The sequence below is a fragment of the Diabrotica virgifera genome, chromosome 5, assembly GCF_917563875.1.
Source record: "Diabrotica virgifera virgifera chromosome 5, PGI_DIABVI_V3a".
Taxonomy (NCBI): Eukaryota; Metazoa; Arthropoda; class Insecta; order Coleoptera; family Chrysomelidae; genus Diabrotica; species Diabrotica virgifera.
The window spans coordinates 237,081,787-237,153,875 of NC_065447.1; the positions used below are offsets into that span (position 1 = coordinate 237,081,787).

General features: G+C 33.1%; 4 protein-coding genes across 4 annotated transcripts in view; 2 read left to right on the forward strand and 2 right to left on the reverse strand.

Moving 5' to 3' along the window:
* Positions 1-24,368: 24,368 nt before the first annotated feature.
* Positions 24,369-36,515, forward strand: LOC114332365 (uncharacterized). Its single transcript, XM_028282150.1, has 2 exons — positions 24,369-24,493; positions 36,232-36,515. Exons 1-2 carry the CDS (start codon positions 24,479-24,481, stop codon positions 36,451-36,453), a joined length of 237 nt encoding a protein of 78 aa, XP_028137951.1. The 5' UTR covers positions 24,369-24,478; the 3' UTR covers positions 36,454-36,515.
* LOC126884740 (uncharacterized) lies at positions 33,043-35,790 on the forward strand. Its single transcript, XM_050650913.1, has 2 exons — positions 33,043-33,229; positions 33,817-35,790. The coding sequence occupies exon 2, from the start codon at positions 34,305-34,307 to the stop codon at positions 35,589-35,591; it is 1,287 nt and encodes a 428-aa protein (XP_050506870.1). The 5' UTR covers positions 33,043-33,229; positions 33,817-34,304; the 3' UTR covers positions 35,592-35,790.
* A 9,506-nt stretch (positions 36,516-46,021) lies between the features above and the next one.
* Positions 46,022-50,006, reverse strand: LOC114332366 (uncharacterized). The gene is made up of 2 exons (XM_028282152.2): positions 49,890-50,006; positions 46,022-46,321 (listed from the first exon to the last, which is right to left on the reverse strand). The coding sequence occupies exons 1-2, from the start codon at positions 49,899-49,901 to the stop codon at positions 46,091-46,093; spliced, it is 243 nt and encodes an 80-aa protein (XP_028137953.1). The 5' UTR covers positions 49,902-50,006; the 3' UTR covers positions 46,022-46,090.
* A 15,161-nt stretch (positions 50,007-65,167) lies between these two features.
* The window catches only part of LOC114332367 (uncharacterized), a 9,476-nt gene continuing 2,554 nt past the window's right edge, over positions 65,168-72,089 (reverse strand). Inside the window, exon 2 of the mRNA XM_028282153.1 lies at positions 65,168-65,590. Coding sequence (XP_028137954.1) covers positions 65,252-65,590 — 339 coding nt within the window. The 3' untranslated portion in view covers positions 65,168-65,251. The remainder of the gene's footprint in view (positions 65,591-72,089) is intronic.

Below are 72,089 nucleotides of genomic sequence, written 5' to 3' on the forward strand. Positions count from 1 at the left end.
TAGACACGTGTTTGAATATTACGTCGTATAAACGTCTTTTGTAGGTGATTTTAAATACGTAAGATTAATGATGTTAAAATTCGTTTAAAAATACGTTTTCATTTCAGGCAGCCCAAGTCTGACGTCACAAAAATGAGAGGAGCTTTTCGGGTTAATGCTTATCAGTGGCGGCTCGTGATTTTTACAATAGGGGAGGCTATACCTAACTGTAAAATATCTAGACAAATTTGCACTAGCAAAAAAATGCGCCAAAAAATGTAATTTAAGGCCCTATTTTTGACCATTTTTTATTTACATTTCATAATATCATCATAATTCATAATTTCATGATATCATATCATTTTAAAAATAGTTAGTCCAATTGTAAAAGTTTAATACCAAATTTTGTGTCGTTTATTTGTTAACAATTCCATCTCTGTAAATAGATACCTATGCATATCAAAATAAATACAGATCTAAAGTTTTGCAGTCCATACAGGATGAAGCTTCACATTTTTTAAGATACTCAACTGAATTTTTTTAATTCTAAATGCGTAAATGCGGCCTACTGCGAATTCAAAAACACGATAAATTACCGATATTTTGCTTTGAGTTACAGATGTCGGAAAAAGTTATTTGAACAAGTTGTTCCAAATATTATTCTAACCCCACATACCAAATTTCATAACAAAATTCGCACTTCTAGATTTTTCATTATTTTTAGTCAGGACCCTAAAATTCGTTGTCCCGAGACGCACGCAACCACGCAACGGAGCCGAGAAGCTACTTTGCCTCCCTTGGTATATCTCCGGGCAACGTGTGATGGCACCGTAGATGCCACTGTTAGGAGACCGGGTCTCCTTAAATGCGCTGCGCGGTGCATCAGCTACGGAGGCTGCTCCACTTCTCGGCTCCGTTCATGCATCTCGGGATAACCCAGGGTCCTGCCTACAATAATAATAAAACTGAGACGCGACCATGCGTTCTAATGCTAATGCTCCGTGCATATGGATATTTAGTGATAATATGGAATTTACACGTTGTATAATAGTGAGAGTGCTTGTTGTTTTCGCGATTCATGATAAACAAAACAGTGTAGCGTGTGTAAACAATTTATGGGAAGGCTAAGCCTCCCTTGCCTCCTCTGACGAGCCGCCACTGATGCTTATAATGTTCAGGGTTACCAGGTATACTGATTTTTCAGCAGACCTACTGATTTTAACTCCAATTACTGACATATTGAAATCTATCAACATATAGGTAAATTTCTATGGAACGGGCTTTAAAAATACGAGATTATTTGGCCGCCTCCGTATTATAAAAATGGTCGTAAATACCAGGTCATAATTATGACCTGGTATTATTGGATTATTTAAATAAGGAAATCTTCATATAATTGGCTTTGAGAATTTTGAAACTGGCCGTTAGTACAGGTGGCCGATTTTGACAGGTGACCAACACAGGTTTTACTGTATTTACATGGCCTAAATTAGAATGTACTTATTTCTACTGATTTTTGAAAGCAAATCTACTGAAAAAGTAATAGCTGACCTGGCAACCCTGAAATGTTTTATATTGACGTTTATAAGCTTAAATTGTCATAAGAAATTTTTCATTTAATGTTTACGTGCTTTGTGTGGTAAAAAAAGACTTTTCATTTAGATATTTAGTTGAAGAAACGTGTTAATTGAGAGATTTTTATTCGTTTTTCTCAAGTGAGTAGTGAGTTAGTTTAATGCAATCATATGCAATAGTTCTTCTTGAAAACGGTTTGAGGTTATGTGTTTTGTTTTGGTGAATATTTTCTGTTAATGAACTAATAATTATGTGTTATCGACTTTAATTAAATTAATTTGTTAATAAATTATTTATTAGTTTATATGTTGTTTCAGTTTTGACACAGTAAGTCATAGCCTATAAGCTAAATTTAAAACAGTTAAATGAAAAATTGCAATACCAACAATACCATACGAATAATTATTATTGTGTATTATTAAAACCATAAAATGAAAAATAATCTAAAAAAAACGACATAGAAACTACGTTTTCTATATGACCTATTTAAAACGTGATAAAAATGACGTCAGTTATGATGGGACATATTCACGTGACTTTCGACGTCGAAAAAACGTCACAAACTGACGTGGTTTGGTGATAATTATGACGTCTTTTCAACGTTTTGTAAACGTTATATGGTTGCCTGGGTTGCAGCAGGGTAAAAAACGTGCAAAGATACAAGTGTATAAAACAATCATACGACCCGTTGTGATGTATGGAAGCGAGGCGTGGACGATAAAAAAGACAAACGAAGAGTTTGGGAAAGAAAAATCCTAAGGAAGATCTTTGGGCCTGTGTTAGATGAAGCATAGGACAATATAGGATAGGAACTAACAAAAAGCTCGAAGAACTTTACCCAGACCCCCAAATCATAGGAGAAATAAAGCCCAGAAGACTTCAATGGGCAGCACACCTCAGAAGACATTCTGACCAAAGATCAGTAAGGCTGGTGTGGGAGGAAGTTCCAACTGGAAGAAGATCACGCGGACGCCCTCGACTCCGGTGGCGAGATAATATAGCAGGAGACCTGAAAGCCATGGGCGTGGAGAATTGGATAGCGGATAGAGGTTGCTCAAGACAGAGTTGAGTGGAGGCATGTTGTCGAGTCGGCTAAAACCCACGAGGGGTTGTAACGCCAGGGAGTAAGTAAAGTAAGTAAGGTAAAATCATACTGATTCAAATCTATATGGATACGTGAAAACCATAATCAAAGACCACAAAAAATAAATGTATGGTCGGGTATAATGCGTACCTACTCAGAATTGGCCCGTTTTTTAGGGAAGGAAATTTAACAAGCGATAATTCTGAAATGCTACTTAGAAATGAAATTGTATCTGCCCTGAAAAACAAGTTTTGAGCCAATTTTAATGAGGTATGATTTTAGCAAGACGGATCTTCAACTTATTTTGGTGTAAATATTCGGCGTTATTTAGATAAGACATTACTCAAAAGATGACCCGTGTTGAGCTGCCCCCCCCCCACTTGCAAAAATTAAAAAACAAATAGCCCTGATTTATGAGCTATTTATGAGCTCTCATATTCCGCAAACTAAAAATTTTGAGCTCGTTCCACTGAGCAGGAATTTAATACCCTAGTGGGGGGGGGGCTGAGTCAGCCCCCCCACTACTTAAAAATAGGAATATTGAATCGGTTTTTGCGGCAGAATTACGAGCTATTTATGAGCTCTTGAAATTATATAGTTTCGATTTTTGAGCTCATCCCCTTCACCCCCAAACAACCCTTTAATTGATTTAACTTAAGAGAAAGATGCTGAGAAAACTTAAAATATATCGTATTGCGGATATAATTCCTATAGCTTATATACTCTAAGAATAAACTATTAAATCAAGGGCATTTCGATTATTGAGCTGCAACCCCTTCGCAAGAAAACCACCCTATCTTCCCAGCTTAAGAGAAAGTTGTACTTAAAATGCGTTAAACTAATTGTTTGGCGACTACATATCATTTAATAATTTATAAGCTTCCAAATTACGCGCATTTAGATCAGTAAATTGCAATTTATTTTGTATAGTGCAGTCACTAAAGGTAAAAATTAACGATTACCTTCAATTTCGGTGAACCTTCATCGATTTTCACGAAAATTGGTCAGTGGTTAGAGGATACGTCAAGAAACAAAGGTGACATGGTACCACCTTGCGCCTTTATCCTGAGGGTGGATACCGCCCCTTCTCGGGGGTGAAAATTATTTTATAAAAAATAACTGCACAAATCAATAAAAGAACAAATTAAAAGCAAAATTTATTATATAAAGTTAATAAAATAAGTCAATACTTTTTAAGTTATTAAAAATCAAAGATTTTAATTATTTGTGAAAAAAATGCATGTTTTGAAGAGGTTTTTTGTAAATCACTGAAAAACTGTAAGTTTTTACAAAAAAGTTAATAGTAGTTTAATTCGTATAGCTTATATTCTAAGAATAAACTCTAAAATCACGCGCCTTTCGATTATTGAACTACAACCCCTTCGCAAGAAAACCATCCCATATTCCCGGCTTAAGAGAGGGTTGTACTTAAAATAATTTAAATTAATTATTTGTCGACTATATATTGTTTAATAATTTATAAGCTCCCAAAATATACGCATCTCAATTATTGAATTGCCATTTTCTTTCTATAGTGCAGTCACTGAAGGTAAAAATCAACTATGACCTTCTATTTCGGTAAATCTCCATTCATTTTCACGAAAATTGGTGAGCGGATGTTGATACTATCAACTTTTTCTGGATCTTATTTTTGATGGGTATTTCTAAGTACTTTGACAAGTATTTAGTACCTAAGTGTTATAAAATGCATCTTTTCCCCGTTATTTAAGCTTGAACCCTTAGATTTGAACAGTCGCGGAAAAAAATATACATTTAATTACCAATAACTTACTTTAAATTAACATTAAAGGTTTTTCAAGTAAGCAATTTATTATATTTTTTATTAGCTTCAATTTTAGTGATGAAAACTTTTTTGTAAAAACTTAAAGTTTTTGAGTCATTTATGAAAAATCGCTCTAAAGCATGCATTTTCTTTCCAAAAATTAAAATATTTGATCTTTAATAACTCAAAAAGTATTGATTTATTTTAATCACATTATATAACAAATTTTGCTTACAATTTGTCCCTCTCTCGATTTGTGGGGTTATTTTTAATAAAGTAATTTTCACTCCCGAGAAGGGGTGACATATACCCCAGGCTAAAACCCCAAGTTGTTATTGTCAATTCGTGAAAATAAATGGAGATTTACCGAAATCGAAGGTAATAGTTGATTTTTACCTTCAGTGACTGCACTATAGAAAGAAAATGGCAATTCAATAATTGAGATGCGTATATTTTGCAAGCTAATAAATTATTAAACGATATGTAGTCGCCAAATAATCAATTTAAATTATTTTAAGAACAACTCTCTCTTAAGCCGGGAAAATGGGGTCGTTTTCTTGCGAAGGGGTTGTAGCTATATAATCGAAAGGTGCGTGATTTAAGAGTTTATTCTTAGAATATAAGCTATACGAATTAAACTACTATTAACTTTTTTGTAAAAACTTACAGTTTTTCAGTGATTTACAAAAAACCTCTTCAAAACATGCATTTTTTTCACAAATAATTAAAATCTTTGATCTTTAATAACTTAAAAAGTATTGACTTATTTTATTAACTTTATATAATAAATTTTGCTTTTAATTTGTTCTTTTATTGATTTGTGCATTTATTTTTTATAAAATAATTTTCACCCCCGAGAAGGGGCGGTATCCACCCTCAGGGTAAAGGCGCAAGGTGGTACCATGTCACCTTTGTTTCTTGACGTATCCTCTAACCACTGACCAATTTTCGTGAAAATCGATGAAGGTTCACCGAACTTGAAGGTAATCGTTGATTTTTACCTTCAATGACTGCACTATACAAAATAAATTGCAATTTACTGATCTAAATGCCCGTAATTTGGAAGCTTATAAATTATTAAATGATATGTAGTCGCCAAATAATTAGTTTAACGCATTTTAAGTACAACTTTCTCTTAAGCCGGGAAGATAGGATGGTTTTCTTGCGAAGGGGTTGTAGCTCAATAATCGAAATGCCCTTGATTTAATAGTTTATTCTTAGAGTATATAAGCTATAGGAATTATATCCGCAATACGATATATTTTAAGTTTTCTCAGCATCTTTCTCTTAAGTTAAATCAATTAAAGGGTTGTTTGGGGGTGAAGGGGATGAGCTCAAAAATCGAAGCTATATAATTTCAAGAGCTCATAAATAGCTCGTAATTCTGCCGCAAAAACCGATTCAATATTCCTATTTTTAAGTAGTGGGGGGGGGGCTGACTCAGCCCCCCCCACTAGGGTATTAAATTCCTGCTCAGTGGAACGAGCTCAAAATTTTTAGTTTGCGGAATATGAGAGCTCATAAATCAGGGCTATTGGTTTTTTAATTTTTGCAAGTGGGGGGGGCCAGCTCAACACGGGTCAAAAGATGAATAATTGGTGAATTAGGTAGTATTGAATGACCTCCTCGTTCACCCGATTCAGGGCCTTTTTTACCACTAGGCCCGTGAGGCACCTGCCTCAAGCCCGCATTTTAATGGGGCCCGGAAAGATCACCAAAAAAATGTTTATTGAAATAACAAAATGAATTTTCAAAATTCTTTCATTTTACGAACAGGGAACATGAAAACAATAAGAGATATATTCATAAACCATTTTTATAATTTTTTTAAAAGGACATGAAAATTTTACAATAAATAGTTTTTTACCTATTTGTGATTGTGATATTTTAATTGCACAACTATCTATACTTACAAAAAATGCTTATAATTTTGTAAACGATTTTTTTAACATATTGTTCACAGATAATAGTAAAACAGTGGACTTAAAAACTAGGTATTGCCGAATATGAGAACGATATCGATGTTGATGATTTAGTGGAAGAAGTGGCACATTTTAAAGAACTTTACAACACATCTAATATCTTACAAAATCCACAAAGTGTGATGACTTTTTTTATTGAAAATAACATCATATTGACGTTGACATTATTTTCTGTAGAGACAGTATTTGTTTTATTATAATTATATTTAATTACCTAATATAATTAATTTTAGTTGTAGGTTATTTCTGTATAGGTAACTATATTTTAGTTTTTGGTAATTAAATTTTTTTATTGTTATCTATTATAATCAGTGGCGTAGCTAGGGTGGGGCGGGGGGGGGGGGCGGTCCGCCCCGGGTGTCATCCCTTTAGGGGTGACACCCGAGAGACCCGATCACAAAAGAATAAATCGTTAATTTGTGACTTTACTCACGTATCAATCTAAAGTTCGATATTATTTTGTGAACACACGAAACCACAGTATAAATAGGGACACTAGAACTTCTCTTCGAAAAATTGGAAGTAAAATCGTAAAAAGAAGTAAAGAAGTAAGAAGTAAAAAAGGCGCGCATGGCGACCGCGCAAGGTTCCCAGTCGCTAGAGTACCACTCTCGCATTGCTGGTCGCGTAGAAACGTACAGGTTAACTGCCGGTAGTACTTCTTGAGATCAAAGTGCCTGCATAGAAGAAATTTTACTGTTTAGTATTTTATCTGTTTTCATTAGCTGCTAGGAAGTGATTATTAAACACAGCAAAACATCTGTTAAGCGACTTTCCATAACGCGTTGAAGTTCTCAGTCACTGCGCACTATGCTGGCTGCGGTTAAAGTATTGGCAGAACATTTTTATAGTGTTGTTGCTTCAATTTACAAATTCTCTCATCAACAAGAAAATTTATACATCAGAGGTGATGCACATAACCTGATGCCCGCTTTGTATAATTAAAGGCATTGATCAATCAGCGACCAAAATAGGGGCACTTCGTCTTTATATTGAAGAAAAACGTAATCATATTAAAGTAATACATAGATTTTGCCACGACAAAATATGAGGACGACATTTCCACATAAAAACTAATTCGACATAGAAAACGAATGGATGATGAGTCAGCTACCTATATTTACACTTCGAGCCGAACTTCAAAAAGATAATATTATGTTGGAATGTTTTGACATTCAATGTTGAACTCGAAACCGGATCAGTCCATTCATATGACTTCATTGTTCGAGGCTGTGCAGACACACACTTTGCTTTTCCACGAACAGTGAACAGTTGAAATTAGTTGTTTCAACATTTTGTGACTGTTACCATGAAGAGGTATCAGAAGAAGACCTCCCGCTAGAAATACCAAGGCTCAGAAGACTTTTACAAGCGGCCAATATTACAGCATATAAATGGTTAGCTGTAGACTTTTTAAAATTCATTGTGGAATGGGATTTTATGGAATCTCTCCCAAACTTAATGGTCGCCTTAAAATTGTTTATGACCATTTTTGTATTGGTTGCTTCATGTGAGAGAAGTTTTGGGAAGCTAAAATCAATCAAGAATTACTTGCGAGAAACAATAACGTCAACAAGGCTAAATAACCTCGATTTATTAACTATCGAACGGAGCGGTCAATGTTAGGAATAACTCTGCGAGACAAAATCAAAAACGAAGAAATCAGGAGAAGAACAAAGGTGACTGACGTCATCGAAAGGATAGCCAGGTTGAAGTGGAGATGGGCAGGACACATAGCCAGAACGACAGATGAGCGATGGATGAAGAGGTTACTGGAATGGAGGCCAAGAGAAGACAAGAGAAGCGTCGGTCGACCGCCTACAAGATGGACTAACGACTTAAGAAAGCTAAAAAAACTGGATCAGAGCGGCGCAGGATAGCTGGGGTTGGAAACGAGGGGAGGAGGCCTATGTTTAGCAGTGGACTTTTGAGGCTGGATGATGATGATTAACTATCGAACATGAAGCAACACAAAACATAAATATAGAAAATGTGATTTCAGAGATTGTTGCTAGTAAAGCTAAAAAAATATTTTAATTCATTCACAGAGTGTAAACCAAAAAAGTAAATAAACTAATATATAGAACTGCCAAGAACTAGATAGTGGTAGCTCAAGATAGGGAGACATGGAGAAATTTAAAAGAGGCCTATGTTCGGCAGTGGACGATAGCGGTTAGACGATGATGATGATGATGATGATATACTATTTACTGAAGTTTCGTTGACTACAATTCTTAATTTTTTCATTATTCAAAACATACGGTTATCGGATTTTCGTTGACAACAATCTTTATTTTTAGGATTTGGGGTGACACCATCGATTACCGCCCCGGGTGTCACCCACGCTAGCTACGCCACTGATTATAATGTACCAATAATGCACTATAAACCTATTCAATTTTTACTCATGTTTAAAAATTTATATTTAAGACTGTAGGCGCAAATATTTTACGGCTATTCCTACTTTTTCTGTATTTACACGGCAAATTACGTGTAGTAAAATTCTCACTGGTATGGATAGGTAAACATTACTTGACAATATCATCATTAACTTTAGAGATGGCTTTTTCAGCATTCAGATGAACATCTTTAACAATAAAATACTTGGATCACAGAATATATCCTGGTGTATTCTCTGCTTGGATCTGGATCTTCCATAAATAATAAACAATAAATAACTTTTTATTAGGTTCACGTCTTAAATTAATAATTATTTATCAAATATACTATCAATATTATTTAATTAACCACTCAAAATATTCCCGGCACCATGGCAAATATTTAAAATTGGCAGTGTCTTGTCATCATATTCTATTCGACTCAGTGCGTTGTATGACAAAGATGGCGACTGTTCGATTTGGAAAATATCAACACGGACATGGTGTCCATTTTTTCGAATTCTGAAAAAATTAATAAATATTTTAAAAAAATTTAAACGCAGAATGAAAGACTAAATTATTATCAAAGGCGGAAAGTCCCTTAGAATAAATAAAAAGTTTCTTTTGAATGAGATATTTGAAATTAAAAATCACACTACATTTTCTTTTAGATTTTCACCCCTGAAACTTATCAAAATAAACATTATAGAAGATTTTAGGGACTTTCGGCTCTCGGTAAGAACGTAATCTTTAATTCTGCGTTTAAATTTTTCAAAAATACTTATTAGTTTTCTCAGGATTCGAAAAAAATGTATCCCATTTAAATAGCATTGGAGATGAAAACCTTGTACCGACCCCCTTAAATAGCGTTTATTTATTGTTAATAAAAAATTTAATTTCTGGTGCAACTATATTTGTATTAAAATAATTAATAAATTTAAAAAAATATTATTGTTATTAAATTATATTTAGGGGCCCGAAATTTGTGTAGTGCCTCGGGCCTGATTTGAAGTAAAATAGGCTCTGACCCGATTCGAATCCTAAAGATTATTATATAATATCTAAATAGATAGAATAATCTAATAAAATATCACATAACATTTCAAAACATGTTTCGCCGTTAATACGTTATTAATTATTGTTCTTACCTTAGAAAAAACTTCAGTGCAGCTTCTTTCTGTAGTTTACAAATATAGTGTCTTTCATCTCTATCAATTTCCAAACCCTGTGACGTAACATATGTCGTAATTAAGTAGTGCAAACTTTCGTGTATGGATTTAAAAACAATGGGTTTTATTAATTTGGCAACACTTAGTTTTTTTGTTAAACATAATCCCGAATAAATGGCGTCGTGTATGCTGTTAGTATTAGTTATGTACGGAGTGAAAATTCCTATTTCATAAAATGTGTCAAACTGAAAAACAAAAATAAAAGTTAGTATTATATACAAATTGGAAATAAATTAACTAGGGAAATTCCTATTATTAGTAAAGACCTAAAGGAGGCTGCTGCATAGCACCGACACCCTTTAAAATATATCTAAATGAGGCGCCCTCAATGTGGAGAAGAAAGTGCTGCTATTGGGCACCAAAATCGAAGAGGATAGATTGTACACTATACACTTCGCTGACGACCAAGACATTCTAAATGAAGACGACAGGGATATAGACTACATGCTTAGAAAACTGGAAGAGGATTACCTACACAAAGTGTGGTCTCACAATTAATATACAAAAAACCGAGTAGGTACTTAGTTGTAGGAGAAAAATCATAAAGCCTGCACATTGAAATGGGAACTATAAAACCAACTGAAACCTTCAAATACTTAAGAGTCCAAATAACACCAAAAGCAGGGAGTAACGAAAAAATACATTCCCGTTTTGGCCAAGTAAGATCTGCCACCAAACAGCTACATGGACTATTGTGGAATAATAAATAACAAAAAAAAAATAACAGAAGAATTTATAAAACAATAATAGAAAGTATTAATTTTCAAAAACAGATCAAAGAAACAAATAAAAAATTAAGGCCATAGAAATGAACTATTGGAGATCATGTTACCGGCTTACTAGACTTGATAGGGTGAGAAAAGAAGATATTAGAAGAGAAATGGAAATTGATCTAGATATAATAGACAATATCGAAGCCAAAATACTTAACTGGTATGGTCACCTTCAAAGAATGCTTAAAAATAGGTGGCCAAAAAGTAGTAAACAAATCAAAGATAAACGAGGAAATATAATTATTAAAGCAGAACATAAAATAATACAAAAATAATAAGAAGACTTCAAAAAATGGCAAAGCCGCTCGAAGTGATAACTTACCGATATATTTGATGAAGGCTGACGCAAAAGAATCAGTATAAATTTTACAAAAACTCTATAACAATATATGAGCCGACAAGGAGCTACCAAAAGAACCAAAAAAGGGAGATCTAAGTATGTACATAGTTGCTAGAATTGACGAGTAATAACACTGCTGAGGGCCACATCCAAAATAATGTCCAAGATAATATTGAACAGACTAAAACCAGTGCTAGACAAGAAACTAAGAAGGAACCAAAGCTGGCTTTCGTGTTATTCGCTTCACCATCACATTTGTACTCTAAAGTATCTTGGAACAAGCCAGCCAATGGCAAAAGTCTAACGTCTCTACTATAAACAGAGAACAAATGTGGAAGATTATGAAAATATATGGACTACCGATGAAATACATACATCAACCTCATCAGATTATTCTACAAGGGAAGCAGAGCCAGACAAGGACCTGTGGGAGAAATGGAAGAAGATATAGCTATACAAAGCGTATATTAACAAGGCTGTCTACTGTCCCTGACACTATTCCTAATCATAATTATAAATATACACATATTAATAGATGTATTATAAGAGTAGATGTATTATTGTATGGCGCAGAGACAGAAAGAAATAACTACCAAAAAATTACAAACCTTTATAAATAAATCGTTGAAAAAAATCCCAAAAATATGCTGGCCTGTTAAAATGGAGAACCATGGAGAAGAACCATACAAGAGAAAATAACAGGACACTAAAAGAAGGAAATGAAGAGAGAGAGAGAGAGAGAGAGAGAGAGAGAGAGAGAGAGAGAGAGAGAGAGAGAGAGAGAGAGACAGACAGACAGACAGACAGACGAACAATTGGACGGGACTCTGCAGAAAGCAACCAAACCACAAATATGTATTTTTCCTTTTTCCTATTAACAGTCTCATAGGTTGTAAAATACCCCGTAGATACTTGTGCAGAAAAGAATCAAGCCACATACGATATATTATATCGTCCTTTATGAGCGAAAGAACCAACCAACATTATCGTTGCAGCATGACCGCGTTCTGCAGAAAAGATCCATGTGGGTTGTTTCCTTTATGCAAATTCACTTAGGTTATTTTGCAGAAGGGAACCAAGCTACAAAAGTGGATTTTTTTAAGACAACTGTTTTTTTCTTGAATTCACGGGACTCCCAGAACAAATTATTAAATCCCAGTAATTGTATATTAACAATATTTTAGATTACACTCCTGATTATGTAACTCAATAATGGAAAATAAATGTTTGTTAACTTTGAATTCACTTAAGTTGTTTTGCAGAAGGGAACCAAGCCAAAAAAGTGATTTTTTTTAAAACAACTGTTTTCTTGAATTCGCAGGACTTCCAGATTTTGAAATCGAACAAATTATTAAATCTCACTAATTTCATATTAACATTTTTTTATATTATACGCCTGATTATGTACCTCAATAATGGAAAATAAATGTTTGTTAACTTTGAATTTACTTAAGAGGATCGGTACGTATTTTCGGCTGCAATGCTATTCAAATGGGGATTCATTTTTTTCGAATCCTGAGAAAACCAGTAAGTATTTTTGAAAAATTTAAACGCAGAATGAAAGATCACGTTATTAGCGAGGGCCGAAAGTCCCTGAGAACTTCTATAATGTTTATTTTAATAAGTTACAGGGGTGAAAAACTAAGAGAAAATTTAGTGTGATTTTTAATTTCAAATATATCATTCAAAATAAACTTTTTATTTATTCTAAGGGACGTTCGGCCCTCGGTAATAATTTAGTCTTTCATTCTGCGTTTAAATTTTTCAAAAATATTTATTGGTTTTTTCAGGATTCGAAAAAAATAAACACAATGCCGTGGTAATATTTTCCAAATCTATCTTTGTCTTACAACGCACTCATATCAGCCGAATATAATATTGTCAGCACATATTGTCAGTCAGACACTGACAATCAATGACAATTTTAAATATTTGACATTGCATCGGGAATATGTTGAGTTATTGATTAAATATTATTGAAATATAGTGTATTTGATAAATACTGGATTTAAGACGTGAACTTAATAAAAAGTTATTTATTGTGTATTATTTGTGGAAGATCCAAGCAGAGAATACATCAGGATAATATATTCTGTGATCCAAGTATTTTGTTGTTAAAGATGTTCAAAATTGTAAGCGTTCCATAACAATATATTATTAAAAAATCACTTTAACACTTTTCTTCTTTTCTCGATTGAGTATTAGTCTTTGTTGTACAAATAAATTATTACAATCACTGAATACATAGTTAGTGAAAAAATTATCACATTTATTAACTGAATTAATAATTTGCAATTAAAAAATAACAGTTATCCAAGAACATTCAAAACCCATCTCTTTAAATTAATGATGACATTTTCAAGTAGAATGACATTCTAGTAATGTTTACATATCCATACCAGTGTGAATTTTACTACACGTAATTTGCCGTGTAAAGACAGAGAAAGTAGGGGATACACGTAAAATATTTGCGAATTATGTACCCATAGCCTTAAGGCTATGAGTACATAATTCGCAAATATTTTACGGCTATCCCTACTTTTTTTTGTCTTTACACGGAAAATTACGTGTAGTAAAATTCTCACTGGTATGGAAACTGCAGATGTAAACATTAGGTTGACAGTGACATTGTCATTAGAAAGGTAGAGATGGTTATTTCGGTTTCGTTCAGTTTTTGAATGTTCTTGGATAACCTTTACTTGTATAAATGATGGGATTATTTTTTCACTAATTATGTATTCAGTGGTTACCATTATTTATATACTATACAAATAGTCGAAAAAGAAAAAAGTTGTAAAGTTATTTTAATAATGTCCTGTTATCATGGAAAGCTTAGATAAGGTTTGAACATGTGAAGAAGTGCGTTGTATAAATGTAGTATTACTCAATTAATTTATAAAGACTTTATTTATTTCTTTATTTGCTCAAATTAAAATATGGGACGTAGTTACAAGAAATGTGTTACTGAAAAGCGAAGAAATAGACGGTTAGCTCAATTGAAGTAAGTATTTTTTTACATAAATCAAATTAATCACTTTTGTATTTTTCAAATTAATTTTAAATTTATAGTGAAAATATGATCTATAAAATATATCGGTAAACCAATAATTTTCGCATTAAATTTTATTCTCGTTTAAAAGAGTAATATATGTTGGATTGCTGGAAGTTTTTGCCGATTGTAGATATGTTTGTGGTCATATCAAATGATCACATCAAATGATTTATTACTATGATCACTACAAAGCGTAGCGCCAGCCGTGTCTGCATTTCACCAATCATGATGGAATTAGTTTTCCATGTGCTTGTGATTTGTGAATTCACATTTTTACCAAATGATTAGTATTGTACATGAGTAAAAATGAGTGACTCAGATCCGAAGCGACAAAAGAGTTACGCGAGGATAAAAATGAACAATTGTTATTTGTTAATTTTCTTCACAATTATTAAATTTTATTTGATAAAAGAAAAAACCCCAAAAATTAAGAATCTTCTTCTTAGTTTGTAAATTTTTCTATGGCACACATTCATAAATGCTGCCATATTGTAACAAAAAAATACCTACGCCGAAGACGTCCACCCACCAACTTCACTTAAACTGAAGCAAAATACTACTAAACAAGCACATACTTCAAAAGCGTAGTACATTCTTTTATGTAGGCTTTTAAATAGTAGCAAATACTACGGAGAAAAGCAAATGCTTTTTAAGTGTAGTGAAATCTTCAAAAATGTAGTACGTACTTGAAGCATTAGCATTTACTACATTTTATGCCACCATGGGCACTTTACTTTATAGCTAAACGCGTACCTATTTACGGTTATCGGAAAAAACTCTTATAAAATAATACTTTTATTTGAACTTTAATGACTTGAAATACTTGGATTTTCCATAAATAATATATAAACAATAAATAACTTTTTATTAATTGTACGCCTTAAATCAATATACAAAAATGAAGACAAAACTCTTGCTGCAAACTATCGACCTATATCTCTTATTCCGCATATTTCTAAAATATTTGAATTATTATTGAAAAATAGGCTTACAGCATATATCAAAAAATATAATTTAATTTCCCCTCATCAATTTGGTTTTAAGCAAAATACTTCCACTCAAGATGCCATTTTGAATTTAACATCTAAAGCATATGAAGCACTTAACAAAAATAAAGTTTGCTTATGCGTATTTCTTGATTTGGCCAAAGCTTTTGACACTGTTAGTCACAATAACCTCTTACAAATCTTAGAGAAAATTGGTATAAGAGACAACTGTTTACAATTATTTAGAAGTTACCTCTCTGAGAGACAACATGTAGTAAGGGTCTCCGAAGTAATAAGCGGACAAAGAAGTATAACATATGGAGTGCCACAGGGAACAGTATTAGGTCCTGTCCTGTTTAATCTATATATAAATGGATTATTTTCATTACAGAGTACAGGGCACATAATTGGGTTTGCTGATGATACAGCTATTATTTATGATGCTGAGAATTGGTATGAATTAAAAACAAAAGCAGAATGTGATCTACAACTAATAAAATAATGGTTTGACTACAAAATACTAACAATCAATTTTAAGAAAACTGTTTATCTACCAATATTTAACTCTAACTTGACCACTGATCTTTACAAACCCCTTCAAATATCACATAATAAACAAAAATTTTATATTAAACCCGTAACAAATGTTAAATATCTAGGAGTTTTTATAGATACACATCTAAAATGGGACTTTCACATTAAATATATCATTAAAAAGCTACAGTTTACCATGTATAAGTTTAAACATCTTAAAAAACACATACCTAATATATACCTTCGCACACTATATTACGGACTAGTAGAAAGTCATCTCCGTTATGGTATACTGGCTTGGGGAAGCGCCCTAAAAACACACATTCTCCCACTGGAAATCATACAAAGAAGATTTCTGAAAATTATTATGTCTAAACCATACACCTACTCTACAGATAGATTATATAAGGATAGTAATATATTTGACTTCAAACAGTTATACTTTCTTTGTGTGTCTTTAAAATATCACACCATGAAAACAGACAACAATTTACCATCACATGAGCATGATACAAGAGGCAAACACCTTTATATGATTCCGAAAATGACAAAGTCCTTCTGTCAAAGAAGTTTTCTATTTCTAGCCCCAAAAATATATAATCATATCCCCAATGATATCAAAAATACTAAGAATGTGCTTCTATTTAAAAAGAAATTAAAATCATTTCTGATGGAACAAACAAGAAATTTTTGTGACATCATTATAGTAGCTTAAATTTACATACATTAAAAAACAAAAAAAAAAAAATAAATGAAATTCTAGAGTCACTACCAATTTTTATACCTATATTTAAATTTTATATTGTTTTTAAACTGATTTATTTTGCTTATTATTTTTATCATATTTAATAAAACATGCGTATATACACCATTCTTCAAAAATATTACTAACTAATTGAGCCATACATAATTGTTTAAAAAAAATTAATTATTCGTGCTTTATTGTTAAACTAAGTATTTATTTTATTGTTTTCATTATATTATTTATTCTACGTATCATATTTACTAAAACATAACTGTGTATTTACAATTAAAAAAAACGTACCTATTTATTGTATTATATTATATTGTATTATGTTGCTATTCATGTTATTTATGTTATTTACGTTAATATGTTATTATTTATTATTTTATATCATATTTACCGAAACAGGTGTATCCACACCTCTCGGATACCTTCGGGTTAATTTATTCACTTTAGCTGTAAATATCTAAAAAGATTGTACCTATTATTGTTGAATAAATTATTATTATTATTATTATTACTATTTTTCAAATACACTATCAATACTATTTAATAAACAACTCTTTGATTGATTTTATTATCATCGTAAAAGCGTTAAAAAGCAGTAGCAGAATGAACTGCTATATCAAAATAGAGGGTCGGACACATCTCTACTTGTCACTGTCTTGAGTCTTGTCATAACATTATACTCGAATGAGTGCGTTATATGACAAAGATAGCGAATGTTCGATTTCCACGGACATGGTGTCCATTTTTTTCGAATCCTGAAAAAACTAATAAATATTTTTAAAAAATTTAAACACAACATGAAAGACTAAATTATTATCGAGGGCCGAAAGTCCCTTAGAATATATAAGAAGTTTCTTTCGAATGAGATATTTGAAATTAAAAATCACACTACATTTTCTCTTAGTTTTTCACCCCTATATAACTTATTAAAATAAACATTATAGAAGTTCTCAGGGACTTTCGGCCCTCGCTTATAACGTAATCTTTCATTCTGCATTTAAATTTTTCAAAAATACTTATTAGTTTTCTCAGGATTCGAAAAAAATGAATCCCCATTTGAATAGCATTGCAGCCGAAAATACGTACCGATCCTCTTAAGTTGTTTTGCAGAAGGGAACCAAGCCACAAAAGTGGATTTTTTTTTAAAACAACTGTTTTCTTGTATCAAGCAGTATAAGTTAAATCAAATCTAATGCATATATTGACGATTTTAATGTTAAACCATGATTATTTTTAATAGAGAATTTTAAATTTTATCGTAAAGTTTTTGGCTAATATCTCAGTTTTAACAAAGTGTGGTTTGGATCCTTTCTGCAGAATCCCGTCCAATTATAAAAAAGTACACGGATTACACAATTCAAGAATGAATCGTTTATATAAGTAGATATTACAAGAATATAACATGACAAGTTGAAAAGTAGTTATATTATGAAGAACCATACCTCAACAACTACAAAGAATGTTCCATTCTCTTTCCACAATTCACACGGTGACATAAAGTTAATGTTGCATCTTAATCTCAAATGGAGTATTTTAAAGCCGTTCGAGAGACAATTACTAGCGTAACATAGTTGTTCGTGGTTTCTGTAAATGCTACTAATAAATCCGAGATCCAAATAATTTATATCAACAAGAATATCTGGCTGAGATTCTGATTCCCCCATTACTTAAAACTTATGTATCTATATCAAACAAATAGCTAAAAATTTTATAGGTTAAAATATTATTTACTTTTAAAGGCACCTGAACGACAAATCATTAATGTGTATCAGTAATTAGAAACAAAAAGTTTCAAGTTTTTAGATAAATAGTACAGTTACTGAGTTTGGTATAGTCGGTTCGCTAAACTTAGACACAACTGGCTAGTGATTTTGAGAGTGGCGAAAAATGGGACAGACTTATGTCTAGCAGACAAAAGAGGTTTTTGCATGATGATGATGATGAACTTCTGCTTGAAATACATAGGTTTCCAAACCTAACCGGATTTCTATCCTTAGTCGTGTGCTATATATACCAACCTGTGTACCCTATTTCTAATTTTTTGTCCAGCTATACCTTTCGACCATTAGGTCTATAGGCTCAAGCAGAGCTTGACATGCTCGAGTAAGGTTAGTTACAATCGGATATCGCCGTTTGCAGAAATCCCCATTAGAGATTAGTAACTGGCCACCCATTCAGTTCTCGGCAAAAAAAATCACACCTTGACTTTTGTACTGATATATTTCCAGTTTTTGTGTGCCAGAAATTTGTATTTCACCCTATCTCATCTGCTACATACCTACCGCAGACTCATTTTGCGCCATTCACCCAGCGGTTTTGCGGCAAAAGTCTTCTGGAATGTGAGAGTAGGATATGTTGGTAGGGTCAGGGTCCTATTTTTATCAATTTCTCGATTTTATTTTTAAAACCTTTGACTGCTTCGATCTAAACAGTATACATTATTTGGAGTTTTATTACAGCATAAGTATAGGCAACCTTGCCTAGACCCTTTTTTCGTAGCAATGTTTTCTTTTGTCGTTAAAAAGCAGACATTTGGTTGCTATAATTCACACCTTTTTAAGCTTTATTGCAATCATGTAGAACTTGAGGTCTTAAAATATAATCCACTGGTTCTCCACTTTTTGTTGCAGCAATTACCTTAATTTTGTCTTTGTTTTTGGTGTCAATTCACCATCATCTTAATTGTCATTATCAGATGGTGGTATTCGTAAACCCTGGCCTGCCTTAAATTATTCATCACTTCAATCCTTCCTAAATCTTCCTCCACATCGTCCAGATATCCAAACTCTTATTCATCCTTCCTGTCATCTGCTCTAACAGCCAGGCAGCGCTAAGGGTTTTGGAAGCGCCCAGGATGAGCTCTAAGCTTGTTCTTGAGTACAAGAGAACACTGGATGATGTTGCTCTGACTAACAAGGTTGGTATGGGTACCAGGACACACAGGTGTGGAAGGCAACGAATGGGCTGACTCCAGGCTCCAGGACTCCTGGGCCAGTTGTGAAGGTTTAAGAGAGGTTAGGCTTCACATTTATATAGACAATTATTGAATAATTTCCCTTGACAGATCCTTTTTGTTGCTAGAGTAGCACAATAAAAAGTTTGGGCGATCTAGTAAACCTTTTACCAGAAGAGAGCTTGAATAAATATTATCACCATATGAAGTCATCTATACATCCATCATGGCATCTTATAAGCTAGGAATTAAATTTAACACAGTTTTCTGTAAATGGTTTTAGTCTTACATATTTTTTCTTTTTTAAAGTAAAGCATTAATTTATAGGTGCATCTGCTCACTATACAGAGTTTATACAGGGTGTCCCGAAAAGATTGGTCATAAATTATATCACACATTCTGGGGTCAAAAATAATTCGATTGAACCTAACTTACCTTAGTACAAATGTGTTAACCCTTTGAAGTTACAAAATGAAAATCGATTTTTTTCAATATATCGAAAACTATTAGAGATTTTTTATCGAAAATGGACATGTATCATTCTTATGGCAGGAACATCTTAAACCAAAATTATAGTGAAGTTAGTCCACCCCATAAAATTTTTTTATTAGTTTTGTTCCCTTAAACCCCCCAAACTATTGTGTACGTTCCACTTAATTCATTATTGTATGTAGTACCATTAGTTAAACACAACGTTTTTAAAACTTTTTTGCCTCTTAGAATTTTTTCGATAAGCCAGTTTTTATCAAAATGCGGCTTCTTTTTTAATATATTTACATAAACATTTTATGGGGTTTTGTTCCTTTAAACCCCTAAAATGTTTGTGTACGTTCCAATTAAACTATTATTGTGGTACCATTAGTTAAACACAGTGTTTTTAAAACTTTTTTCCTCTTAGTATTTTCTTGACAAGTCACCTTTTATCGAGATGTGGCTTCTTTTTCAAAATATACATAAAAATGTAAATTATAAATAAATTTTCAGATTATCAGGTCTCTATAATCGTACTTACAAATATGTGGTGGATTCGACAAATATTCAAAATGTGTCGATAAACACTATCTTATCGAAAAAGTACTACGGGACAAAAAAGTTTTAAAACATTGTGTTTAACTATTGGTGCCACAATAATAATTTAATTGGAACGTACACAAAAGTTGGGGGGGGGGGGGTTATTTTTGTGGGGTGCACAAATTTCACTTTAATTTTTTTTTAAGATGTTGCTGCCATTAGAATGCCACACGTTCATTTTCAATAAAAAAATCTCTAAGAGTTTTCGATATATGATAAAAAATCGATTTTCATTTTGCAACTTTAAAGGGCCATAACTTTTTTTGAGTGCACTATTGTATATGTAAATGACGTTCAATTAACCTATTTTTGACCCCAGAATCTGTGATATAATGTATGACCAATCTTTTCGGGACACCCTGTATAATTTAACGCTATTCTCAAACGACCAAGCTAAGTTATCATACTTTCAATTACTAGAATTATCAGTCATTATATTCAAGAATTTTATTTTTCTTTACTTTATTTGTTAAAAAAATATCTTTTTAATACGAAATCTTAAGGGAATCAGAAATTCGATCAAGAATCGAGCAATCAAATTAACGTATTTTTGAGTAACCAACGACTCAATCTTCAAATCCGATATCGGATAGTAAAATCTTATATCCACTCTATTCTTCTTGATGGTGCCGATGCTTGGACTGTTAATGTTGACTTATGACAAACAGGGACGCCGAGAGGGATGAGCGGGCCCCGGTAAGAAGTGAAGAGCGAAAAAATTGTTTAATTTTTATAGAAATAAAAGTATCAATAATAAATAATAAGAAATATTTCAAATATAACTTTTATTAAATTTTGAATATATTTTTATAATAGTGAAAATATGTACAATACCGGTACTTTTCGAGTTTTTTGATTGGCAAAGATGTCTATAATTTTCGAAAAATCACATGATTTTAGCAAATCATTCTCAATGCACAAATTTACTAGGGCAGTTAACCGATCCTGTTTCTTTGTAGATCTCATGGCATTTTTTATGCGAGAAAGAAAACTAAAGGATATTTTCCCTTTTGCGACTATCACCGGTAATGTGCAAAATATTCTTGACGCTATAACGACGTTGGGAAATAATGACTCCAATTTGGGATATTTAATTTTATTAAGTAAATCTATTGAAGAAAATTGAGATTCTCTTTGTACCTATACCGCTCTATCGTCTTCTTTATAAAACTCGCGCAATGTATCAATTTTTTTTCTTAATATTGGCGTTATCCTTATCTCAGAATGTTCATAATATGTTAAATAGCGAATGGATTTGAATTGCCGCATTAAATCTTCTGGTTAACTTGCTTATTATACAATCATCATCATCACTAGTGGCGTTACAGCTCTTTATGAGCCAAAGCCTTCTTCAGAACAATTCTCCATTCACCCCTGTCTCTGGCAACTCTTCTCCGTGCTCTAATTCCAATATATTTCAAATCATTTTCTAGGTTGTCTTGGTACCTAAGTCTCGGTCTTCTTCTTGCTCGTTGTCCGATCCGCCCTCTTCGGTCAAAAACTTTTCTGACTATGGCATTTTTCTCTCGTCTGATTACATGACCATCCATCTAAGGCGTGCTACCTTAATGAATTTTACAACGTCAGGTTCTCCAAAACTTCTACACAACTCACAGTTGTAACGCCTGCGCCACAAACCTTGTTCTTTTATGCCTACATATATATTCGTCTTAGTATTTTTCGCTTAAAACGTTTATACAATCAGTTATGCAATTATAACTACTGATATTATACAAAATTATCAGTCGCCTCAATACTAGGCATAAAAAAATAAGAAAGAAATGGGAAACTATTTTGCTCCACTTACGTATACCCACAACTTACGCAAAATATCCCACATATATTTGATTATCACGTTACTCGATTTTATTCCAGATCCCTAAGTCGCTTAAAATTAAACCATGGCAACTTTCCTGCACATTTAGCTAAAATTGGAATGCGTATCAACTCTCTCTGTTCATGTGATAACTACTCTACTGCAGATTTAAATCATGTAATCTTTAATAGTGAACTGTGAACTTAATAAATACCATACGAACGCACTAATTGCTACTTCAAGAGCAGAATGTAAGTTTACCGCTAAATATTTCACACCTACTAAGCTTCAACACCAAAACTATTAATGATAATGTCTTAAAAATTCTAAAATAAAAATTTAATATGACATCTTTAACTGGCAAATATCTGTGGCAAAAAGTTTATCTAATGCCATCCCCTCTTTGTGAACACACACACTCAATACTTGGCCCTATATTTCAAAATAGAGGTAAAGGTCATTAAATATAGCTGAGTATTAACTAAACGCATTATGCACATAAAGTGAGGATCAAAAAAACGGGAAAAATTACGTCTTTGTTCTGGTCGACGCCGCGGCGGGCCCCTTACATCCCCGGGCCTCGGTAAAATGTACCGACTTTACCCCCCTCTCGGCGGGCCTGATGACAAAGCTGGAAGCTTTTGAGATGTGGCCTTTTATAAGATATATTAAAAATACCATGGATCGATCATATTACGAACGAAATGGTGTTACGCAGGATGGGAAGAGACAGAGAACTTTTGACTACCATTAACTCTTAAACGCCCAAGGGTGGATAAAAAATGTCCACCTAATGCGTATTCCCTTATATCATATTTATTACGTGTTCCAAAATGTTTCAAAAATTATTTATTCTTTAAAAGACGACCCTTTATCGAATATTAATTTGGTTCTACCGATATTTTTAAAAATAAAAGTAATATCTTGAATTCAAAATATGGGTGGGCACAAAAAGTCCACCCTTGGGTATGGGTAAAGGTTTCTATATAATTTTTCGTTGGCAGAAACATAATGCACATAATTATTGACGTATAATTACATAATCGACATAACTATTGGCCACACTAATGAGGACGTAACGGAAGAATGTCGAAAAAATCGACAAATCTGAATTACTGACTTTTACGGGTATGTTAATTTTGATGTACATCGTGATTTTGTTGTAAGGTGTGTACATCGTTTATATTAATATTTTAGAAGATGCTGTGTTTACTATGCATAAGATTATTTCCATTTCTTCTGTTTAATTCATTTTCTAACATTTGTAACGACTCTCAATAAATATATTAAATATTTTCGAGGTGGACATTTTTTACCCACCCTTGGGCTTACATGGAACGTATAAAAGGTTGGGCGTTTAAGGGTTAAAAGCAGAAAGAGAGCATTTGGGGCACATAGAAACAATAAGTACGAGTTATTGCATCTGATAAGGGTAAGATCGAAAGAAAAAGAGGTCCTGGTAGAGAACAAAAATATCCTGGCTAAAAAACATTTGCGACTCGACCGGGTTAATCGCACAGACGCTTTTAAAAAATAGAAGATGAAAAAGACTATTTTAGAGACGAATTTGCAATAGCTATAGTCAACCTTCATTAGTGGCGTCGACACTAAAAGAAAAAGAAATGTTCATTAAGATCCCGATTACAATAACATACCCAGAAAATAATAGACGTAGGTACCTATGGTAATTCTGTTGATACCATATGAACTTAAAGAGTTGTAGATACTATCAAGTATAAAAAAACAATTTTTTTTTTCTCAAAAAGGAAAATGCTTTGGTAAAACTATGTCATTTGTAAGTTATAAACATTAAAAATTATATCTACTATATTTTATAGTTTTATGCTCAAAGTATTTTAAATTTAATATTTTAGTAAGATAGCGTTATTGAACCCTGTGCAATTGTTCGCATTAAGTATGTACATAAACACGTGTCTTAGCGTACTTAGATGCATATCAATTTTTAAATCGTTGTAATTTACCTTCACATTACTCGTTGTCTTTCGATTGAAGTATATTTGGACTACATTACAATGTTTCCAAACGGTTTGACACCAATTTGAAGACACCCCACTGCAGGTCTGAGTCTATGACCTTACTAATTTTTTATATAAATAAATTTAGACAATTTTATATGTTATCAGTCAAAGTTTAGTTGAAACTAATCCAGTAAATCAAATAGCTCAAACATGTTCGCCAAATTGGTATGTATTTAAAATATGCTCTAATTGATTTTGTTTCCATATTTATGGATGTATTCTATTCATTTTTTCTTCATTTTTTCTTTCCTCTTCTTCTTCTCCTTCCTCTTTATAAGCAACTCTGCTTGTCCATTGGCGGATGGATACCTCAACGGAAGGTTGTCACTTAACTTTTGCGTGGTAGTCCGATACTTTTTCTGCTGACTGGTGACTGCTCTTGCTATTTTAATCACCGGGGTTTCCCCCATTCTCGTTATGTGGTAATTAATTTACATTTACTTCTAATGTCTTCACTCTTTCGATCTCTCACCGTATTTCCTATAATTCTTCTCTCATCTCTGCCGTTTCTAGTAGTCATTGGGTTATGGCTGTGTCGGGTGTGTAATAAGAAGGTTCTAACTTAATTTTTATATAAGTTATGAACGTTTATAAAATCTCAAAATTTATGACTTATTTTGCAATTTTCTAAGCAACAAATAAGGATAGACATATTCAGCGAACGCCATATTGAAGTTTTTTCTATGATTTATGAGTTTCTTATTCTCAAAATTATTTAGAATGCTTCACTTTTTAGTACTAGATGAATCAATCGAAAATTTACCGTTTTTTAATCTTCATTTGTTTATAACTATGTATAGCATCAAAATCGGCTGCAGGAAACATATAGGTTATTATTATATGTAGATGTCCATACTACTAAAAAAATTTGGTTTCGACCTGAAGAGGGATGTGTCACGAGAAAAATCTTATTTCTCTGGACTATAGTACATATTTAAAAAGATTATATCTCTGTAGTTTTCAAGTTTTCTGGTTGTTTCTACCTCCTTTTTTGAGTAGAAGATTTATTAGTTCTCTTCTTTTCATTCTTCCTGTATTTTATTGTGTTTTCTAATTTTGTTAATTCATCTTCTTCTTCTTAAGGTGTCTATCCGTTCCGGATGTTGGCGATCAGCATGGCTATCCTAACTTTGCTTGCTGCTATTCTCAATAGTCCGGTTGTCGATGTATTAAACCACTTTCTCAGGTTTTGAAGCCAAGATATTCTTCTTCTCCCAGGTCCTCTCTTTCCAAATACCTTGCCTTGAAGAATGAGTTGCAACAAGCCATATCTCTGTTCATTCCTTATAACATGGCCAAGATATTATAGTTTGCGCTTTTTTATTGTGTTAATAATCTCGCATTCCTTTTCTATTCTACGTAGAACCTCAACATTAGTCACACGATCCACCCACGAAATTCTCAAAATGCGCCTGTAACACCACATCTCGAATGCCTCGAGTTTTCTCAAAGAAGCCTCGGAAAGTGTCTAGGCCTCTACTCCGTATAATAACGTAGAAAATACATAGCATCTGATGATAGAGATTTTGGTAGCAAGAGGTAAATTGTGGATTCTGAAAAGAGACTTCATCATTATGAACGCTGATCTCGCTTTTCCTATGCGTTGTTTTATTTCACTTGAGTGGTCCCACTGGCTGTTTATGTTGGTACCAAGGTATGTGTAGCTGTCGATCCTGTCAATTAGTTGTTGGTTAACCAAAAGCTGTGTATTTAATATTTCGCGCTTACTGACTACCATGTACTTTGTTTTTTTCGTATTGAGATCAAGTCCGTATTCTCTACTTATATCTGATATGCGCGACATTATTCTTTGCAAACCATCTAGACTGTCTGCAAAAACTATAGCGTCGTCGGCATATCTAACGTTGTTCAGACGCACTCCATTGACTAATACGCCTTCCTGTAGTTTTCCCAGCGCTTGCTCGAACATACATTCAGAGTATATATTAAACAGCACCGGGGACAGGATGCATCCTTGCCTCACTCCTCTATCTATGGAGACTGCCTCTGTCAATTGTCAATCTACTCCCGCTTCTTTCAAGATGTTTATGAGTTTATCATGTTTTACTCTATCAAACGCCTTTTTGTAGTCGATAAAACAAATATACACGTCACAGTCAATATCCCTGCATCTTTGCATAAGCACTTGGACAGCGAATAGAGCCTCTCGGGTGCCTAAGGCATCGCGGAATCCAAACTGCGTCCATGATATCTGTTCTTCGCATTTTTTATTTATTCTGCCGTGTATCACTTTCAGTGATACACGTTTAAACGTTTTGAGTAAGTGGCTCATTAGGATAATTGTTCTGTAGTCTTCACATGTTTTGGCATTTACTTTTTTGGGTAAAGTTACGAAGGTCGACTTTAACCAGATTTGGGGTATTTTTCCAGTTACGTATATTTTGTTGAATACAGTTGTTATCCATTTTATTCCTTGTTCATCCATAAGTTTTAGGAATTCTACATAAAACTGGTCAATCCCTACAGCTTTATCATCTTTAGTTGTTTTAATAGCTGACGTGACTTCTGTTTGGCATTCATTGTCTTCAATGGTATTCCGCCTTTCGTCTGCAAAAGTTACTTCCACATATTTCTTCCACGTGTCTAATTTTTCTTCCACACTTAAAAGTGGTTTGCCTTGGTTATCTGCCAAACACCCAACTCTTCTAGGTTTGTATAAGCCTGCAGCTTCTTTAACTTTTTTGTGCATATTGAATGAATCGTGTTTATGTTGCAATTGCTGGATTTCCGCACACTGTTCTACTTTGTATTTTGACAACGGCACCCGATTTGGGCGTCGAAACGTTAATAAAAATCATTTTTTAATAATATTGTGGCTTATTTCCCATTCTAAATAGTTAAAACTGTTCTCTTAGTCGTGTATCCTTAGCTATTCTAATTGCTTTTTTGATCTCTTTATATATTCTTTTGTATAATGATATGTCCTGATCTTTGCACTTTCGCCTCTCTTCCATCATATCTAAAATCTCGTTTGTCATCCACGATTTCTTCTTTATTTTTGGTGGTTTGAGGAATTTCTCACGTATGTCTTGTGAAACTGTATGCAACTTTTCTATCTCCTGGTCGATTACATCATGTTAATTCATGTTGTTAATTATTGTTTTGCCACTACTATCTACAATATTTCAGTGATTCATTGGATATTCCGTCTTTACCTGCAGCTTTTCTGTTCTTCAGCTTTTCGCATGTTTTTCGAACTTGCTTCTTTCTATTTGTGGTCGCTAATTTTTGGTGTTTTCGGTGCTAGCGTTATTTGTTCTTGCACTGGAATCATCTGCAATTTTCTTTTTTAGACAATCAATCCATATTTCATTTTCTACGTGTTTTGGTTCTATTTTTTCCTTTACCTCTGTTCTGTCATCTCTTATAAAGCGCCATATTTCCTTTTGCAGACCGTTAAGATCGTGTTCCATCTTATTTCTTTTTTTATTTTTTGTAGGTATAATTTCAAGTTTTTAAACAGCTTACAGCTTTTAAAAATATAAAAATATACATGGTGTTTCATGCTAGACTTGCATGAATCACACTATATATTTAATTAAAAAGCGTACATTTACATTTAAAAGTTGACAGATCTCAGCGTTTTTTATAATTTTTTAAAATATAATTTAAATAATTTTTTCTACAACCGTGTTAAAAATGCAATTTACAGCACTCCATACGAGCGTTAAAAATGCTACTTTAAGGCACAAGTGCTTTAAAATTTTTAAGGAACTGCAGTTCGTATTGACCGTATAGGTAATTTTCATGTAATGTCAAAAAAATATAAAAATAGAATGTCAGTCAAGTTCAAGTAAAAGATTTTGTAGTATTGTCCTGTAATTACGTTTGTAGAAAAAATATTGTATGATATGCGTGTTAAAAAGTACATTTTTAAGGCACTCATGTGAATTGCAGTACTCGCTATCGCTCATTCTGCAAACTTTCACATGCGTGCCTTAAACGTGTACTTTTAACACTTATATCATAATAGTTATTTATTAGGCCTTAAACGTGTACTTGTGAAAGTTTGCAGAATGAGCGATAGCGAGTTCTGCAATTCACATGAGTGCCTTAGATTTCGCTATCGCTCATTCTGCAAACTTTCACATGCGTGCCTTAAACGTGTACTTTTAACACTTATATCATAAATAACTATTATGATATTATGATATATTATAATAGTTATTTATGATATAAGTGTTAAAAGTACACTTTTAAGGCACGCATGTGAAAGTTTGCAAAATGAGCGATACCGAGTTCTGCAATTCACATGAGTGCCTTAAAAATGTAATTTTTGACACGCATATCATACAATATTTTTTCTACAAACGTAATTACAGTACAATATCTACAAAACCTTTTATTTGAACTTGACTGACATTCCATTTTTATATTTTTTTGACATTACGTCAAAATTGCCTATACGGTTAATACGAACTGCAGTGCCTTAAAATTTTTAAAGCACTAGTGCCTTAAAGTAGCATTTTTAACGCTCGTATGGAGTGCTAAAAATTGCATTTTTAACACGGTTGTAGAAAAATAACTATTATTTCATAAGTGGTTTCTGTTTCTACACTGTAGGTACATTATATTATTATGTATACAAGCATCTGTAAATTTTTTGTCTGTTGTCTTGAAACATAAATTCACTAATTGGAAAAATTATTTAAGGAACATTGCCCTTTTTCTCTGTTTTCGGAAATAACTCAGACTAGGTATCAGTTTCACAAAATTATATTTCCAAAAATAGAAGGCTCGTCTTTAACTTTGTAGTAAATACAATCAGGGTTAAAAAGAAGGTAATTTTCTATTTGCGGATATACCGAGGGAGACTAATGAGTACAAAAATAAAAAATAGATTTTGAAATGAAGCGGAATTTTTTTTTTAAAAGTAATTAGAGCGAAAAACCTTGAAAGACTAGACAGTTTATCAAAGATAAATAGAAAGTAAGCTCTACTGGTTATCGATACCTTTCTTAAGAATAAGTTATTAGTGAGAATATACAAACACATATAAATCTATAATTAACGTAATTGAGCATTGAATCTTTTTTTCAAAAATCGATAGAGAAGATTCGTGTCTTTTTCCTTAGGGTCCATGACTCTGATTCATATATGAGAACGATGACTATACCAGTGTTCTATACAAACTTATACGAGTTTTTTGGGATAGACATTAGTTAGCTGAGTACAGATCACACAAAAATACTACGTGGAGTTATACAGGGATGTATCCTATCGCCGTTAATATTTAATATATACTCAGAGTGAATTTTTAACGAGGCTCTATACGGAGTAGACGAAAGCATCCTTTAAAATGGAGAAAGAACAAATAATATTAGATATGCCGACGACACCAGGGTGATAGCAGAAAGTTTAGAGGGACTTCAGAGGCTAGTAGACAGAATCAACGAGCACAGTCAACAGTAAGTACGGACTAAACATTAAAACCCAGAAAAAAGAAACAAATGCTTATCAGCAAGGAGAATATAAACCGGGCTCTATATTAATGGAACGCAGATACAGCGCGTAAAACAGTATTTTTACCTGGGAACTATTATACTGCCGTGCTGGGCCCAAAAGCGGTAACTAACATTTGAAAAAATGGTGGAAAAATCGATTTCAAAATTGAATGCTACAATTTTGGCCCGTTACGGATTTATGGACTAGCTAATAGATTTAATGCATGGATATATGCCCCAGTTTATTAAGGGAACCATTAATTATATTTTAAAACAAAGTTTTATATAAAAAGAGGTAGATACCGCTAAAACGTTTTATCAAAACTTACTATAATACTAAGCCTATTAGCGGTATGTGGTTTACAGTTGTGATTGATATGAAATAAAAAGCTTTTCTGTGTATTAAAGTTTAATAAGTTGAAAGAATTAAAGTACTATTAAATGTTATTATTTTGTTGAGCCACGATATGACAACAACAAATTGACAATATTTAGTTGTCGTTATATTTGTTTTCTTTCAAGAGTCAATAAATATATATTGGTTCATTAATAAGAATGTTCCATTTGTGATTCAATATAGACAATTAAATAGACAAGCGAACAACATACCTTGTGTCTGGTACATACCGAAAAACCTATTTAGTATTACAATGGTATTACCTCATAATTAACATTTTTTATAAAATATTTTATAGTGCGTCTAATAATTTAGGCGAAACTGTACTTATACTAGGAAAAAACAGAATCCCTTCAGATTGTTACCTGCTGATGTTAAGCGTTTTAAAGAATTCTTGAACTGTGAATGTGATTGTAAACCATACTTTTCACTTTCTATTTTCAGGTATTATATTCTTAGCGACAAAGGTTCGCTATTTATTCACGACATGTTATTATAGAGCTTTAACATTTTTATGATAGCCGACACCTACCCTAATATTATTATGCATTGTTATATTATTGGGTATTTCACAATATCATATTGGGTATTAAAATACCATTACTTAATGTAATTAGGGCAAATTTTAACATTTTATTAGTTGTATTGTACAAACTAGTTATATGTTATGATTAAAATATGGTCACATTGTCTTTTACCTATTTATAATAGCATTGTATAACTAGACTACTATATATTGTCTAGTTAAACAATGATAATAGCTTGTATTTAAACAAAAAAAAATGCAATCAATGGGACTGCTAATCCCATGTACGACCAACAAAGGGTTAAATACAGAAAACTTTAAGTATGAAACAAACCTTGCGCCTGTACAGGCTGAACATAATTTTTTTTCACCTCTTAATTACTTTACAATAAATTGTCCTCTTTCTATAATATTGTCTTCAGTGGTTTCACCTCGTGTTTCACAACTCTTACTCGACTCTACTTGATTTTTTAAAAAAACAAAATATTTTAAGTAACTTTTCTAAAAATGCTTGTGGACAGCGTGTGGATAATATATATTATTAAGTTTTTAAAACCTAATTAAAAAAAAGAAATATTTTTAAATGTGAAAATCTCTTACTGCCTAATTCAAGATATAAATCATCCACTTGGAGCAGAGTCAACATAATTAGTTAATCCTTCAAACACTATAAACAAAAATGAAAATACATTTCAATAGATATAATAATCTCGAAAAGTTCTCATCATCCTCGCTAATTATTTCTTTTACTAACACAACTGTTTTAACTAACACAATAATTTAACCTTGTAAAGTTAGGCCGAATTTACTTCGTAATAATAAGGCAATTTGGCGGTATCTAAATGTAGGCGTAGCATTCTTTAAAGTAGATTAGCGGTAAGTGCAATATGCTAAGGTATATGGACGGCAACTGTAGCAGATACCATCAAAACGCCATAGTATTTAGCATTTACCGCCAAATGGCTTAGTATTTTAACTGAAAAGTGTAGATACCGCTAACAAAATTGCAATTTTATTTAAAATATAATGCTTTTACAACTCCAAAGACTTTATAAATATATACTAAATACCCTATTCTACCTAAAAATACAAAAATATCATTTTCGATAAAAAATCAGTTACCGCCTTTGGGCTTAGCACGGCAGTATAAATGAGCAGTGGAGCAATGTACAGGAAATAAAGTGCCGCATAGGAAGGCAAAAACAGTCTTTAACAAAAGAAGCGCCATCTTCAAAAGCCCCGACAGCCTATATACAAATATGAGACATTTGAGATTTTATGTTTTCTCTGAATTATTGTACGGACCGGAGGCATGAACGCTTACAAACACCACTATTAAAAAACTTGAAGCATTTGTGATGTGATCTTGTAAAAGAATGCTGAGAATATCATGGACAGCAAGGACCACGAACAAAAAAGTTCTAGGAAGAATGAAGAAGTTACCGGAGATTATATTTACCACCAAACGCATAAAATTGCAGTACCTGGGACACGTTATGAGAAATCAGCACCGTTACTCCCTGCTGCAGAACATATTGCAAGCTGAAGTCAAACGTAAGCGGGAGCTCGGTAGAAGGAGAATATCACGGTTGCGGAATTTCAGAACATGGTTTAAGAAAACCTCAACGGAACTGTTTTAAGCCACAATGAAGCAAGGTTATGATTGTCAATATGATTTCCAATATCCGAAACGGATAGGAACCAGAAAAAGAAGAAGGTGAGTACTTTGATAGACCATGATAACACCTACTTGCCATTATGATTCGCTTTTTATTTCCTCTGATGTGTTATGATTGGGGTTAACCGGTGTCTTTAGATGTACGAACTCTTTGACCGCTTCGAAGTTTTGCTCATTGATCATTAGATCTAAGTCAACATTTCCAGCTCTGGTGTTTGTGTTAGTCGTCATGAATTTGGTTTTATTTTGATTTATATGTAATCCCATTTGCTCTAACGCTGCTACTGGCTCAGTTAGGACTTACGCAGTTCTCTCCCTTGTTCTTGTGTTACTGTCCATGTTATCAGAACATGAACTGCGCTATTAAATATAGTTCCTCTGCTATCAATATATTCGTTTTGTATTTTTTCCTCAGTTGAGTTATTTCGAGTAGCAGAGCACTTGTAGGAATACCAGATAGTAGATAGCTTCAATTATCTCGGATCTAGTATTTCTAATGATAGCAACTACGTAGCAGAAGTTCGATAACACATTGGTATGGCAAAAAATGCGATGGGTCACCTACCAAAGTTTGGAAAGGCAGACCTATCTCTCAAAAATTAAAGTTGGGATATGGTATGGGTAAGGTGGGGTAATACCGGGCAGCGGGGTAATACCGGACTGCGTTGTTTGTGCACGTATCGGCATATTATTGAATTTCGCGCTCATCACAGGCTGACCGTTAGACATCTGAATCTCAGTTCTCAGTTTAGTCGCTGCCACGTGCTTGCAAAGAGAGTTATCACAAAAATTACAAAATTTAGTGTGTGATTATATGAATTAACTGATTTTAAAGGTGAGTATTGACCATTTCTTTTATAAGAAATTGATGAGATTACGTGCAAAGTCATAGCTTACGCAGTGTATTTTACGTATCTTTAAGTAGTTTTATTCATTACTTCCTCTAATAATTACTACCGAACATATGCATAAATATGTCGTTTAGGGGTAATGCCGGACACTGTATCCGGCATTACCCCAGCTCCGGTTTGAACTATTTATTGTATTGGGAGATAGGTACATGCAAATACCTGCTGTTGTTTTATTATGATGGAATATTGGAAAGTGGATATAAATATAGTTAATAGGTAATAATTCATAATTACCTACATTTATAATTATTTGTCAACATTTTTTATAAATTTTTGTAGTTTTTGTTTCCCATTACAATTAAAACAAAATCTAATATAGTTTATGACATGTATGTGACATTTACATATTAATTCTTTGTAGACCTGAAGAAGATCCCATTCGTGATCAAAACATTGGCAATAAAAATAACTCAACAAACATACCTACAGTATTTATATCCAGTTTCTGCGATTCCATCATAATATTTATTATTGGATACAAAACAGTAAACACTGTTATTTTAATTTACAGATGCCGCGGAATTATAAAAGAGTCACCGAAAAAGCTTCGTGGAGAGAGGAGGAGTTGCAAGGAGCACTCCGTGCTATACAGAATGGTATGTCGTTAAGAAAAGCTGCAATAAAATTTTCAATTCCAAAATCTACGTTACACGAACGACTTAAAAATGGCACTGCCCCTTCTGGACCTTCCTTGGGCCGAAAGCCAGTTTTTTCAGTTGAAGCCGAAAATGCACTTGCTGTTCAAATTAAGAAGCTGGCAAAAGTTTTTTATGGAATAACTCCCCAGGAAGTACGAAGATGTGCTTTTGGATTTGCACAATCAAACAACATCCGAGTCCCCTTTAATCAAGAAAGAAAAATGGCTGGTAAAGACTGGGAAAGGGGCTTCATATCTCGTCACAATATTACGTTAAGGAAACCAGAAGCAACCAGCATTAACAGAATTACAGCTTTTAGTCGCAATGAAGTTACCATTTTTTTAACAATTTATCCAGACTTATGGAAAAATATGCATTTTCACCCAATAAAATTTATAATTGCGATGAAACTGGGGTCACTACTGTACAACGCCCACCAAAAATATATGCAGAAAAAGGTCAGAAGCGTGTTGGATTTGTTACAAGCTGGGAAAGGGGGAAAACAACCACAGCGATGTGTGCCGTCAACGCTACAGGAACCTATATACCTCCCATGTTTATATTTGCACGCCAAAGAATGGCGTCCCATCTTCAACGAAACGGTCCCCCAGGTGCCCTTTACACATGCTCAAAAAATGGGTGGATTACAGAGGACATATTTCTTACTTGGTTACAACATTTTCAAGCATTTGTAAAAGCATCCAAAGAAGATCCAGTTCTTTTAATCATGGACAATCATAGCACTCACTGCACGTTACAAGCATATAATTTTTGTAGAGATAACGGTATTGCTGTTCTGACAATCCCTCCACATTCATCACATCGCCTTCAGCCACTCGATGTGAGCTTTTACTTTCCTCTAAAGACCGCATTCAACTCTGAATGTTCCAAATATTTGACCAGCCATCCAGGGGAGAAAATCACGCCTAGTGAGATTGCTGAATTATTTAATTTAGCATTTAGTAGAGTGGCAACCCCGGAAAAATCTATCAAGGGATTTAAAGAGACAGGTATTTTCCCCTACAACCCTGACGTATTCACAGATGAAGATTTTGCTCCTGCAGAAACCCTTCAATCCACTGTTTCTGATGCACTTCAAGAACCTACCCAAGCAGAAAAACTACTCAAAACAAATGAGACTACCCCTGAAAAAAATAGTAGTGTGAATGAGACAGAATTAAAAAATGTTTCCTTTGCCGAGATAATTCCTCTACCATCTTGTTCTCACGAAAATGTTGTAAAGAGACAAAATAAGGCAAACAAGCAACACTCTATTGTATTTACGTCAACACCGCTAAAAGAAGAGCTAGAAAAAAAAGAAGAGAAGAAAAATAAAAAGACAACAATCAAATCAGATAAGGCTAAAAGAAATGTATTTGTGACACAGGAGGGGTCTACATTAAGACAAAAATCAAAGCGAACAAAAATTGCCTTAAACTATAAAATATGTGAAGAAGGAGAAAGTGAGATAGAGGATGATGACGATGTTAGGGACAAGAACATTACCGAAGACATTTGCATTTTGTGTGGAGAATTTGGCAAGAACAGTGAACTTTGGCTAAGATGTGTGTATTGTGGTCATTGGGCACACAAGGCATGTTCTAACTCTCCAAAAGACAAAAAATTTATTTGCGACTTTTGTTTGTAAAAGGTGTCCGTCATTACCCCAACATAGAGGGTAATACCGGACAGTGACAACTTTTTTTATATGTATATTTTTAATTTTGTATTGTAATTTTAAAAGTTTTTTTAATCAAAATTTGTAGACTAACATGTGTTCTTCATTTTTGCTTAGGTTTAAAATTTTAATGTCGTCTAATAATAAAATAAATTCTAATTATCTTTAAGTGTACGCCATTACCCCACCTTACCCTATGCAATTAAAAATAATACACTTGTATTTTCAATGTTTCTATACCAGGATCCCCCAGGCAGAAACCTGGACCTTTCGCACACAAGAACACCAAAAATTTTTTGCATTTGAGATGTGGTGTTAGAGATGAATTCTGCACCTATATTGAACGGTTCATTGGACAAATCTTTCCATTTTTAACCAACTTGATATTAAAAATGGCTGCCCATAACATGTCTGATGAAAAGCGTAATAATACATAAAATACTACATTTTAAATAGTGATCCAAAACGCGATTCAAGTTTTAACATGGAAAAACTGTATACATTTATAATTGACAGATGGTAGTAGAGTGAATGACTTGAAATATACGCAAAATATTATAATTTTATATAATTAATAATCCATTTTGCTTTTTTTTTTATTTATTTTTAGACATTTTTCGCCATCTGTTTGGCCGTTGCTTTCGCTTCTCCAGTACCAGAACCGAAAGCAGATCCAAGTCTAGTAGCAGCTGCCTACACAGCTCCAGTCGTGGCTGCTCCATTTGCGGCCTACTCATATCCCGTTGCCTACAGCAGTTACGTCGCTCCATCTGTATATAGCGCTGGATACACTGCATATTCGCCCTATACTGCATCTTACGTAGTTGTGTAAAATGATATATGTATTGTGACTTCTGTATTTATTGTATAATATGATAACGAACAACAAAGCTACATTTTTGTTTTATTTTAACTTGATTAAACCTATTTTACAAGGATAATTAGGATAAAATGGAACTGGTCAGGACACATAGGAAGAATGGAAAACAACTGTTGGACGAAGCGAATTCTTGAATGGTGACCAAGGGCAAGTAGGGGAAGTAGAGGCAGACCTCAAACTAGATGGACTGATGACATCAAGCAAATGGTTGGTCACCTCGTATTGGCAGACCGCTGATTGAAAGTGCACGAGATAGCTAGACAGTAGGCATATCAAAAACTCAATCTTTAAATGAAAATTCCAAACACTCTATTTAAAAAAAAAACGACTAACAACCTTATATATTTTTAATATCCGTATATTTTTAAAAATCCCTAAAAGGGCTACATCACAGAACTAGTTTTCGATTGAATGACCAATCATCATCAGTGCTTACGTGATCTAACATGCAAACCTTCTTCTTCTTCTTTACGTGCCATCTCCGCGACGAAGGTTGGCAATCATCATTGCTATTCTCACTTTTGACACTACAGCCCGAAAAAGTTCAGTTGAGCTGCATCCAAACCATTCTCTGAGATTTCTCAGCCAGGACATTTTTCTCCTACCTATGCTGCGTCTTCCTTGAGTCTTTCTCTGCATAATTAATTTTAGGAGTTCATATCTGTCACCACGTGTTATATGACCCAAGTATTAAAGTTTTCTTATTTTTATGGAATCCAGTATCTCCCTGCTGTTCTGTATTCTCCTTAGTACTTCCTCATTGGTTATTCTGTCTGTCCAGGAGATTCTCAGCATTCTTCGATACATCCACATCTCAAATGCTTCCAATCTATTGAGGCATTGTTTACTGAGAGTCCATGTCTCCACACCATACAAAAGAACAGAAAATACATAACATTTTAGTACTCGCTTTCTAAGATTTAGGCTGAGGTCTCTACTACATAATATTTGTTTCATATTAGTGAATGCACTTCTAGCCTTTTCTATTCTAATTCGGATTTCTTTGGTATAATCGTTTGTTTCACTAATGTTTGTCCCTAAATAGTTATAATTCTGAACTCGTTCTATCGTCTTATTATTTACGTGTAGATTGATGTTTCTAATATTTTTCTTTGATATAACCATGAATTTCGTTTTCTTTATGTTTAGTGACAGACCAAATTCTTCACTCGTTGCAACAACCTTATCTAAAATTCTTTGTAGATCTGTAATAGTTTCTGCTATTAGTATTGTGTCATCGGCGTATCTAAATTCACATATGGGTACTAATGGGTAGGCCATTTATTTTTATGCTTGCTACTTCATTGTAACCACCAAAACTACATGTCACCACAACTACATGCTAACCACCAAAATACAATATTATAAAAATATATGGGTAAAAACCCTTTAAAAGTGATCCGTCATGGAAACATAGATGAAATATGTGAACTTAACATGGATGTTCAAAATATTCCATGTAATACGCTGTAGGTACATACAATCTGAGCTCTAAATCGACTTGTTCATATGTTGACTGTATGGTGGCAAGTGATTTTGACATGTTGACTCTATTTTTGTCCTATTACGTTTTAAACCTTTTGCTAAAGGCGGGTTGACACGATCCAAGTGTACTTGACCAAAGTCTACTTGGAAGCTGCGCGCGTAACACTTGGAAGCTACTTTGATCGTGTCACATGTTTGTCCAAGTACACTTGTATCGACAGGTTCTATCCGAGTTAACTAGGATGCTGGCCAGTGGCCAACTTTCTTGGTTCCAAGTAGTGTCAAAGTGTAAAATTAAAATGGCGTCTTTGTCCGGAAATCGAAACAAGATGTAGATACAAAAAGAAAATGGTCTGAAATGGAGAGCGTTAAATTCATTAGTGCATGCATTAGCTAAACGAAGCTGAGGAAGCATTATGGAATGTCCGGATAAAGGAATTTATAAATAAGGACGCCAAAAGTGCGACACTACAACAAATAAAAATGCACATGAATATTCCTGATCTCACTGAAATCGATGTATTAAAAAAAGTAATGTCATGCGAAGATGGTGAAGAGGGAATTGTGGGAAATACTGAATAAAAAAGGTGTAGAGGACAAAACATTAAATGTGATTAAGAGCTTATATAAGAACAACAAGAATAGTGTCATTTGGAGAAACAACATCTCGGATATATTTGTAACCAGTGAAGGACTGAAGCAAGGAGGAGGGCTGAGCCCACTATTATTCAATATATTTATGGACGAAATTATCAGAACCTGTTCAAAAAACGAGAAGAAATTAAAAGTAGGGTACAAAAATTTATAAATGGTGAGGATTTCGGGGGGAGCATTCACAGACGATGTGATGCTAGTTGCAGAAAGTGAACAAGACCTCCAAAGTAATATGGAAATCTGTAATGAAACACTAAAAAGATATGGGATGATTCCCATATGAAAATGAGCATTGAAATTGAGGGAAGAAATTTAGAACAAGTCGACATGTTTGAGTGTTTGGGCACTAAGATAGAGAATTCAGGAGATGAAGAAATGGAAATCAATTCAAGAATAGAAAAAGATATAAAAACGTACTATCTAATAAACAGGGGTTTAATCGGAAAAAGAGAAATTTTACGGAAAAACCAAGATGAATGTATACAGGACGATATTCAGACCAATCCTCACTTTCGGTTGCGAATCGTGGGCATTAACAAATAGACAGAAAAGTAAATTACAGGCCACCGAAATGAAATACTTGAGAAGAGTAAGAGGAGTCACGAGAAGAGACAAAATTAGAAATAATGTAATACGGGAAGAGCTAAACATCCAACCCTTGATCTCATTTATCGAACAGAAACAGCTAAGTTGGTGGGGACATCTGCAACGTATGGAAGACCAACGGCAGGTTAGAAGAGTATGGGAAGCCAAAACATGGAAGAAGGCAAAGAGAGGGAAGACCTAAAAAGACCTGCTACAAAACAGTTGGAGAACTGCTGGTAAGAAGAGGAACCACTTGAAATTAAGCAAGAAGAATGGCAAAACATAAAAAAAATGACGAAAATTTGTATACCCGTAATGGTATACTGACTGGTACACACCATTAGATGATATAAGTGGCTCCTGATTATATATAATGTCATGCGAACTACGTATAAACACCTTTCCAATGATTATTTGACATCCAAGTCCTTTAACCGTGGCAACCAACTTTAAAGAGCTTGTTTCCGCTGTTCCAGCTTGTGTTTCGCTTTAACTATTTCCTACTAACACTGTTAGGTACATCATCAGCATAAAGTAAGTATTAGGGAATGTTACCCTGTAGTTTCCTTTTAGGTATTTAATCCAAAACTAATGAGAATAAATAAGGAGATATGCACCGAAATTAGTGCATATTATTGGAAAAAATCGATTCTCATTTTGTAACTTAAAAGGGCTGTAACTTTTTTTATGTTCAAGGGTAAGTTAGGTTCAATCGAACTATTTTTGGCCCCAGAATCGGTGATTTAATTATGACTTACCTTTTTTGTTACCTTTTTTGTTACACCCTGTATAATGTTAATGTAATATTAATTCAGAATAAAATGAATTTCTTGTGAAAATTAGAAATTTTTATTTTTAAAACATAACAAGAAGACATCTAATATGCGATTATTAAATAATAATAATAATAAATAATTAATAACCGCAGGCAAGGTCTCGGCCACAGACCTTAAGCGACCTTGTTTAAATTTTTCTTCGCCTTGTTATAAGAAGTAGTAATACAGGTAGATAATTCGCACACGAACATAAAACTCATAATCATATCATTCTTCTTTGACGGACAGAAAAGAAGCAACGATTTTTTTGTACTTGCAATAAATTGATCTTCTTCTTCTTCTTCATGTGCCTTGTCCGTTGCGGACGTTGGCTATCTTCATAGCAATTTTAATTTTGTTTGTGGTGTTTCTGAATAACTCGATTGATGTTAGTCCAAACCATTGGCGTAAATTCTTAAGGGTGTCTTCTTCTTCCTGGTCCGCGTTTGCTCTCTGTTTTACCCTGTATTTTCAGTTGGAGTATATGATATTTATCATGTCGCATAATATGACCGAGGTATTCAAGTTTCCGTTTCTTGATTGTGTTTGCGTTGAATTAAATAAATTGATAACTTTAAATTTATTGTTTGATCTATTCTATTCCATTTTACATCATACTCATACTGGTTCGTTAGAAGTGGTCATACATGTCGCCGCTTCGCAAGAACGCACCTAGGCTTAAGTCAAAAAAGACGATTTTAGAGGAGAGGCATTTTAAAATTTTATAGATATAATTATGGGCATAATTCTGAATAAGTTGTTACTTTAAAGAAATTACATATACAATTTTGTTAGAAATATATCTAAATAGTCCAGAAAGCCACTGCGCATCCGCTAGGGAAAATATTCTAATTCGGATTTCTTGCACAATCTTACTTAACAAGGACTCCTTTTAACAAATTTGCATGTTGCCAGGACCAAAAGGTGGTCAAAATTTTTTTAAACGTTTTTTTTTTGGTTTTTCCTAAAATGATTTTTCTTTGCATGGAAAAAAGTTATTTTAGGTTTTTTGGATCATTCCAAACAGAAAAGGTCTTTAGTGACTTTTCTCTAAAATTGATAGTTTTTGACATATAAGCGAATAAAAATTGAAAAGTTGCGAAATCGGCCATTTTTAACCCTCAAAAACTATGTGAAAAACTGAAAATTTGAATGTTGCCAAGGTAGGTAGATATTCTTTAAACATCGATTGATGAAATCCCGTTTTTTTGCAGTACAATATTCAAAACTCCTTTGTTTTTTAATTGCTAATCAAGCGTGCGCGACACTATTTTCCACCGACAGTATGGTGCAAATGAAAGGAATAAATTCGTTATTTCGTAAACCGGCGACTTTAAGGAAAAATTCCGAAACAGGTCGATTTTTATTTTTAAGTTATGATATTGTGGCATATATGGTATACTAGTGACGTCATCTATCTGGACGTGATGGCGTAATGGATGATTTTTTTAAATGAGAATAGGGGTCGTGTGCTAGCTCATTTGAAAGGTTCTTCAATTCTCTATTCAGTAATATAAACATTTATATAATTATTGATACAGGGTATCCAAAAGATTTTTATTAAATTAGATTATTTGACAAAAAAAAAAGAAGTAGAAGGACACCATGTATAAATAATTATATAAATGTTTACATTACTGAATAGAGAATTGAAGAACCTTTTAAATGAGCTACCACACGACCCCTATTCTCATTTAAAAAAATCATCGATTACGTCATCACGCCCAGACGGATGACGTCACTAGTATACCATATAGGCCACAATATCGTAATTTAAAAATAAAAATCGACCTGTTTCGGGATTTTTCCTTAAAGTCGCCGGTTTACGAAATAACGAATTTATTCCTTTCATTTGCACCATACTGTCGGTGGAGAATAGTGTCGCGCACGCTTGATTAGCAATTAAAAATCAAAGGAGTTTTGAATATTGTATTGCAAAAAACTCTTCGGGATTTCATCAATAGATGATTATAGAATATCTACCTACCTTGGTAACATTCAAATTTTTAGTTTTTCACATAGTTTTTGAGGGTTAAAAATGGCCGATTTCGCAATTTTTCAATTTTTAATCGCTTATATGTCAAAAACTATCAATTTTGGAAAAAAGTCACTAAAGACCTTTTCTGTTTGGAATGATCCAAAAAACCTAAGAAAACTTTTTTCCATGCAAAAAAAAATAATTTTAGGAAAAAAAAAAACGTTTAAAAAATGTTTGACCACCTTTTGGTCCTGGCAACATTCAAATTTGTTGAAAGGAGTCCTTTTTGAGTAAGATTGTGCAAAAAATCCGAATTAGAATATTTTTCCTAGCGGATGCGCAGTGGCTTTCTGGACTAAAATAGAATCTGTGATAACTAGATAAATTTATAAAGTGTTAAAATGGTTAAATTTTATCATTTTGTTACTTATATTGGAGTTGAGTCTTTTTTCCTGAGAAACAATTACTTCAACTTTGTTAAAACGCTGACCTAACTCAGTGGCGGCTCGTGATTTTTATAATAGGGGAGGCTATACCTAACTGTAAAAGATCTAGACAAATTTGCACTAGCAAAAAAAAATCCGCCAAAAAAATCTAATTTAAGGCCTCATTTTTTTGACCATTTTTTATTTATATTTTATAATATCATCATAATTCACAATTTCATAATATCATATCATTTTAAAAATAGTTAGTCTAATTGTAAAAGTGTATTACCAAAGTTTGTGTCGTTTATTTGTTAACAATTCTATCTCTGTAAGTAGATATGCACATCAAAATAAATACAGATTTGAAGTTTTGCAGTCCGTTCAGGTTGAAGGTTCACATTTTTTAAGATACTCAACTGAATTTTTTTAATTCTAAAAGCGGCCTACTGCGAATCTAAAAACACGGTAAATTACCGATATTTTGCTTTGCATTACAGATATCGGAAAAAGTTATTTGAACAAGTTGTTCCACATATTCTAATCCCACATACCAAATTTCATCACAAAATTCGCACTTTTAATTTTTTCATTAGTTGTAGTGAGGATCCTAAAATCGCAGAGGAGGCTGCTGGCCGATTAGCCGCCCTTGCCCAATCTCCGGGCAGCGTGTGCGTTAAGCGATAATGCAGCTCTAAGGAGACCGGGTCTCCTTAAACTACCATGCTTAAACGCTACTGGGCTGCGCGGAGCATTAGCAAGTGAGACTTTCCGGCCAGCAGCCTCCTCTGCGATTTTAGGATCCTGACTACAAATAATGAAAAAACTAAAAGTGCGAATTTTGTGATGAAATTTGGTATGTGGGGTTAGAATATTATTTGGAATAACTTGTTCAAATAACTTTTTCCGATATCTCTAACGCCAAGCAAAATAGCAAAGTAAACAAAACAGTGTAGCACGTGTAAAAAAAATATGGGGAGGTTAAGCCTCCCTTGCCTCCTCTGACCAGCCGCCACTGACCTAACTGCAAAAAGGGTCCTTATTTTAGAGAAAATTTTCACAAAAACTAATCGTAAATATAAGAATAGTCGTCCTTGACGAGAAGTAAAGACAAATTGCTTCACATTCTGCGGCGTAACTAACTTGGGTCTGTGTTCATACGAAAATGTGAAGTATTTAACTACTTTCGCGCCAAACAAATATAGACACTTGGTGCCATCTCTTAGCGACTATTATTATTAACGTCATAAGTCTTTATTCACGCGATAGCGACACAGCATAGAAAACGCAACAGCAGTGACACACTAGTAGGCGGGAAAAGTTCGCGCACTATTACTGCGCAGATCGTCGGCCATTTTGTGCGTAGTACCAGACAATGTAGAAAATCGACAGTGTTGCTGATTTGTACATAATTATCAGATTTACTTAACTTTTATGACATTCATATTTTTTAACATAATTTTATACGTATGCCTGTGGGAATTATGTCAATAATTGGGACATTATGTCAACACAAAATATTGACGATGAATGGCGATTGTATTGTTAATCTTTTGCATAAATTCCAGAAATTATTCAAAAATAATCTCTTACGGGTAATAAAGTTGGTGACATCGGCAACACTGATGAACCAACACATCACATCACCACTGGATGTACTACGCGAAAAATGGCGACCCTGTACTTTTCAACTTCAAAGGCGGCATCAGGGAGTGTCCTTGCTGGTTTCGTTTATTATGCTGTGATAGCGATAGATACTTTTATTTTCAGTTAATTTTGTCAAATTTTGCCTTAAGCATTGTTCTTGCGAAGCGGCGATATATTTTGTTATATTTTTTTTTGTGTTAAATAAAGCATATATTTTGGGAAAAGTCAGCCTTATAGTTTTTCAAAGTTTCAAATTCTCTATTTATACTTCTGCGACTTTTTTTATCTACCACCAACTTAGCGCTGAATTATGGCTTAAAAAGAGACCAGTAGGTTCTTATGGATTGTAGATTAATAAGAAATGTGGTAATTTGCTTAGGCATATTGTCCATCACAATAACATGGGAACATTTGTTTGTAATTAATAAAAAAAAATGAAATATATAGGTAATAAATAAAGAACGTCTCACGATGTAAGGGCGCAGTATAGAGGAATAAACTAAACATTTTACTGACATGGTAAAACTGTGGTACAGGAACAAACTATTACTGTAAAACTACTTTTATCATCTGGCTTGTACATTTCTGGTTCTTCTTTGATATAATGTTGATTTTGGTTTATTTATTTTATAAATTGGAAAAGACTGTAAGACAGTGTAAGACTTGTACACACTTCCAAGTAGGTCAAAACGGCAAACAGGTGTATGTTCTCAAAAAACTTTTGATAGTGTGTAAAAAATGTTTTATTATCAGCTAAGTACTTTCAACACATAACGTGCCATCATCAGAGCTTCCTAAAAGGACATTTAAGATAAGATTTTTTTATATAAAAAATGAGTGAAAAACTTACGTCCTCTTATAAAACCTTCATAGAAGAGCAATTGCTAAACGACACAATAAAATACATGGATACTGGGCAAAAGCCACAGATATCGGGTATAACAACCGCCTAAAATGAATAAATCATATCTAAATTCTTTTATATATTAAAAATACAACATGGCTGAGTCAAACCATTTTGAGCCCACGTGAACAGCTGAGGAAGACTATCATTTATTAAAATGATAAAGAAGTTACTACAATCTTAAGTCTATAGAGGTCGCTTAAGATTGTGGTACCTTCTTTAACATTTTAATAAATGACCGTCTTCCTCAGCTGTTGACGTGGGCTCAAAATGGTTTGACTCAGCCATGTTGTCTTTTTAACATATAAAAGAATTTAGATGTGATTTATTCATTTTAAGGGGTTGTTATACCCGATATCTGTGGCTTTTGCCCAGTATCCATGTATTTTATTGTGTCGTTTAGCAATTGCTCTTCTATGAAGGTTTTATAAGAGGACGTAAGTTTTCACTCATTTTTTATATAAAAAAATCTTATCTTAAATGTCCTTTTAGGAAGCTCTGATGATGGCACGTTATGTGTTGAAAGTACTTAGCTGATAATAAAACATTTTTTACACACTATCAAAAGTTTTTTGAGAACATACAACTGTTTGCCGTTTTGACGTATTTATTTTATATATTCATTAAAACGGCGGTTCTCAATCATTTTGAGTCATGTACATACCACCATTATACAAATTATTATGGGAAAATCCAGGGCAAGAGAAGTGTAGGAAGGAGAGGAATCTCGTGGTTGCGTAACTTGAGGGAATGGTACGGATGCACATCAACCGAACTATTCAGAGCAGCAGCATCTAAGATTAGAATAGCCATGATGATTGCCAACCTCCGTCGCGGAGATGGCACGTAAAGAAAAATACATAGCACCAAAAATACATTTATTATTTTTGCTACCACCTAACTGAAATACCTATCTAATTAGGTGATCTAAAAAACTATAATAGTGGTGCTGATTTTGCGTTTTGTGTACCACCTCAAATAATGATAGGTACCACAGATTGAGAACCGCTGCATTAAAACACTCATGATTACAAAAAATATTTATTTTCAACACATAATAAAATTCAGGCGGTTTATAAAACTAGATAAAACTATTCTACACATAATAGGCTCCGTATGCGGGGTATCCGCTGTATCCTACTACTGCGGGGGCAGAGTATGCTGAGTATGCTACAGGGGCGGCGTAGGAGTAAGCGGAGTATGCTGGCACTGCTGAGTAAGCAACTGGAGAGACCAAATAGGGGTTTGGTTGTGCTTTAGGGGCAGGTCCTGGCTGGGGAGCAGCAGTAGCCAAGGCCAATACGGCGGCGAAGAAGAAAAGGGCGAACTGAAAGAAACACAGATTATATTTATGTTATTATTTTATATACCTACTTACGACAATAAAATATCTATAGGTCTACAGGGTGATTGATTAATAGGGTAAAGCTCAATAGCTCCGCTACAGTAATAGATAGCTATAAAAGTTAAAAACAAAAAGTTTAGCCACCTTTGAGCTTCACATTACAAAATTAGTTAGAATGTTACAGGGTGTTCGATAACACAGTGGCAGACCAAACTTATGTTTTTTTAAATGGAACACTCTATATTTTATTTTATTCGAAATCCTGTTAACTTCTCCATCACAAAAATATAAAGGTTTGTTATGTTATACAGGGTATTTACAAAGTTATAACCAATTTTATATGAAAATCGTAACAAGTTCAACTCCCTGTATAAATAAAAATAAGCAAAACAACAATGGTTTATTAATGCCATATTTTTTAACGTATTGTCAAAATTTTCAAGAATGGTCGATATTGCTAATTTTCTTTATATCAAATACAGGGTGAGTCAAAACGCAAGTACATTATTTTCTCAGTAATGTTAAATGGAACACTCTGTATTTTATATCACTATTGAAAAGTACCATTACCGTACTTTAATTTTTAGATAACATTCCCTATGTCTAAATTTATTAGTTTTCGAGATATTTTCATTTTTCAATGGACCAGTAGCGTGGCCACCCAAATCACCAGAATTTAATAAACTGGACTGAATTTTTTGGGGTTACGTTAATAATGAAGTTTATAAAATACCTCCAACAACAAGGGATGAGATGAAAAATAGAATACAAAGTGTATTTCGATGTGTTAATTTACAAATGCTCCGTAGAGTAAGTAGCTCATTCAATGATCGTTTTTAGGCGTACATAAATGTGTAGAATACCAGTGTGGCTTAAGAAAAGGGAGGACTAATATAGACGACACCTTTATAGACTAAGAGCCGCTATAGGTGAAATTTCTTAATCATTTTAGGCACGATGGGACCCTATAACTTAAATAGTAGAACCTAAAAGAAAAGGTTTGAACACTGTGCCGTCACTTTTCAGTGGCACATGCGTCGACAGTGGCGCATCAAACTTTACACTTATGGACGGGATAAATAAATTTAAAGGTACCCTCCCTTAATAACAGAATTCAATTTTTTTTATTTTTTAAGTTCTATGTGATTAACACATAAGATTCAGCGTAATTTTAACCCACCACCCCCTTCCCCCTGCCCCCATTATCAAAAACTTCATTTTTCGTTTTTATTTTTTTTTGCTGGGATGCAATCAATTTTAAGATTTCAAAAAATTCACACGCATAGTTGAGGCTTTTATAAAACATATCTGTTTTTTACAGATCCGTAGGTAGAGTGTACATAACCTCAAAAAATTTAAAAAATTTTTTTTTAGAAAAAAGCGTATAACTTTTTTTGGGGAATAGCTGCAGGTCTAATTTTTTCTTAATCTTGTATGTTTTATCAAACACTATATTTCTATTTTTTTTTTAGATTTTTCCGTAATGCTCGCCACCTTCAAGAATCCGAAAACTGCTTTTTGGGGGGTTTTGGGGGATTTTCCCTATTTTATAGACTTCATAATATATCAAATATATGTAACTTGAAGTAAGTGAGTCCTTTAGAATATTTAAAAATGGGAGAAACAAGTTCAAACCCCCCAAAACCCCCTTGAAAAACGGTTTTTTGGATTTTTGAAGGTAACCAGCGTTACAGAAAAATCTGAAAAAATTTAAAAATATAGTGTTTGATAAAATACACAAGACTAAGAAAAAATTAGATCTGTAGCTATCCACAAAAAAAAGTTATATATTTTTTTCAAAAAAAAAAATTTTAAAAATTTTTTGAGGTTATGTAAACATAACCTACAGGTCTATAAAAAATAAACGTGTTTTATAAAAGCCTTAACTATGCGTGTGAATTTTTTGAAATTTTAAAATTGATTGCATCCCACCAAAAAAAAAAATAAAATCGAAAAATAAAGTTTTTGATGGTGGGGGCAGGGGGAAGGGGGTGGTGGGTTAAAATTACGATGAATCTTATGTCTTAATCACATAGAACTTAAATAAATGAAAAAAATTGAATCCTGGTAGTGAGGGAAGGTATTTTTTAATTTATGTATCCCGTCCATAAGTGGAAAGTTTGATGCGCCACTGTCGACGCATGTGCCACTGAAAAGTGACGGCACAGTGTTCAAACCTTTTCTTTTAGGTTCTACTATTTAAGTTATAGGGTCCCGTCGTGCCTAAAATGATTAAGAAATTTCACCTATAGCGGCTCTTAGTCTATTACTTGGAAGTTCAAGCTGAGTGTTAAGAATATAACAAACCGACAATGGCACTTTTCATAGATTTTACGCAAGCTTTGGTAGAATAAAAAGAAAAGAAATATATAGAGCAATAAAAAATCTAGAAGTTTTACCAAAAACAATAAGAATAATAAAGCTAATACCTACTTACGAAAATAGAAAACCACATGAAGGTAAATAATAAACTAAAAGAACAATATGTGAAATTAGAGGAGATAGAAGGCGATTCGTTGTCTTGTTATTTAATGTACTTTGGAAATGATAATAAAAGAGGTTATTATTAAAAGATCAGGTCACACATATCATAAAAAACATTAATGTTTAGCATTCGCGGATGATGTAGTAATTCTGTAAAAAAGCAAGAAAACAGATTACAAAAAGGTAGTGGAACAACTAGAAAAATTAGCTCGAGAAAAAGAACGAGAAGAAAATTAAGTACATGGAATGGATGTCCAAGGAATTTGAACATTGACAATATTTAATGACAACAACGGATGAAGGAAAAATGTATAAATTGAACAGGTAGAGAGATTTGAATATACACACCAAGTATTTGGTAGGAAATACATAAAATATTACGAAATCGTTACATGTATGCACTCAATAGAATACTCAGAAACAAAACTGTAGTACTGTAATTCTAATGCCAATAGTTACGTATGACTCAGACATTTAAACTATGACAAAAACGGAGCGATCAATGTTACAAGTATGGGAAAGAAAAATATTTCGAAAGGTATTTGACCGAAAGATGAAAAACAATTTAGTGGACACCAAGAACAAAGGGTTAGAAGAATTATATAGGGAGACTAATATAATTTCAGTAGTAAGAGCACAAATACTTAGATAGGATATGTCCAAAGAATGACCCCAGGTATAATGCCAAAAATATTGTTAAGTGCTACAATAATTGGTCAAAAGAGAAAAGGAAGGTCTAGGACCAGATGGAGTCATGAAATTAATGACGAGCTAAGGTATCTAAAGCAAAATCTAAGAACAACCAGAAATGGAGGAAGATTGTGAACCAAACCATGAACCTGCTTGGTTCGAAGTGCTAATATGTAATTATTATATTAAGAAAGTGTAAATACGAACAATATTGATACAATGGAAATAATTTGTAATTACACATTATATCGAAAATATATCAAACTAACTAGAACTCAACAATATACAAAAACCTATAAAATAATAAATACAAGTTACTCCATAACTTTTTTAGGTTATAATGTACAGTCTTTATATAAAGTTTGATAGTACTTACCGATTTGAACATTTTGTAAGTTATTTGATTGTGCTTAAAATCAAATGATAAAGATTTTACAAAATTTGCGATATTTATACTTAGGACGAAAAATCTGTTCGATCGGTCATGTCTAATTTTGGTCCTAATCATTTGCATATTCAAGTTTTTGGAGGACGATATCTAGATGAGATGATCTAATTTGGCGCGTGGTCCATTAATAAAGAGTTAATAAATAATAATTATTAGCTAATAACGCGGATACAGGTCCTGGAATTGATTTACATATTATATGATTATTTGTTGACAAAAAATTACGACCGTTACGAAATTTGTAAACTTCAATATTGTTGTTTTGATTAGACACTGAAAATAATATTACTGTTTAAAATATACCAATAAAACAGTTTACTTTATTAGTCTGAAAAATTAATATTTACAAGAATATGAATATATTATTCACAGATACAGATACATAATATTTACAAAAATTAATATTCGTTGTAATAAACGATCAATTCACAGAAACGGATACGATTACAAAACGAAAAAAAACTTCGCGAGATTTTTTTAGTAGGTAGGTAAATGATTTCTGTACTTCGATTGCAAAAAGAGGAGAAAAACAACTTAAAATAATCTACTATGCAGACGATGCAATACAGTCGAACCCGCTTATTAGAATACCGGTTATAGGAATATCCGGGTTTAAGGAATAGAAATTTGAGTTCCCGAAACGTTTCTAATAGCCACCAATGATCGGTTATTAGAATATCCCGGTTATAGGAATACTTTTGCTTGGCACGAAGGCTATTCCAATAAGCGGGTTTAACTGTACTAATCTCTCAAAGTGAAGATAATTTACAACTAAGGGTCGACAAGACAAGAATTTTCTTGTCTTGACAACAACTTCTTGTCTTGTCTTGAGAAAAAATGAAGAAATTTTAAAAAATCTTGTCTTGACGTTTTCTTGACATCTTATATCTTGTCTTGACTCAAGAAATTTCAAAATCTTGAAATTTCTTGTTTACCCGATCCAGTGATTCCCGGTGACCTTTTATTGCGTTTAGTGCTAACACGGCCTCCACTGCCACTGGGGGGAGTCCTAGATCTGCATTTGTTTCCTTGACGAAAGCCAAATTTGATGTGTAGTTGCATGCTTAAAATAAGCATTTTGTATGTTTTGCACATATTCTTAATTTAGATCTACCGACTAAATTGCACGACTTCGCGCAATCGTACTTGAGACACTGTGTCAGGTGAGGTGTTTGAAAATTTGAGTACTGTAACAATTGCATTTTTTTAAGGTAACACACACTTTAACTTTATTATGAAATCGAGCGTTAGTCAAAATTCTAAATGATCAGTAGATAATAACAACAATTAGGTACTTGTATTGAAAACAACATATTTTGTAATTAAAAAAAAACATATTTGCAACATAGATAACAAAACAACATGCTTTGTTACGTATTTAAAAAAACTCTCCATCATGCATGCTCCATGAGAAAAGAAAATATAATAGCTATTTGTATAACAAGGGAGGAAAGTGTAACTTTTCCTCCCGAGAATGAAGTTTACTGCCCGACGCGTAGCGGAGGGCAGTAATCATTCAAGGGAGGAAAAGGCACTTTACTCCCATGTTATACATATGGTTTTTCCACCTTCCTCAAATAACAAGTAATTTTTTCATTTTTACTTAATTTATTTATGTAACTAACCAACAAAATTTATTAGAACTAAAACAACAAGTAGGTACAATGTAACTGTCAACTGTCAAATATAAGTCAAATTATTAATGTAAACATTGTTAAATCAAAATAACAATTTACTGTTTTTTACCATTCTGCAAAATAGAGGGTGTTTTATAAATAAACGTTAAAATGTATAGATACTTCGTAATAGAAAATAGATATTATACAGGGCGTCAATAAGTTATATTTCATGAATGAAATACTATGACGTCACTTTTACTTTTCCTCCCTAGGGAGGAAAAATATTTTCCTCCCTAGGGAGGAAAAGTACAACTTTGCTCCCTACAATCAGGTCCGGAAAAGTATACTTTCGGTAGAGGTAGGTGGAAATAGCTATTTGTATAACAAGGGAGGAAAGTGTAACTTTTCCTCCCGAGAATGAAGTTTACTGCCCGACGCGTAGCGGAGGGCAGTAATCATTCAAGGGAGGAAAAGGCACTTTACTCCCATGTTATACATATGGTTTTTCCACCTTCCTCAAATAACAAGTAATTTTTTCATTTTTACTTAATTTATTTATGTAACTAACCAACAAAATTTATTAGAACTAAAACAACAAGTAGGTACAATGTAACTGTCAACTGTCAAATATAAGTCAAATTATTAATGTAAACATTGTTAAATCAAAATAACAATTTACTGTTTTTTACCATTCTGCAAAATAGAGGGTGTTTTATAAATAAACGTTAAAATGTATAGATACTTCGTAATAGAAAATAGATATTATACAGGGCGTCAATAAGTTATATTTCATGAATGAAATACTATGACGTCACTTTTACTTTTCCTCCCTAGGGAGGAAAAATATTTTCCTCCCTAGGGAGGAAAAGTACAACTTTGCTCCCTACAATCAGGTCCGGAAAAGTATACTTTCGGTAGAGGTAGGTGGAAATAGCTATTTGTATAACAAGGGAGGAAAGTGTAACTTTTCCTCCCGAGAATGAAGTTTACTGCCCGACGCGTAGCGGAGGGCAGTAATCATTCAAGGGAGGAAAAGGCACTTTACTCCCATGTTATACATATGGTTTTTCCACCTTCCTCAAATAACAAGTAATTTTTTCATTTTTACTTAATTTATTTATGTAACTAACCAACAAAATTTATTAGAACTAAAACAACAAGTAGGTACAATGTAACTGTCAACTGTCAAATATAAGTCAAATTATTAATGTAAACATTGTTAAATCAAAATAACAATTTACTGTTTTTTACCATTCTGCAAAATAGAGGGTGTTTTATAAATAAACGTTAAAATGTATAGATACTTCGTAATAGAAAATAGATATTATACAGGGCGTCAATAAGTTATATTTCATGAATGAAATACTATGACGTCACTTTTACTTTTCCTCCCTAGGGAGGAAAAATATTTTCCTCCCTAGGGAGGAAAAGTACAACTTTGCTCCCTACAATCAGGTCCGGAAAAGTATACTTTCGGTAGAGGTAGGTGGAAAAACTAATTTCATCCTTTATATTGTGTCTCAGATGGCAAAGCTACATTTGCTATAACTACTCAACGCTTTGCTACTCTACCTACCTACATACAATTTGTATTATTTTATCAAAAAACAAGTATTTACAAACTCTGCAAATTGTATTATTTTGGTTTGCATTTTCATATCGAAAAACCGCGGTATTTATCTTGAACTTTTTTTGAACAAGGTGCAATACTTAGGTAATATTATTATTAATAAAACAAAGTATATTAAAATACAATGTTAAAAACTTTAATATATTATATTATAGTATACATTTTTATGAATCAGTAGAAACGATTAGGTATATTTAAATTTGGTAAATTATAATTCCACTCGACCACACAACTCAAAACATATTAAAATACAATGTTCAAAACTTTAACAATATTTAAAAACTTTAATACAATATATTATAGTATACATATTATGAATTAGTAGAAACGATTATATTTAAATTTGGTAAATTAAACTCCGCACGACCACGCAACTCGAAATACAAGTACGCAAATACGGTTGCGTGAAGCGTGGCTCGAAGTCGTGCAATTTACGAGACTCGCTCGAACTGTAGATCCTTGTATATTCTTAACTTAGCTGTCCAGGGCCTCGATTTTTGACCATTCGCTTCGTTATCGAACGTATTCGCTTCGTATCTATTTAGTATACGAAGCGAATACGTTCGATAATGAAGTGAAGGGTCAAAAATCGGGGCCCAGGCTTTCATAAAAATGATTGAACCAAATCATAACAGTGTCGACATCGAAAAGGATTTTGATTATTTGGAGGATAAGATCGAAGTAGAAAATGATATAAATTATAAATGATACTGCTTTGGATTTCAACTCTCCTGTAAGTCAAATTAAACATCTTGTCAAAAAATATCAAAAACTCAGGGCAAATGCAACTTTTGCGAGGTCATAAATTGTAAGATGACTAAATGAATATGCCAAAATTAGATGTGCCTACAAAGTGGCATTCAACTTTCGAGATGCCAACATGGTGTTTAAGTGTAAAAAATGTTTTAACTATATTTTCCGACAACATCAAAAATCAAAATAATTGCAAAATATTAGATGAAAAATGGGCTCGGATCAGTAAATTTTATCAGTATCTGAGAAGCTTTAAAACACTTTCTTCAATACTCGAAGGGGAAAAGTATTGCACACTCCCATTGGTGGTAATTGGAGTAAACTTACTTTTACATAAACTGGAAATATTGGACTCATGTACTTGATAATAGAATTGATAGAGACGTTACTGCATTCAAGCTGCGCGAGATAAAATACTGAAAAATTATAATAAAACTAATAATCGTATATTATACTGTATAGTTCTTATTTTGGATCCTCGGTACAAAGTAGAGGCATTTTCCTCTTCATCTTGGGAAAAGCTTCTACAATCAGAGACAGTACAAAAATTTGAAGAAATAGTTAAAGCTAACTACTGTACTAAATCCCAGAATGATTTACAGAATCCAATACCCTTAGCCTGAAACCCAATAATACACTTAGTCTGAAAAAAGAATATGATAACTTACAATCTTTAAAGTATGAAATGGAAAAATACATAAATGGGCCTATACTAACTTTACAATCAAGATGCAGCAGAAATAAACAAACCAAGACACTTTAAATGCTACTAGGAGCACTCTAGAATCATATTTTATAATGTATATTGTTATGATCTGCTTTCTATTACTTTTATATTAATTATTATTTATTTGATCAATTATTTAATTAACGCAAATCATACATAAAAATATTAAGAAAAAATCTCAGGGTGCCTTTTGTCAAAAAAAAATTAATTAAATTCTCTTAGGTTATACTTATCCTTTCTCGTGGTTTCAGTATCTATCTCTTAGTTGATCCTTATCGGGATAAAATAGGAAAAGGAAATACATAGAAAAATCATAAATAAACACATACAAATATCTTTATTATCAAAAGCAATGCTCTATAGATATATCAATTGAATCCTGTGGGCATAACTGTCCAAAAGAAACTTTTACCATATAAATTAATCTAATTCAAACAAATATTTATCGCTTTGTTCTTGATACCCTTAATAAAAAACAAGCTAAATAAACAAATTTGGTATTCGCAAATTACTTATACTTCCTATTCAATTTTTGAAATGTTGGAATCTTAAATGCATATGCTTTTACTTAAAAAAATTTAACTTCTGATTATAAAGAAAATCTATCACATAGGTTATTGACTGACCTTTTTGATTCACACACAATGATGTCTCCTCTTGACCCAAACAACAGCTCCTCCTTGTTGATTATGTTAGGCTACCAATCAAAGCATTCTCCGTTCTTAGCAAACAATCCAGCAGGATACCAGCAACTATTTCTCCAAAACACAAGCCAGGCCTCTTTTTGCCAGTACTCGTTCAATAAACTCCAAAAACTCTCTCCTCTCTTTCTTTCAACAATAATCTCCTGAGACCCAAGTATCTTTTTTACTTGGTGTCACAAATAATTTTAATAACGATAATTCTTGTAACTTACTCTCTTGGACTATACAGAACCAAAGAGGTATTTCTTCTCGATTTGATTTGTCTCTCGTTCCACTTTTCAGCTACTCTCGCTAATCAAAACAACCACTAGTACTTGCTTCTGAACTACTCACGAAAACTTTTGACTGCTCTTCTCGAATGCCGATAACACAATGATCTTTTCTTTTTCAAACTGTCTCAACATTCAAACAAAACTTTCCCCATTCCAAATTGCTAAGCCAATCAGAAACATTTCTCTCTCCCCATTCTTTTTTTTATTAGAAACACCCACTCATACTTTCAAAAATATTCCTACCATCATACTAATTACTTTCGGGAAATTCTACAAAATTTACTTGGGGTTAAACAAAAAGAGATTAAAATTCCAAACTTTCTTTACCTTAATTTTCTAAGAACTAATTACCTATGGCTTCTGCCTTTCCCGTAATAAACAATCGGTTTAAAATAATAATCCTAAATAACTTTCACTTCACTTTTATTTACAAAAATGTTTTTAATATTCTTCATGGAAAAATTCATTAAGGAGAAACCACCTTGCGTGAAAGCTAATAAATATTTACAAATCAATATACAGGGTGTATCAAATTTATGTGCCCGCGTTATATTAAAAAAAATAAAATTTTTTATTCTATCTTTGATTGATAAATTGAAACACAATAATATATACATTATAAATCCCAAATCATGATTTCCAAAGTCTATACATTGTAAATTATGATTCGGGAGTGCTCGTAGTAGCATTTAACTTGTCTTGGTTTCTGTATCTTGAATGTAAATTTAGTATAGGTCAGAAGATTCTGAGAATATACTTGATTGGTGGAGAAGACACGAAAATATCTATCCGTCATTACCGAAAATCGCCAAGGATTTTCTGGAAACGCCAGCAACATCTGTACCTGCGGATAGACTATTTTCAAGAGCAGCTTTAACAAGAACAAAGGCATGAAATCGGCTGGGCGTTGACTCCATGAGAAGTGTTATCTGCCTTAATTCATGGCTTATCAATTCCGATTTCAAAAAGGTGCTAAATTTGTTATTTAAAATAAAATCTAGTTTGCAATTTTATTTTCAACAGGATTAGGTAAGTATCATTAATTATTATTATTTTTAATTAATATTTTTGTAAATCGATTTAGCAAAAAAGTGTTCAATAAATTAAAATATGTTATGTCAAAATAATGTTATTTTTTTCACAAATAAATACGTTTTAGAGTTTTCATTATTGATCAAGATATTTCAAGCTTTCTTGTTTTCTTGACAAGAAATCTTGTTATTGACATAAATTTATTGCCTTGTCTTGAAATCGAAAATTACTTCTTGTCTTGATCTTGTCTTGAAATCAAGACAAGATCAAGACAAAATATTGAAATTTTCAAGATGTTGGCGACCCCTATTTACAACGTACGTATGGTGTACCAATTTAATATAACCGCCAGAAAATTTAACACGTTAATTTCCCCCGTAACAGACAAAATGAATGGTTACAACACCAAATATTTTAAGATGTAAATTAGAGCTGGAGGGTCAGATAATAGAACAAGTGACGGAGCTTAAATCTAGGCATCACACTATCTATCTACGGAAAGCTCGAAACAGAAGTGGAGGATCAGCTGAATAGAGCAAACAGAGGGCAGGTTGTCTGAAAGAAACAAGGTGGAGAAATAAAAATATCGGAAGAGAAATGAAAGGCAGAATTTACAAAACAATAATCAGACCAATAATGACATACGCGGCAGAAACACGACCTGATTCAGAGAGAAAAAAAGAATACTAGAAACAGTAGATATGAAAACCCTATCGAAAAATTTATGGTAAGCCACTATGGTACAAAGCTAGAATTATAGCTAGAGAAGCATAGCTAGAAGCTAGAATACGATGGAGATGCAAGGTGAACAACACTTAACTGGGAAAGCAACAGAAGAGTAGGATGGAGCGACCACATAAGCAGAATCAACAAATAGAGTAACGACGGCGAGAAACGGTTCTACAAAAGGAAGACGATCAGTGGGAAGACCACGAAAACGATGGAACGACAACTTACTGGAGGCACATTGAAAAAACCACAGAGTCATGTCTACACCAAAAGAAGAAGAAGAAGAAGACAATTCTATAAGTAAATATGGCATTGCCTCTTTCTCATCTATGAGTTAATGGAGACCACTTGAACTTTCTTAGTCGTGTTTCATAGTTTAATCTTCCATAATTAAAAGGTAGCTTAGTAGTTCTTCGTTGTACTTTTCATAAATTAATGTCTCTTTTTAAATAGGGTGACCAAACTGACACTGCAAATTCTACGTGAGGTCTGACATAGCTATTGTAGAGTTTCAAAAACAAGTCTGAAGACATTGTATGAAAAGCTAATACAAAGTATAAAGCAGAGTTCGCATTACTGACTGATTTTGCTCTTTAAGTAGACCAACTTAATGTTTGGTTGACCATAACACCCAGATCATTAAAGCGCTGGTTTCCTCGAAAGCGGCACCGACAAACTGCGACCGTAGCACTGCGATGAATTACGTCAGATTACGGTGAAAAATTCAAGGTTCTTCACTGCGGCAGTGGAATGTGCAAACTCAGCAAGCGGTGGCTTCCAACGCATCCTTGGAAACCATCGCTATTATTTTGCATGGTACAGTTTTTTATGACGTCATTAATCACAGTGTTACGGTCGCAGTTTGTCGGCACCGCTTTCGAGGAAACCAGCGCTTAACTTCCTGTAACGATTTCAGAGAAGCTCCATCCAAAAAAATTATATAAATGGAATATTAAATCCACATTGAACGACGTACACTAGACTTACACGTATTTATTGGAATAGCCCATTTTATGCCCCATTCTGATAGGTGGTTAATGTAACTCTGAAGATACTAAATTTACGATCAAGATACAGTAGAAATGAACAAACCAAGACACCTTGACGTTAAATGCTACTAGGAGCACTCCCCGAATCATAATTTACAATGTATAAACTTTGAAAATCATGATTTGGGATTTACAATGTATGTATATACATTGTAAATTATGATTCGGGAGTGCTCCTAGTAGCATTTAACGTGTCTTGGTTTGTTTACTTCTACTGAATCTTGATTGTAAATTTAGTATAGTATTAACGATATCTGGACACTAATAAAACTTTAATTTATCGGAAATCTTTCTCAAAATTTAGTCAGGGCGTGGAAATGACTTCTGAATGAACATTCTCTGCATAATAATACAAAAATTAAACACATAAAAGATATAAATTATATTTAACTTTATCATTACATTTTGTTATCTATTACTGAATAATGATTATAACCTATTCTTCCAGGGGATAAATGGGTTCCTGCTCAGCTATATGATCCGGTACACTTCGAACCACCTTATGCATTGGGCATGTTTAATTTCTTTCCACGAAAGAAGGAGTTGGATTTGGTATTGGTTCTGGATCTGGCTCAGCTACTGCTGAAGCTAACACGATAGCTGATACAACAACTATTTGCTGTAAAACTCAAAATAATAGAATTAGAATAGGATTTATTTAAAAAAATATACAAAACAATTATTTTTATAGGTCAGTATATACATGACTGTTTTGGAAACTAATTTTACTCGTCATGACGGATTTGGTTTCAAATTTGGATTTAGCCTCTTTCTAACCCTCTATTCTTACCTTCTACATAACTTTTGAACTTGAGTCCAGGTTTGCTTTTTACTTGCAAAAAATATACGCTCAAAATAAAACCGGAAATGGATAAATTGACTAATTCTAAGCAACTTTTATTCTATTGAGTTTTTTCAGTCAATACTTTTCGAGTTATTTGCAAATGAAAATAATCAATTTTTCAACAAAAAAACCACGTTTGTTGATGGTTTTTCGCAAGTAATTCAAAAAATAAATATTTTATCGAAACAAATAATATTCTTACCTAAAATGTAGCTTATAAAACAAAAAAATGCTGTCTGTATGAAAACTATAGACCCAGAAGACGCAGAGCTATAGCTCGTGAAAAGGAGGTTATTTGAGGACGCACATTGAATCGACTCAGACCTTTCGGCTCAGCTAAGAACAATCGGCAAGTCGAATATTTCAACATGAAATCATGAACAAAAATCAACAACTTTTCGGGGAAAGCTCATTAAAACTTTCTTAAAGTGTTTAAAAACAGCTTTATTTTTGTTTGTTTATAAAAATTTCTAGCATCGAAACTAAGCAAGTTACGCTCGAAATAAAGTTGATTTCTTTTTTTTTTGGTCGAGAAATTAACCCCTTATTGGCATTCCAAATGAGAATAATCTTGATCGCTTTACAATTTATTTTACTTACGTTTTGTTTATAATGATCTGTAAGTTTCACCGATTCAAAATGCTGATTTTTGAAAAAAAAATTGTTTGAAATTATTTTTTTTTTATTTTGAAATAAATTTTGAAATTTATCTATAAGGGAGGTTCCTACAGCCTCTGCCGCTTCTCGCATTTCCACCTCCATCTTTTTCTGTCCATCCATTCGTCTCCTTTGATGGCTCTATCTCTCATAATGTGCTGTACATTTTATTTCCAGGCAACTGAAGGCCTTCCCCCTCCTCTTCTTTGTTGTGTTATGTAATTTAAAGCTTTCTTTGACCATCTATCTTCATTCATTCGTTTCACGTGACCATACCACACTAGTTGTCTTGTTTCAATTCTATCTACACTGAAATATACCGTATTTGTCTTCCTTCTAATATCTTCCATCCTGATGTGATCTTTTTTGGATATACCACACGCTCTCTTTAGATAATCTATTTCTACTACTTCTATCCTTTTTTTATCTTTTTTCGTGATCTGCCAAACTTCTGCCCCATAAGTCACAGTAGGCTCTACCAAGGTACAATAGATTGTCAAATTCCTTTTTTGTCTTATATCTTTAGACGATAGTAGAGAGCTGAGAATGTTTACCGCCTTTTTGCTCTGCTGCGTTCTGCTTTCGATGTCTCCTTTGGTAGTGCCTTCTTTAGATATTATAGATCCGAGGTATTTATATTCTTTACATGTTTTTGTGGTTCTAATTTCTAAATCTGGATCTTCTTCATCATCCCCTATTTTAAGATACTCTGTCTTTGACATTATCATATTGAGGCCCCATTTTTCATATTCTTTCTTTAGTTTTCTAAACATGTAGTTTATGTCTTCCTCATCATTCGCTACGACTACCTGATCATCTGCGAAAAACAAAGTTGTTAGACATTTACCACCGCCTATGTCTGTTCCCATTCTGGATACTTGTTTCCTCCACTGCTCTAGCAATGATTGAGTATATATTTTAAATACAGTCGGAGACAGACAACATCCTTATTTAAGCCCCTTTGTTATTGGAAATGATTCAGATATAAAGTTTCCATCTTTAACGACACTTCTTGCACTTTTGTATATATTTGCAATAGCATCCACATACTTTCTACTTAGACCGACTATCGTCAATGTTTGAAGCAGTCTTTTCAAAGGTACCGTATCGTATGCCTTCTCTTAGTCTACAAACAATAGGTGGGTAGATATATTTCTTGCCTTCCGTTTTTCTATTACCTGCTGCAGAACGAATATATTATCAGTGCACGATCTTCCTGCACGAAATCCAATTTGTTCTTCCATGTGTTCGTATTCTGATTCTATTCTTTCTTTTATTATTCGACCATACAACCTCCCTACTGAGCTGGTAACAGTTATTCCTCTATAATTAGGGCATATGCGTCTATCCCCTTTCTTGTATATTGAGCTGATGTATACAACATTCCAATCATCAGGGGTATTTTGTCCTTTTAAGCATTTACTAAATACTTGAACCAACATCTCATGTAATATTTTTGATCCGTACTTTACCAACTTAATTGGGATGTCTCCAGGTCCTGCTGCTTTACCGTTTTTCGATCTTTTGAGGGCCTCGCTTAACTCTCCGGTTGTTATCTCAACTATATGTGTATATTCAGATGATTCTTCCATTTCGATCTCTTGGAATTTACATCTATCTTCTGTCATGTTGATATGTGGTATTCTTACGGCAGGAAAATCTTAAAAAAATATATAGTGAAATTTGTGCACCCCATAAAATGTTTGTGGGGGTTTTGTTTCGTCAAACCCCCCAAACCCCCAAACTTTTGCGTACGTTCCAATTAAATTATTATTGTGATACCATTAGTTAAACACAATGCTTTTAAAACTTTTTTGCGTCTTGTACTTTTTCGTAAAGCCAGTTTTTATCGAGATATTTTGAATATTTGTCAAATCCACCACATTTTTGTCTATGGTTACATATGACTATAGAGACCTGGTAATAACATGAAAATTTACTTTTTTAGTTATGTTTTGAACCAATTTAAAAAAGAAGTCACATCTCGATAAAAGATGCCTTATCTAAAAAATAGTAACAGGCAAAAAAGTTTTAAAAACACTGTGTTTAACTAATGGTACTGCAATAATAGTTTAATTGGAATGTATACAAATATTTGGGTGGTTTAAAGGAACAAAACTCCCATAAAATTTTTATGTAAACATATTAAAGAAGAAGCCGCATCTCGATAAAAACTAGATTATCGAAAAAATACTAAGAGGCAAAAAGTTTTAAAAATATTGTGTTTAACTAATGGTACCACAATAATAATTTAATTGGAAAGTACGCAAAAGTTTGGGGGGGGGGGTTTAGGGAACAAAACCTTCACACAATTTTTATGGGGTGCACAAATTTCACTATAATTTTTTTTAAGATTATCCTGCCATAAGAATGCCACTTGTCCATTTTCTAAAAAAATCTCTAAGAGTTTTCGATATATGGAAAAAAATCGATTTTCATTTTGTAACTTCAAAGGGCTGTAACTTTTTAATATGCACATTTGTACTAAGGTAAGTTAGGTTAAATCTATCTATGCTAAGTCCCAGAATATGTGATTTAATTTATGACCTGCATTTTTTGTTACACCCTGTGCGTCCTCATTTGATTATATATGTTACAGTTCAAGTTGATTATCCAGTTGGAGTTGACTCCAACTAGTTGGAGTCAACTCTAACGGCTGGTTTCAGTAAAAGTTGATTATAAATATAAAATGAAGATTTATATTCAACATTTACTAGTAAAAGTAGATTCCAACTAGGAAAAGTATACTCTTCCCAATGCCATTTAGTAAAAGTTGATTCTGATTCACACAAACAGCTGATTCTAAAAATTAAATGTTACTGAATATGTTCAAATTAGTCTAGGCTCTGTATCGTCGCCCCCGTTAGGTAAATTACTCCGATTCGAATTTTTTGCACAAACTTACTCAAAAATAGGTCCTTATAACAAATCTACTGGGTGCCAGGCAGTACCTTGATCGATAAATTGTTTAAACAATTTCTTTTAGACAAATTCACAAAAATAATTTTTTCACTTCGAATATATTTTTAGATCATTTGGGTTATTTTGAGCAAAAAAGGTATTTTGTGATTTTTATCTAAAATTTATTGTTGTCGAGTTATATGCGATTTAAAATTTGAAAAATGCGAAAATAGCCATTTTCAAGGCTTAATAACTCGGTTAAAATCCATTATTATGAAAGTCAGAAAGTGACCAAATCAAAGTTTATAGCCCCCTCTACAAGATCCAGCAGAAATTTTTGTCACTATTTTATTACTAAGCTTTATCTTTAATTATTAACAATGAGCGCTAAGCGCGTATTAGTCGGCCGTCAATGGTGAGTGCTAAAGAGATGCACCATTCCAGCCGTCCAATGGTGAATCTCACTCGCATTCACATTGACGGCCGCCTCAATACACGGTTAGCGCTCATTGTTGATAATTAAAAATAATATCTTATTAATGAAATAATGACAAAAATTTCTTAAGGATCTTATAGAGGTAGCTTTAATCTTTGATTTTTTTTGTTTCTGACTTTCATAATATATAATATCGTATGGCATTTTTTCCTTTCGGACATTTCCGGCGCCAACTACATCTTTAACCCTGTTTCAAGTAACTAGTGTCGATGTACACTAGGCCAGGGGGACCGACTGCTTAACGTGCTCTCCGAGGCACGGTGAGACGGCTCGTGTCATTATTGAAAATGAAAATGGTTTGTCTTTAGCAGGGCTCGAACCCACGTGCACTGGCGTATGAGGCCAGCGATTATGCCGTTACTCCACGGCCGCTCGCTAGACTTTCACAATAATTATCTTTAACCGAGTTATTAAACCTTGAAAATGGTTATTTTGGCGTTTTTCAAATTCTAAGTCGCTAATAACTCGACAACAGTCAATTTTAGAGAAAAAAAGGCACAACGGATCTAAAAAAAAATTGTACGAAGTGAAAAAATTATGTATTTTTGCGAATTTGTTTAAAATCATTGTTTATTGCCAAACTTCACTAAAATCATTCATTATTGTACTCATTTGCCCTCATTTTCGGCAGTAAAGTAACACTTTGTTGTATTGAAAGAAGAATGTTACTTTACCGACCGCGATAATTAATCAAATTAACCGAGATTGAATGTAAGTGGTCAATGGCAGCAATAGATTATTTATTTGAGTGAAATTAAAATTGATTTACTTTAATTATTAAAAATATTGTACAAAATTTATCTTATTATTAATAAAATTTATCTGAAAAAGTAAAATTTTGTAGTGTTTCGCAATTATATTCATACAAAATAAATCAAAACTTCATCTGTCATTACTGTCATACGAATTTTTTATTTCGTCTAAAATTAAAATAATTTCCTCAAAGTTGTAAGTAAGTGTTAATGTTTTTTATGATTGACGATACAATTTTGTACGCACCACCTCAATACTCTTTATCGAACGCGTCTGTTCCTCTGCTCGTAATATCAGACTCGTTCGATAAAGAGTCACTTTACTGACTGACTTTACTGAAATTGGTTAAACAATTTTTCGACCGCGGTACCGCGTGACACCCTGTGTATTTGTTATAAGGATTGTTATATGGATGTATTTCTTTGAGTAAGTTTGTGCAAAAAATCGAATCAGAATAATTTACCTAACGGGGGCGACGTTACAGACTATACTAATAAGTAGTTGAAACGGTCAAAACAAAGAAACGCACTCTCATCAAAAATGCACTTGAGATTCTCGTATAATCAACATGTACTGAATCGATCCAGGAAGAGTCAACTCCAACTAGTAAAAGTTGATTTAAATTTTTAAAATCAACTTTTACTGCTCGTTTCAGTTGGACTACTAGTTGGAGTCGACAGACGACTGAGAATCAACTTGAACTGTAACATATACACCTAAGATAATCTTTATTTTGAGTTTTTATTTTAATAATTTGTACTAAAAAGCTTAAATAACAAATGAACAAAAAAAAATATTAAAATCGTGTTTTTCTTTTGATTCCACATTTTGCTGGATCCAGCTGGATTCAGACCAATCTTGCAAAAATCCAGCTGGACTGACAATGCCGCTGGATTGCAATCCCCATTTGTATCAAAACACTATTTTATTAAAAATCGAGCCCTTTCTGGAAAAAACTGTTCAAATGTTATTACTAAAAGTGTCACTATAATATTATTATTACAACGTATACTCCTTTCTAGAAGATTAAAGAAAACCAGTAAACTCTAAATATTTAATAACGTTAAACAACAATATTGATTTTTAAAGAAAGTCATACAAGAATCTAGCTATATAACAAAAATTTAAAACCAGCCAAAAAATGGTGGTGTAGCCGTTACATTAGTTGACTCTAATCTGGGTTTTGAGCTTTCAGGCCCTTTCCAAGGCAACTGAGGTGCAGATGGTTCTGTAGGAGTTAGTGGTGTTGAGTGTGTTTGTGTGGATGTTGATGGTTCTGAAGGTGTAGGTCTTGCATGTGTATCTCTTTTATTTTTGTTGTTTCTATCATTTGGTCTTGTGTTAATGATCCCCACTCCTTCTGGTGTAGGTGTAGTGTTATTGTGTAGGTCTATTGTTTTAACATGCCTCGGTTCTACTTCAGCGATAGCCAAAGTTGCCAAGATGAAAAAGGTGGCGAAGATCTGTCAAAAAGAATGTTATGTTTAAAATTATTAGGTAGGTAAAAGTAAATTTTTTAATTGTATAAACTAAATATTGAGAATTTTACTTAATAAAACTTTGTGCTCTAAAAATATGTGTACATTAAAATCTTTGAATAAATAGATTATACCGGGTTGTGAATCGTCAAACAAGCCATAGGAAAATTAATGGGAAATTCTAAATTGACAAATTCCGGCTTCCCTAAATATTTTACATCAAAAGACATTAGAACCTATTTGTAGAGAACTGAAAACATTGGAATACTAGTCAAACTTTTCAATGATGTTTATTCGACTGGTGATATCCCTGAAGATTGGTTAAAAATCTGAATTCATAACCCTACCAAAAAACAACGTCCGAAAAACTGTAGCGATTATAGAATGACAAGCATTATGAGCCACACTTTGAAAATCCGTCTACGTATCATCCACAGTAGAATCAGAGATAAATGTGAAGAAGATCAGGTTGAAACACAATTTGGCTTCAGAAATGGACTGGGAACCCGGGACGCACTCTTTGCACTAAATGTATTATTGCAGAAATGCCGAGATCAAAGAAAAGACGTCTTTGCTGTATTTATTGACTATGAGAAGGCTTTTGATAGGGTACAAAATCACAAATTAATTAAAATATTAAAGGATAAAGGAGTTGATATCAAGGTGTACGAATCAGACAAAAATTATACTGGCGTCAAAGAACGACAGCTTGCATAAATGGAAAATCAACAGAAATATGCAAAATACAAAGAGTTGTCAGACAGGGTTGTATACTTTCCCCATTGTTATTCAATTTATATTCAGATAGAATATTAAGGAAGCGCCGCATAATTTGGAATGGGGTGTGAAAGTTAATGGTATTCTGATAAATACAATCAGATATGCAGACGATACAGTTATTTTAAGTGCTGATATGAATGGATTACAACACCTTTTAAATGCCATTGACACAGTGGGAAGAGAGTTTGGCCTAAACATAAACTGTTCAAAAACAAAATACATGATATTTAGCCGTTTGGCCCATCATGCTTCACGGTTATATGTTGATGGTCATATAATTCAAAGAGTACCCAGTTTTAAATATCTTGGTTGCCATATTACTGAACAACTAGATCCAGATAAAGAGATAAAATGTAGAATCGAGATAGCCCGCACGACATTTTTAAAAATGAGGTTCTTCTGTAATGATAACTTGCAACTTCAACTTCGAAAGCGCATGATTAAATGTTATATTTGGTCAGTCCTCTTGTATGGTGTCGAAGCATGGACATTAAAAATATCCACCATTAATTGTTTGGAGGCCTTTGAAATGTGACTGCACAGACGTACACTGAAAATACCATGGACGGCTATGCTGACAAATATGGCAGTCCTTAAGAGAGCAAAATGCTGCCCGCGAGCTGCTTGATAGCATCAAATATAGAAAGATATCCTATTTTGGACACGTAGTAAGGGGAGACCGGTATAATATTCTTCAACTTATTATGATGGGTAAAATCGAAGGACGCAGAGGAATTGGTAGAAAGCAGGCCTCTTGGTTGAAAAATATCCGGGAGTGAACAGGAATAAATAAAGCAGAACAACTATTTACAATAGCTCGAGACAGAGACAGTTTCGCCATGTTAATCGCCAACGTCAAGGGGACTTGATAGGGCACGTTAAGAAGAAGAAGAGAACTGAAATCTCTACTAAAAACAAATGTTACATTTTTGCTCTATATACTAAACATATTCCAAAATTTTGCAAAAATATAATGTATTTGCCAGAGTATCATTAGTCCAATCGTGAGGGATTTAACCTCTAAAAGTCATACGAATAAGCTGAATTTTGCTGAGAATATTAATTTTGGGACCCCAAAAGATGCACAGAAAGTTTGCCACTCCTACCCCCGTGCGACCCCCTAAAACCACCATATAAATCGTAAAAAATGGCAAAAATCGCGCAATGTTTATCTATTTATCACTTGTAAAGAAACCGACTTCATTTGCGACAAAATACAAAAAATGCATACGAAAGCTGCTCTTTTCACCTTTAACACATTTCACGCATTTTGGTTTTTGTTGATAGGATACTCTTATCAATAGTACATTCTTTCTCGGTTTTTGCTGTAAATTTTAAAGAACCGCTTGGATTGACATGAAATTTGGCATACGCATAGCTAACATGTCAAAGTAAAAAGTGATATGGTGAGCCCGATATGGGCTTTTGCCTTGGGGGTGAGTTTCGCCCCATCTCGGGGGGTGAAAAAATATATGTCCAAGATAAGTTCCGAAATGGATAAACCGACTAATTTTAAGCAACTTTGGTTCCTTAGAGTTTTTTCACCAAATCAATACTTTTTGAGTTATTTGCAAGTGAATATGTTCATTTTTCAACAAAATAACCAGGTTTTTGGACGGTCTTTCGCAAATAACTCAAAACGTAAGCATTTTGTCGGAAAAATATTTTTTAGCAAAATTATAGCCTATAAAAAGTGAAAAAAACGGTGTATATATTAGATCTCTATACCTAGCAAAAGCAGAGTTGTATATAGCTAATGAAAAATAGGTTCATATTCGAAAAATCCCAAATAGAATAATTCAATGTGAAATATCCAATTAATGAAGCATTCTTGGGAAAACACATTACAACTTTTTTAAAGTGTTTAAAAAACCTTTATTTGTTGGTTCCTTTTGTTTTGGCAAAAAAAAACAGGATGATCACCCCCCCCCAGTTAGCAACTTAAATTAATCGTAACCCTTCACATGTTACTTTACTTATGTTGTGTTTATATGATCTGTAAGTTTCATCGATTCAAAGTGCTTATTTTTGCAAAAATTTGGTTTTAAAGTAAAATTTTAATATTTAAAAAAAATGTTTTTTTCAAAATAACTTAAAAATTGTTAGAAATACCAAAAATCTTAAACAATAAAAAAGTTGGCTTTACTTTTCTGAATATTTTGTATTTTTTTGCTTTTCTGTAAGACAAATATTGGTTAAGATTCGATGTTTTTAAATTTGCATACACTCGGGATAAGTGACTCGTTTAATCCCTTTTAAGTACAGCTTTTTCAAAAATAAGGACTTTGAACCGATGAAACTTACAGATCATATGATCAATACATACGCGAGTAAAAAACTTGTGAAGTGGTAACAATTAAGTTTATTTGAAATGCTAATAATTAGGAGGTGATTTTCCCCATTTCTTACCAAAAAAAGGGACCAACTTTAATTTGAGCGTAACTTGTTTACTTTTGATGCTAAAAATTTTTTTAAAAAACAAAAATAAGCATTTTTTAAACACTTTAAAAAAGTTAAAATGAGTTTTCTCTACAAAAGAGCTTTGTTTTTTGGTTATGTCACGTTAAAATATTTGATTCGGAATTTGACGAATATGAACCTATTTTTCATTAGCTATAACTCTGCTTCTACAAGGTATACTGACCTAATATATACACCATGTTTTTCACTTTTTTACGTGATATATTTTTATTAAGAATTTTTTTCGTCCAAATATTTACTTTTTGAGTTATTTGCGAAAAACCGTCTGAAAACGTGGTTATTTTGTAGAAAAATTAACATATTCACTCGCAAATCTACTCGAAAAGTATTAACTAAGTGAAAAAACTTTATAGAATAAAAGTTGCTTAGAATTAGTCATTTTATCCATTTCCGGACTTATTTCGAACATATATTTTTCACCCATAAAAGGGGGTGAAACTCACCCCTAGGGCCAAAGCACACATCGGCACTATATCACTTTTTTTCTTTGACTTGTTAGCTATGTGTATGCCAAATTTCATGTCAATCCAAGCGGTTTTTTAAAATTTAGAGGTTTTGCCTTTAACCCTAGAATATGGGTCATTCATAAATTTTACGACACTCATAATACATTGGGCATTTTTGTCCACTCTCGCTTATTTTAACGATTTTCCCAATTGAGTACCTTCCACATTAGTATTGAGCTTGATAATGTAGCAGACGGTTGTTATAATTTCCAATTCTAAGACCATTTTTCGTCGATTGGTTCGTAAATTTTACGAAAGTCCCGTGTTTATGTCATACAATAAATCAGCTGGCTATTATTGTTTGTATTTTGATTTTAAGTGTTTTAGTAACAAAAAATTAATTTAAATTGTTTTTTCATAATCATTACATAATATATACTATTTAATATTTGAGCTTTTCTTATTAGAATGTCAAATACAAAGTTTTTGTCCGCAAACAACTGGAGGAGGAAGCGGCACCTTATTATGAACGGGGAAGAGAGTGATCCAGATCCGTTTGAAGATAGTGATAGTGACTGGGAAGAGGACAATTTGGAAACTGAATCATATGGCTCCGATAGCAGTCATAGTCATGGCGATAAACAGATACAACCCCGCAAGTTTACGTCGAAATATTCGCCAAGACATAGCTGAAATACTCAACATAACTAAAGCAGATGATGCGAATATGACCCAGAAAAAGATGAGGAAGACTTGTTTTAACTGTCAAGGCAAAAAAAGGCGCATAACCACGAACTATTACAAGGAGTGCAAGAAGCCAATTTGCGGAGAACACCGAGGAGATATTTGTACCCTATGTTCCTAAAAATACCCAAATTATGTTTGATTCATAATTTTATGCTTTTATTTTTATTCTAAGAATCTTAATTGTTTTCAATACACTGAATAAAAAATTCAAAGTAAAACATGTAGGCTTTTTTCTATGGAGTAGTAAAATTAACGATAGTCCCGTATTTACGTTTGGCAAAAACGGTCCCGTATTCTAGGGTTAAAGAACGTACTACAAAAGATATCGAATTTTTACCGTCGAGTTAATACACATTTACGCACTCAAAATCAAGTTTTTTAATAAAATGTGTATCAACTCGACGGTAAAAATTCGATATCTTTTGATCAGAGTGTCCTATCAACAAAAATCGTGATTTAAATGTGTTTTAAATGTGAAAAGAGTAGATTTCGTATCCAATTTTTGTATTTTGTTGCAAATGAAGAGTACAGGGGAAAAACAAGGAATGTCACATTTTCATGAATTTTGGCTTTTCTCGCCATGTGGTAGCAAAAACTGAGTACTATCGACTAGACTATCGATTCAGAACAATAACCAGAAAGATCAGTCTATATAAATTATCTAAGACTTTGTATCCAGGCGAAGGACCAGGATTGTCCGCACGCGACTGAACAAAAATAAGGAATGTTAGCAGTTTTTTGGTGCATTATTAAATTTATAATTTAATATAGATTAATGTTATATTAAGATTATAGAATAAGAATTGCTAGAATTCTGCTAAGAATCTCTTAAGAATCTTTTAGAGATCATAAGAATTATACCTTTATTGCTGTTTATCGCAATATGTATAAAATGTGACATTCCTTGTTTTTCCCCTCTACTTTCCAAATGCAGCTAGTTTCTTTACAGATATTAAATCAATAAAAATTGCGCGATTTTTGCCATTTTTTACGATTTATATGGAGCTTTTTAGGGGGAATATCGGGGGTAAGAGTGGCAAACTTTTTTGCATCTTTTTGGGACTCCAGAATTGATATTCTCAGCAAAATTAAGCTTGTTCGTATGATTTTTAGGAGTTAAATCTCTCACGATTGAACTTATAATACACTGGCAAATGTATTATATTTTTTAAAATTTTCGAATGTGTTTAATTTGTAGAACAAATCTAACATTAGTTTTTAATAGAGATTTTAATTTTCTACAAACAGTTTTTTATGACTTTTGATGTAAAATAATTAGGGAAGCAAGAATTCAATAGTTTAGAATTTTCCATTAAGTTTCCTATGGCCAGATTTACCACCCGGTATAGGTGTAATTTGTTCACAGTGGATATTTTTTACGTTCTGAAAAACAAATATTTACTCCAAGATAATTTTGAAATTGCATACATTTATAACTAGACCATTAAGTCAACTTGTAAGGGTTCATAAACATCAACAAAGTGATAGACAAACATAATTCTTAATAATACACTTGATTGAAATAATTGTCCCTTTCTTGAAATTATTTATTTGCTTTAGCTGTTTTGATTCTTAATCAACTATCTTGAGTTGATTAATAAATTTCCTAGAAATACTGTACAACGCATCTCCTATTTGATAAAATAATCACAACAGATTTTGTGTATACAGGGTGTCCAGAAACTCTACCGATAAACGAAGACAGTAGATTCCTCAGATAATTTTAAGACAATTTAACCCAATTCATCTAGTCCGAAAATGCTTCCTAAAGGAGCTGGAGCTACTTGAAGATGGCGTATGGTAATTAGTTTTTCTTAAATATCTCCAGAACGCTTCTATTTAGAAGAACGAAAATTGGTACACATATTTATCTTCCAGGGATAAATCGATTCCATTAGTTGCAAATTTCTAGTACCGGTCATAGGCGTCCGTTTTGGGTAGGGCATCAGTTATATTATCGCATGACTTTTTTGTTTTCAATTTTTTAGCACTTTTGAGTCTGGATTTTTAAAACGTAAGGTATTATAGTA

What these genes read in the sequence shown, in the direction of transcription:
- LOC126884740 (XM_050650913.1), top strand. Translation starts at nt 34,305, where the DNA reads ATGGAAAAATATGCATTTTCACCCAATAAAATTTATAATTGCGATGAA.